General features: G+C 47.3%; 2 protein-coding genes and 1 long non-coding RNA gene across 4 annotated transcripts; 2 read left to right on the forward strand and 1 right to left on the reverse strand.

The window, feature by feature from the left end:
* The first annotated feature begins 26,733 nt into the window (after positions 1-26,733).
* Positions 26,734-29,393, forward strand: LOC140219308 (uncharacterized). The gene has a single exon (XM_072289089.1). It carries the CDS (start codon positions 26,779-26,781, stop codon positions 27,715-27,717), a length of 939 nt encoding a protein of 312 aa, XP_072145190.1. The 5' UTR covers positions 26,734-26,778; the 3' UTR covers positions 27,718-29,393.
* Positions 29,394-29,657: 264 nt separating this feature from the next.
* Positions 29,658-35,973, reverse strand: LOC129385425 (uncharacterized). Of its 2 annotated transcripts, XR_008612959.2 has the most exons (3): positions 35,703-35,957; positions 32,254-32,393; positions 29,658-30,011 (listed from the first exon to the last, which is right to left on the reverse strand). It is a non-coding gene; the product is annotated as an uncharacterized lncRNA (long non-coding RNA). The 2 variants fall into 2 exon arrangements; XR_008612958.1 differs by lacking the exon at positions 29,658-30,011 and having other exon boundaries at positions 31,002-32,393; positions 35,703-35,973.
* Positions 35,974-37,929: 1,956 nt separating this feature from the next.
* LOC126534002 (uncharacterized) lies at positions 37,930-43,936 on the forward strand. Its single transcript, XM_050181216.2, has 4 exons — positions 37,930-38,364; positions 38,459-38,635; positions 38,819-38,921; positions 39,066-43,936. Exons 1-4 carry the CDS (start codon positions 38,162-38,164, stop codon positions 40,185-40,187), a joined length of 1,605 nt encoding a protein of 534 aa, XP_050037173.1. The 5' UTR covers positions 37,930-38,161; the 3' UTR covers positions 40,188-43,936.
* The last annotated feature ends 27,951 nt before the right edge of the window (positions 43,937-71,887 follow it).

Raw genomic sequence — 71,887 nt, forward strand, 5'->3', positions numbered from 1 at the left:
CTTCAACAGGGAGATGGAGAACCTGTCTTCAAGTGCAGAGTACCAAGAACAAATTTCATCAAGTATGCCTACGCAGCCCTCCACATCAGCCACGTCACCTGTTGGTGTACAGCTCATGGGACCGGCTCAGAAAACTGACGGAGCCACTGGTGAGAACACTGATAGTTTTTCTGATGTGCGTTCCTCCCAACACAATGCGGCACAAGTTGCTGCTAAGGAAAAACACCATAAAACACCAGCAACTCCGTTGCAAGTCATCCTGAGCAACATGGAGGCATGGCAGGATGAAGAACGCCAACGTTACAAGCAGCAACTGAAAATGCAAAGAATGAAGTTGAAAATGCTAAAGCGCATTGCGCAGAGCACCATTTAAGATGTTTATTAATTAAATCAGTTATTTTTTGGACTTAATTAAAAACAGAAACAATTTATTTTTTATTTTTTTTGCAGCTTGTGTTACTGCCAGCAGCCTAGGTGTCTGACTGTGGAATGCACACTCAGAATGTATATTCGACGATTTTGTTTTGCTACGGTTAATGAAAAGCTGAAAAGTTAGTGAAAAGCACACAAAGTGTGCAGAGCGTATGCTGTAAACCTTATAAATTATTTCAAAATTCTAGATTTTTAAAACAAGAAATGTGGCTTTAGGAATGACTGACTTTGAATCTAAAATAGTAACAAGTTCATTCCAGTAAACTGCTGATTAATAAGTAGGCATTACCTGCATTTCCAAGTGTGTTGTCACTTGTCTCATCGGTATTCAGGTGGGATTACACGGGTGCCAAAAATTTCAATTTGTTTAAATGGACAACAGGCTTTGCTTCTTTTTGTGCCTTGCTATGGTATCTACATTGACTTTTCATGCTAGAGAATACTTTTGTTTGCATACTTGGCAGCTTGCCATTTGTGCAATTTTGAACAGTGCTTTTTTTTTTTTTCGTGGCTCTTTGTGTCAAAATAGATTTGTGCTGAAGTTTCTACCTGTGACACTACCCACTCTACCTTTCTGTTGCAGTAGGCTTTTCTTGGTGGTTGCTGTCTTTGACATTTATAACGCTTTCACACCTGGTTTATTGACCGCGGCGAGCGTCCGGACTCGAGAAGCGAACCGGGCGGAGGAGGTGGCCATCGCCTTGGCCGTCTCCGACCCCGGATGCACTACAGTGTTGTGTGACTCTAGAAAGGCAGTGAAGAACTACGCCAAGGGTAGGGTATGTAGTGAGGCCGTGAGCATACTGTGCAAGACCGAAGACATCGGACGCAAAAGTGCTGTGGTGATCAAGTGGTTTCCGGCCCACATGGGCAGTAACGTGTCGGAACACAGGAACGTGGACCACAACTAGATGGCGAGGACTAACCAACCACGCAGCTGCAAGCACGGCCGACTCGGAGTATTGGTCGAGGTGCAGTGCCAAGGACAAGATGACCACCTTCAACGAAATAGTGAAGTGGTACAGACTGAACAGACAGACTATGCCGCCACCTCACCCGGGGCTCACCCGGATGGAGGCAGTGTTATACAGGCAGTTACAGACACCCCGTCTGTAACCCTGCTCATCCCGGTGCTAGCTAAGTACGTGTCCGAGTGTGTACGCGAGTGACGTGTGTAGATTGTGCGCGAAGGAGAGAGCCACCACGGCTCACATCCTTTGGAACTGCAGCGTAAATCCACGAGAAGACGACGATCCTGCCGCAGCTAGAGGCTGCAACAAGGAGCTATCATCAAGAGACACAACTCAAGGCCATCCAGCAGGTCTCGGCAGCTCTAGAGAAGCAGCGACCGAACGAAACCGAGGAGAAGGGGCGCAGCACCCCCAGGAAAGGGGCGGTGGCCCTCTCAGACCCGCGGAAGTAGCGAGGGACCAAGACCTAGAGGAGCACAACGCACGAGACTGACGTAGTGGCTGCGTCGCGGTAAATGCTTGTCCTCCCTGAGTGGAGGGAGCCTAACCGATTCTGCAGGCATTTTTCAATAAAGTTGTTTTCTCTCTCTGTCTCTGCAGTCTCAAAACAATCAGCTTGCTGTTTGCTGTGGTTCAAATAGTTCTGCGTTGAAATTGCTTGCTTGTGGCATTGCATTGCTTTGTGTTGATGTTGTGTGTGTATATATATATACAGTCGAATCTACTTATATCAATATTCAAGTGCCACGAAAATTCCATTGTTATAACCGATAATTGTTATAACCGGGTGGCATGAAAAATTTTAAACAAGGGGATGGCAGAGCTGATATGAGAAAACTATATAGGCAGGGAGGCCAGTGACCCTCCCCACCACCTTCCTCCGCCTGGCTGCTCATTGTGTTCACTCGTTTAACTGCTTCCTGGGCGCTCCGATCGCGTGTAACAAGCCGCAGCTGTCGGCGTTAAAGAATGGCACTGCTATAACAACTGCAAAGAGGTGTCACGGGTGGCAAGCAATATGCGAGCATTGTCGAGGCATCGCATTGATGGCCCCAAAAGGGGCCCTTTAAAAGTTGCGAGAAGGCTGCCGTGGCAGCCTGTCAGATTGAGAAATCCAGAAGGAACGCTGAGGTGAGATAGCCACAAGCATCTCACTGACTTGCACGAGAATAGAGTTTTAGTATAGCATAAAATCCTTGCGTTAGCGTTAGCGTGCGACGCAACGCTAACGCAAAGAAAGACTGCACTGCGCGGCACAAGGTAGTGTTTTAGAATAGCGGAACGGAGAAAAGCGTTAACGTTAACGCAAACAAATACAGCGCCATCTAGATGTAAAAATACAAAGTACTGGAAAGCCAAATCCACACGATATGTCGAGCTTATCCAATGCTGAATCCGCAAGTGTGTCCCTAAGTCACGCTTATCGAAAGCCACAGTCGCTGCGTTAATTACGCATGTAGGTGTTTGGTTTGAGCGTTGTTTTGTCGAGAGTCGCGAAACACGCCGATTTATCTTGGCATGCCGCGATCGAGTGTTCTGTGGGACCCATATTACGCGTCCTCTTTAAGTTGGGATGACATAGACGCCCTCATGCTTCGGGAATGAGAGCGACCGCGCAGGTTATACGTGTCCTCAAGATCCACTCAACGTCGAAGCAATACCGGAGGGGACGTTTCGCCGGCAATTTCGCTTCCAGAAAGCTGCTTTCCCACTTCTTTCCAATTTTTCGCAACGGACGCCCACCTTGACATCCATCCGAATGGGTTCAAGGCGAAAACCTCCTTCACGAGGTTCATATCGCCGTCGTTGGTAAAACGCACACGCATTGTGACCACAGCATCGACCACACTACTGTGTTTTGCCGCGGAAAACATGACATGCATCGGCTTCACATGCGGCTTTACACCAAGCGAACGAGCGAAGTACACTTGGGCGCCATCTCGAGGCGGATACAGCAAACATGAGCAAACATTAGCAAACCCTCTAGTTAAGCCTACTGCCCGGCTAATCGAGGACGTATATCGCAAACAACGCCCATTTGTCACCTGTGCGCCGCTGCCGAAGCATCATCACACAAATCTAAGGCGAACACGAGCATTAGTGGGTAAGGATAGAGCCTAGCAGTGCAGGCAGACGACTCGATAGATCTGAAGTGGGCTGCTCTCACTTCGACTGGCGCCGCCATCTTGCCGTACGTAAGGCTCCCCTTGCGTGCGTTAGCGTTCAACGCTAAATCCTGAAAATAGCGTACGTACGTAAGAGCTCCAGCAGCGTTTACGTATAGCGCATGCGCAGTGTGGTGCACGCAACGCTAACTCTTTGCGTTTGCTGCTTTACGCTATACTAAAACTGTCTAATACCCTATCTCCGTCAGCCTTGCATGCATTGCGCAAAGCTTGCCAACATCCTTCTCCAAGGCATCCAGGTGCTCCACGTAGTACAGTGGAAGGTTTCTCGTGAAAACAAAGCTCCGGAGGGACTGAATCACCTGCCGGGCCTCCTGTGAGGACAACATTGAGGCAGCCTGCCATACCGCATCGTCTCTGCCGTCGTCGCCGTCGCTATCTGATGCAAGCAGGTTCGCGAAGATTGCCTCATCGGTTAGAAGCACTTAGTTTCCAAATCTATAGCTGATGCGCTTTCTTTTCACCGGCAACGTTGCATTGCCGATGATCAGCAGGCGGATCAGCCATCTTCCGTTTCGGCAGCGAGTCAAGCGACGTTGGGAAACCGCGTGGCCAGGAACGACTTCGACACAACTAACAAAAATGAACGCGAGCGATTAAGCAACATGTGAGCAATCTGCTTGCGGTGTTTGTGTTTTGTAGGGTGGGGCGGCTGAGAGCAATGGGCACAGCCCCTTTGTGTTCAGAGGGGTGGAAGGGTGACGGGAGAGAGCCGCGTGGAGATGGCTGGAAAATGAGCGCAAGCTGCCTGTTGTAGCAGCGGCCCATTGTGGTGCGGCTCGAATTTCTCGTTTTCCTTTTTTCTTTTCAAGGATTTCGCATTTCACTACCTTTCGGCTCGGACACCCAGCAGCCAGACTTCATCGTTATAACCAATAATGTGGCATCGGGGCATTGTAGTAAGCGGGTTATTTCACCATGGAAAACATACAAAAGTCAACGGTGCAACAGCTTCTCATTGTTATAGCCGATATATTGTTAAAACCGGTATCGTTATAAGTGGGTTCGACTGTATGTATTATGTATATATATACAGACAAACCCACTTATAACAATACCGCTTTTAACAATATATCGGATATAGCAATGGACAGCCGCGGCACCGTCACCTTTGCAGTGTGTTCTATGGTAAAATAAACCGCTTATAACAATGCTATCATACTAGATTGTCGGTTATAACAATTAAATGTAGTCATTTGGAGCCAACTCTCACAGAAAAAAACTCGCAAACGCAGCGACCACAGCGGCCAAACTACCCCGCCAAAAGCGCGCGCGTGTATGCAGAGCCGCCCGCACAGGGGCGGCGAAAAGCTCATGTGACGACGCATGCGAGGAGAATCGGGTGAGCAGGAGAAAAGACGGACGCTTTCCTCTGGGCAGAGTAGGAGAGGGAAGGAAGGCATTTCTTTTGTTGCTTTTGTATCGGCGCGCGGGGAGCAGTCCATTCTGAGGGTGTGCCGCTCGTTGAAAGTGCCGCTCGCGAAGCTACTGCCGATGGAGCCATTACAGAACTTTGGTCTACGGTGCGTGGTGATGACGGCGACGCGGAGGGGCTTCAAGAATTCTTGCACGCCTACGATGCAGTCGCGACTAACGAAGAATTGACTGACGAGGCGATCGTTGCAGCAGTCACCGGCGCGGAAGACGATGACAGCAGCGACTATGAAGATGAACCGGAACCTGTACAAGTTGTGTCGCAACAGGAGGCCTCAAGAATGATCGATTCCCTGCGGGACTTCATTTTTGCAAAATACCTTTCGCTCGGACATGTTCAACATTTGGATGCCCTCCAGAAAGACAGCGGCAAGATTGCCGCGAAGCAGTCGAAACTCGCCGATTAAGGGTTTGTTTCAGCAAAGAAGTGAGAAGTGCAAGCTATTTTGCTCTCATTAAATGCTCTTAGGTATTCATGTTTACTTTGTTTTTTTTGGGGGGGGGGCGCTAAGGGATTTTCAAGCTGAGAGGCAGCCGCGGCAACCTTCTCGTATTTTTTACAAGGCCCCTTTCGGGACCACCAAAACGATACCTCGGCGGAGCTGGCATGTCACTTGCCGTCTGTGACCCCTCTTTGCAGTTGTTATGCTTTTTTTCGTGCAACCTATTTATAACAATTAAAGGTTATAACAATGAAATTTTCATGGCACTTGAACATTGTTATAAGTGTAAAGTGACCAGGAGTCCCAATTTAGGCGGGACAGTCCCGCTTTTGCAGCCATGGTCCCGGTGTCCCCCTGAGGTACTTGTGGGACGGCGTTTTGTCCTGCTTTGGCTTTCCCGAACGAAGCGTTGGTTGATAAATAGCTCTCAGGATTATCTCCTTTGAAACATGGGCGGTGTGAGCAACGCGAGCAAGTTTTCCTTTTCCTTTTTCTGCTTTCCAAATCGTATGTTTTCGGAACGGCCTAGAAAGATACCTCGTCTCCATCACTAGAGGCTTTATCCGCTCTATCCATCACAGTACGGCAGCACTGCCTGACCGTGGCCTCCCCAAACTCTCGTCTGCTTGCATGGCTGGCTGGATATTGGATAGGCCGGACAAGGCTTGCTTCCGTGCTAGTTCGGAGGCTTGCGTTGTCCAGCGAGCTGCAGCCGTAATCAAAGTCAACTGTCCCGATTTGTTGATGGCATGGTTGACGGTGCCTCGAAGTGGCTTTGTCAGCTTTGTTTTTGGGTTTTCAACTTGTTTAGTCGTGTTGGCGGCGACAATGCTCAAACGCAAGTGCAAATTCACGGAAAAGCAGGGAAAAGAGTACCCCTTCATCAAGAAAACTAAGTCAGAGGCGGATGTGCGCTGTGATGCATTTGGGGCAGACTTTTCAGTCGCTCACGGTGGACGTTCGGATGTAGTAAAACACATCAGCTCTGTCAAGCACAAGCAGTGTGTGTCGGCGGCTGCTAGTTCCAGTGCAGTAACCTGGTTCTTCAGACAGGAACGTGCCGGGGAAAAGGAGCTCCAACTTGCTGCATCAGAGGGTGTATTCGCCTTCCACACAATCGCTCACAACCATAGTTTCTGATCAATGGACTGCACTTCAAAGCTTGTGCAAAAATTGTTCAATGAAAAATTTTCCTGCGCTCGCACAAAGGCAGAAGCGATTGCTTTGAACGTGCTTGCCCCGTCTGCAGAGGAAGAATTGAAGACAGACCTGCAGGAGGCTAAATTTATCTCAGTGTTCTGTGATGCTTCCAACCACAAGGATTTGAAGGTGCTCCTGATAATGGTGCGCTATTTCACCGCTGCTGCAGGAGTGCAGACGAAGCTCCTTGAGATTAACACCTTGCCAGGCGAGACTTCGGCAATGGTGAGCCAGTACATAATGGACGCACTCGAAGCCAACCAAGTCCCATCAAAGCTGGTTGCTTTCAGTGCCGACAACACAAATTGCAACTTTGGTGGTGCTGCGCGAAACGGGAAGAACAATGTGTTCTCGAGATTGCAAGATTCTATGGATCACAAGATCCTCAGAATTGGCTGCGCTGCGCACATAGTGCACAACACCGTTCAGACTGCTGCCGATTGCCTACCATTGGATATTGAGGCCGTGATTGTGAAAATCTACTCGTATTTTTACATTTGCACGGTCAGGGTGGAGTCTTTCAAAGATTTTTGTAATTTTGCATCAGTGGAGTACCAGCAGCTTCTGGGCTATAGCAAGACCAGGTGGTTCGCATCGATGCCAGCTGTTGAGAGGGTCCTAAAGCTCTATCCAGCTTTAAAGGCATATTTTTTGTCCATAGACAAGAGTCCGTCTCTCATCAAGTCGTTTTCCGAAGACCCATGTGGAGAGCTCTGGCTCTATTTTCTGCATAGTCAAGCTGCTATGTTTGAAGCTACTGTACTCCAAATTGAAGGAGACACGAAGACAGCTGTGGAAGTATACAGTGCCTTAAGCCAGCTGCAGACCAAAGTGCAAGAAAGATTTGAGCAATCATTTCTGCCATCAAGTGATGGCAGAAATTAGCGCTCAAGGGCAACAGAGCTCGAAGAACAGGGACAAGTTCGAAAAGAACAGGTTGTGAATACTGCGGTGAAGTTTTATGCAACTTGTGCGTCATACCTCGACCGATGGTGCCAGCAGTTTGATGAAGTCAGAAGCCTTCTATGGGTCTCGCTTGGGTCACCCCCATGCTGGGATGACGTGCAGGTAACTGTAGAACTCATAACTTCAGAGTTCAATCATGTCACTGTTGATGAGAATGCCATGTTTGATGAAATCAATAATGTTTCACAATAATGTTTCAATAATGTTGTGACCGCTGAAAAAATTAAGGAATGGAAGGCGCAGAAAATATCTGTTGGGGAACGCTGGGTGGAGATTCTCAGGCACTTCGAGAAGAATGATGTGCCTTGTGAGAACTTGATGACCGTGCTGGAATATTGCATGTGCCTGCCAGGTACAAATGCACCAGATGAGAGGGTGTTTTCTCTCATGAACAAGATATGGACCGCAGAGAAGACACAGCTTAAAGTGGCGACACTAAAAGCCATGCTTGTGCTAAAGGTAAATGTATGCATGACGTGCGAGCAATACTTTGCGCATCTTTGCAAAAAGGAACATTTGCTAAAGAAAATACATTCCAGCCACAAGTATTTAAGAAGGAGAAACTTTTCGCACAGGTTGATTTCATCATCATCATCATCATCATCATCATCAGCCTGATTACGCCCACTGCAGGGCAAAGGCCTCTCCCATACTTCTCCAACTACCCCGGTCATGTACTAATTGTGGCGATGTTGACCCTCCAAACTTCCTAATCTCATCTGCCCACCTAACTTTCTGTCGCCCCCTGCTACGCTTCCCTTCCCTCGGAATCCAGTCCGTAACCCTTAATGACCATCGGTTATCTTCCCTCCTCATTACATGTCCTGCCCATGCCCATTTCTTTTTCTTGATTTCAACTAAGATGTCATTAACGCGCGTTTGTTCCCTCACCCAATCTGCTCTTTTCTTATCCCTTAACGTTACACCTATCATTTTTCTTTCCATAGCTCGTTGCGTCGTCCTCAATTTAAGTAGAACCCTTTTCGTAAGCCTCCAGGTTTCTGCCCCGTACGTGAGTACTGGTAAGACACAGCTGTTATACACTTTTCTCTTGAGGGATAATGGCAACCTGCTGTTCATGATCTGCGAATGCCTGCCAAACGCACCCCAGCCCATTCTTATTCTTCTGATTATTTCACTCTCATGATCTGGATCAGCAGTCACTACCTGTCCTAAGTAGATGTATTCTCTTACCACTTCCAGTGCCTCGCTACCTATCGTAAACTGCTGTTCCCTTCCGAGACTGTTAAACATTACTTTAGTTTTCTGCAGATTCATTTTTAGTCCCACCCTTCTGCTCTGCCTCTCCAGATCAGTGAGCATGCATTGCAGTTCGTCCCCTGAGTTACTAAGCAAGGCAATATCATCAGCGAAGCGCAAGTTACTAAGGTATTCTCCATTTACTCTTATCCCCAATTCTTCCCAATCCAGGTCTCTGAATACCTCCTGTAAACACGCTGTGAATAGCATTGGAGAGATCGTATCTCCCTGCCTGACGCCTTTCTTTATTGGGATTTTGTTGCTTTCTTTATGGAGGAGTACAGTGGCTGTGGAGCCGCTATAGATATCTTTCAGTATTTTTACATACGGCTCGTCTACACCCTGATTCCGCAATGCCTCCACGACTGCCGAGGTTTCGACTGAATCAAACGCTTTCTCGTAATCAATGAAAGCTATATATAATGGTTGGTTATATTCCGCACATTTCTCTATCACCTGATTGATAGTGTGAATATGATCTATTGTTGAGTAGCCTTTACGGAATCCTGCCTGGTCCTTTGGTTGACGGAAGTCTAAGGTGTTCCGGATTCTATTTGCAATTACCTTAGTAAACACTTTGTAGGCAACGGACAGTAAGCTGATCGGTCTATAATTTTTCAAGTCTTTGGCGTCGCCTTTCTTATGGATTAGGATTATGTTAGCGTTCTTCCAAGATTCCGGTACGCTCGAGGTCTTGAGGCATTGCGTATAGAGGCTGGCCAGTTTTTCTAGAACAATCTGCCCACCATCCTTCAGCAAATCTGCTGTTACCTGATCCTCCCCAGCTGCCTTCCCCCTTTGCATAGCTCCCAAGGCTTTCTTTACTTCTTCCGGCGTTACTTCTGGGATATCGAATTCCTCTAGATTATTCTCTCTTCCATTATCATCGTGGGTGCCACTCGTACTGTATAAATCTCTATAGAACTCCTCAGCCACTTGAACTATCTCATCCATATTAGAAATGATATTGCCGGCTTTGTCTCTTAGCGCATACATCTGATTCTTGCCAATTCCTAGTTTCTTCTTCACTGCTTTTAGGCTTCCTCCGTTCCTGAGAGCTTGTTCAATTCTATCCATGTTATACTTCCTTATGTCAGCTGTCTTACGCTTGTTGATTAACTTCGAAAGTTCTGCCAGTTCTATTCTAGCTGTAGGGTTAGAGGCTTTCATACATTGGCGTTTCTTGATCAGATCTTTCGTCTCCTGCGATAGCTTACTGGTATCCTGTCTAACGGAGTTACCACCGACTTCTATTGCACACTCCTTAATGATGCCCACAAGATTGTCGTTCATTGCTTCAACACTAAGATCCTCTTCGTGGCTTAAAGCCGAATACCTGTTCTGTAAAGCCGAATACCTGTTCTGCAGGTTGATTTAGAAAAACGAAAATGACTTTTGCGTGTTTGAAATAAAAATGTATGATTGAATGGTCTCTTCGTGCCTACCTACCTGCGTGCCTACCTACCTACCAGAGGGAGCGTTCACTTCAGACATGCTGCGCATTGGCTCCACCAATTCTTGGCTGGAGCCACGGATAACTTCACGGTACCCGACCAAATCTGGACACCAATTGTTGTGGACACCAATTTCACCCAGGTGGGCCGATTTTTGGCAATTTTAGAGCAGTTTTTCACCCCGCCACGTGGGCAACGCCAATGCCCAGCGCCGTGGATCCAGACTGCTCCCGAGGCAACATGGACGCCTCTACGCTAACCCAGCGTGGCTACAACCTGGACGCAATGTCCTGGACGACGGTTCCAATGACCAAGGTGCCCAATTCTGTGATTCCTTCGAACATTCGAAGCCAAGTTCTCCTCAACGTGGCCGCTCACCGCTTGCAAGAGAAAGCCAAGATGCTGGCGCCTGCCGCCGCCTCAGCCTCTGGCATCCCCGCCGGCAAGACGCAGCCTTCCGCCTCACGTGCTGCGGGAAGCAAGGGCAAGGTCTTCACAAAGTGGAAGCGGCGCCCGCTAGTAAAACCCAACCCGGACGATTACGTGATCGTTGTAAAGCCACAAGAGCATATTTCCTTGCACGAAGCCTTCTCCGAGAATCGCTACGGGACGGCTTTCACGGCTTACCTCGGGTCCGAGCGGGCAGAGACCGCATCGATTCTCCCTTCGAGAGAACAAAATCTGATTGTGATCCACACCCCGGACCTCACGACGGCAGACGACGTTCAGGGATTTTTCTGTCAACACTGAACGCGGAGCTGTCCCACTCCACGGATACCTATGGCAAGATGGCGGAAGCGTTTGCCATGGTGTCTTTGTGGTGTGCAACTCGGACACGACAGAGACACTTCAGCAAAAGGTGCGTTGGAGAGCAGGCACCACTGTTGAGGTGAGAAAATTTTGCACATCGAACAAAGCACGTGTTACCTTCGCCGGAAAGGACAAACCGCATTTTGTTCACTATGCCAACATGGTGGTGCCCGTCCAACCCTACTACCGTACGATCCCGGCTTGCGGCGAAAGCAGGGCCGTCGGCCATAGGATGGACGCATGCCCAAACCTGAGACAGGACACTTGCGGCCTGTGCAGGCACCAGATTCCACTTGTAGAGTGGGTGCGGGCCCCTCACGAATGCACGCCCAAGTGTTCAGTGTGCGGTGGTGGACATGCCACAAACTCCTGCGAGTGTACTGCAAAGTTCCACAACTCCAAGATGGCCGCCCAAAATGGTGGCAAGGCCAAAATGGCAGCCAAGAAAAAACACCGTCATCTTGAGATTCCCGGTGAGTCACCGCGCAGGGATATCACCAAGAGTAAAGTCGCTGGAAAAAATTTCAGAGTACTGCATTCTTTTTCCCCGCGCCGCTGACGCGTTCATTGGCCCAACCGTACCAGGTGACTTTGGAGTGCCATATACCTTCCAAGCGCGGGGCAGGCCGGCTGAGTTAGAGCACAGACAGCGCAGGTTCCCTACGTTTTTTTTGTGTTCCGATTGTCGCGCTCGCGTTTGACTGCAAGGAAATCATGCCTGGCTGCTGCACCTTCGGATGCAGCAACCGAGCTGATTCTGGAAATACTTTTTTCTAGATTTCGACCGGGAAAAATGACCGAGAGCGTCGTTCTGCGTGGTTACACAGAATCGGCCGGGAGAACTTCAAGCCTACAAAAAACACCCGCGTGTGCGAGGTATAATAACACCTTGCTTGTGCTTTTCGGCACTGTTTTAGAAGATATTTAAGCAAAATGCACGTGGTGTTAGCGATGCTACGACAATAGGAGTTCATTGCAGGGATCTTTCGCGTCTTGCACGCTTGATGCGGGTACACGTGTACGCGTTTGTTGCTCAACACACGCGGTTATTCCGTGCTCGTGGCACGCGAAGGCACACTTGTCGCATGAGAATTCCACATCCTCATGTGCACCAGGTACTCGCATGATTTCTCTGCGCACATGAGCGCGCTCTCGCCTCGAGTCACTCGACCCATGTGGCACTTGTTTCTCGCAGATCATGACGATCGCAGTCAATAAAAACATGGTCAATACGAGGCCCATGATACTTCCTTTTTTCCACTTATCCTTTGCTCATTTATACATACGCATTTCGAGCTTGAAACCAATGGCCAGGTGATATTCACAACACATGCTTCAAATTTTGAGCTTGTAAGCCGAGCACATGCAATGAACTGAAGTCAGCATACATATTATGTTTTATGTTGAAATGCTACGGTGCATACCCAAATAATGCTGTGCTTGATGCATAACAAGAAATACAAAACAACTGAACACCCAGTAGCTTTAGTTTCACTCTGCCACAATGCATGTTACATAAACTGATCTAAAAGCACAAGAATTTTATACATCGCCTATGTAGCTTAGAAAAAAAAAAGTGCTGCGTCACCAGCAGGCGTTCCTGCCTTCTTTTTATTACATGCAGCAAAACTTGGCAGTCCAAGAAAACAGTCATAAATAAGTTGAGAGGAGTAGCCACTCATGAACGCACTAGACAGCCGTGTTCATAAATCGCAATGTAGCAAATTCTCGCTCATTATCAGTGTACAGAAGTACATATACGTTGCTGTAATCACACAAATGTCTCATATTGGCCTTCCACAAGATTCAGTGCGCAAAATGGTCATCGAAGTTGGTTTTTATGCCTGCTGTGCACAGATCGCCTTATGATCACTGCCAAACACCGGTGCGCACATGACAGTCGCAGTGTGTGGTGCGTATACGGCGGACGAAGTCGCCCGGCAGAATCGAGAATGCGGGGTATCCGTTTCAGTGGGATAGCTAGGTTGTCTGGCATCCGGGGCCGATAGCTCTTCTGCCACCTCCCCCCCCCCCAGGTGTAGTCGAGGAAGGCGAGGATCACGACAATTTTCGGGTGTCTTCAGACGTATATGACACCCCCCCAACTGGTGCACTGGCCCCGTGCACATGGGGCCCAAATAAAGACGTGTCTTTTTGCTTTTCTGCCGTTTCAGCTTGCCCAAACATTCCTAACTTTTCTCCTCGAGTAGATTTTTTTAACGAAACTTTCAATGCTTATTCTTGGTATATCCGGCTATTCAACCAACTAGAGACGATAAAACTGAGCAATAAGATTTGTTATTGTTGCATTACTTTGAAAAACATTCCTTGCTGAAAACCTTCATTTTTGGTAATGTAAATAAAAAACTACGATTGATGATATCGTAATTATTTTAGTTCATTGCATAGATTATGGCTTTATGTACACAACTACAAGAGGAATTTTTCTTGTGGTGAGGTATATGAGTTATGACTGCTGGTGTGGCATGCATTATTAGTAAATTTTTTGACAATAAAAATATATAAAAAAATTTTTTTTGTATTTCAACACTCTGATTAGAATACAAGAACGCAATCTTTAATATTGATCACTAATTTGCACTTTGTACTCGATACCAAAACATTTTTTTCTGAAAAGTGGCCTCATACCTTAATTAAGAAAATGCGCCTCTCTGCCGGTATGAGGCACAGGGTGCTGTGGACCCTAGTGGTACATTTAGTTCAACAGATTTTGCTCTTACTCTGATGAACGAGCCTCAGAAGGATCAGCTAGAAGAACTGGGCCCTGGAACTGTATGTCTTGACTCCACACATGGAACTACAATGTAACAGTTTGAGCTGGCCACTCATTTACTTCTAGATGAAGTAGGGTTAGGAATACCCATAGCTTATTTCATTTGCAACAGGACAAATAAGGAAACTTTAACAGCTTTGTTCAAGTTTCTGGAGTCGGCCATCACTAAAAAAAAGTGGCCGCTACGACATTTCTGCTTAGAACCCATTCGGCCCTGGTGTCCTCAAACAAGAACAAGACGTTAAAGCCGTGGCTTGCGCCATAAACAAGTAAAACGAAACAAAAACAGAAACTGATGACGAAGATGACGACTTCATTCCTGAGGAAACAGGAAGTGATGACTGCGTCCTTGATTCGTCGGAAACGTCTGAAGAATCAGATGAAGCAGAACCATGTAATCAAATGTCATGGTCCAGAAGAGCTTTTGACAAACCATCTGCTGATTTTAGAGGAGTTTGTGACGAGAATGAGTTTTGTCTTGATGAGCTGCCAACTCCATACGAATATATCTCGCGCTACGTGCCGAAGAGCGTGTTTGTTGAGCTGGCTAACAAAACAAACATGTATTCTGTGTTCAAAGACGGAAGATTGGTCCAAACGAATGAAGAAGCAATAAGGAAGCTTATTTCTCTACACTTGTTAATGGGGGTCGTTAAATACCCCCATCTGCGCTTATACTGGAAGCCCGTTCTCAAAACAGAAATGTTCGCAAATGTGGAAATGTCCCGGAACCATTTTGAGAAACTTCGCAACTGCTTACACATTGTTGATGTCAATCAAGAGAATGATGCAAGTGACCGCCTCTGGAAAGTGAGACCGCTGCTCAGTTCCTTCCAAAAAAGATGCCATGATATTATGTTGGAGGGACGGTCATGCATTGATGAGCAGATCATCCCTTTCAAAGGTAAATTGGACATAAAACAATATGTAAAAGGCAAGCCTAAACCGTGGGGCGTCAAGGTATATATGATGTGTGGAGCTTCTGGCATCATATACGATTTCCTTATTTATCAAGGGTCCACTAGCTGCCTGAATCCAGAGGAAAAGAAGGAATTCGGCATCGCAGGTGCTCTGGTTCTGCACTTTACATCAAGAATACCGAATGGACTTGGGTACAAGATGTTCTTCGACAATTTTTTCACATCGTTGCCTGTTATTCGAGAGCTTGACAAGAGGAAGATTTATGCTGCCAGCACTATACGCATAAACAGAACCCAAAAGTGTCCTTTGAAATCAGAAAAGGAATTGAAGAAAGAAGGAAGAGGCTCCCATGACAGCTTAGTAAGCAAGGACGGAAAAATTGTCATGACACGGTGGTTGGACAATCCGGCCATAAACATGGCATCTAACTTTCTAGCCATTGAAGAGGAAGATTGTGTGTATCGATAGAGTAAGGCAGACGGTACATTTATCGAAGTCAAACGGCCAGCAGTTGTTCGAGAATATAATAAAAGCATGGGAGGAGTTGACAAGACAGACTTCCTTGTGTCACTCTACAGGACCAACATTCTTTCAAGGAAATGGACCATACGCGTCATTGCAAGCTTTATGAAACTGGCTGTTACCAATTCCTGGCTTGAATGTCGGCGGGGTGCTGGGCTCCGAGGAATACGCATGAGCAATCAGATGGACCTCCCGAATTTCACGTTACGTGTTGTGAAGGCGTTAGCAAGAGCTGGTGTGGCTGACATGCCACGAAAGTGTGGAAGGCCATCTTCTTCCCCAATGCAGCCATTGAAAAAGTTGCAGTATGGCAACCGAAGGCCAGTTGAAGATGTCAGGTACAACCAAGTTGGTCACTGGCCTACTGCAAAAGAAGAGCAGCAGTGCTGCATGCTTGAAGGCTGCAAGGGCAAGCCAAGAATCAAATGTGAGAAGTGCAATGTTCACCTCTGTCTCACAAATGCAAGAAATTGCTTCAAGGAATTCCACATCCATCACTGAAAATGACACATTGCCAGTAGCTGAAGTATTGGGAAATGAAGATACAAAACGAAACAGCGGAAAATGGACGTCAGCAGCGCATCTGTCTCCACGCGCACACATCGCGTGAACTCAGCGGCTGTTTGTCTTTTTCTTCATCGACGGGTCGGCTTCTTTGTCTTCTTCAAAAACATTTGAGAATATGCACGCCACACTGCAGCCTCAAGATTAGCAACTTTTACTGCATTGAAGTATGTCTGTAACTTGGAAAATAAACTATTACAAAAGATACACTCTTGTCTCTTCTACATCCACTGGGCCCTCATTTGAGGACACGATCCCAGACATTACATGAAACTAAACAGAAACAGTTTTTCCATAAATTTTGATTTCTTATGCGGCAAAGAAGCGAAATAACATGGTAGAAGAAATGTAAGTGTGATAAAAAAATTTCAGGGCCGAAGAGGTTGGTGATGCCTTACAATTCTGCAAGACATGGTCAGGGCATGGTGAAGGCAGTTTCATCTGCAAGGCATGATTATGAGTCAAGGGTGCCCCGGAACAGAACGTCTGTGTGCCTGGCATGTGATTAACAACTGGCAGAAGAAAATACTTGAGTGTGTAGAAAAGCAGCTGAGGCCACATGTCTACCACAGTGAGAGACTGCTCTTGAAGTTTGTAGACGAAAAGGTATACGCAAAGTATCTTCAAGCATCTCTTCCCACTGATAACGAAAAAAACAACAAAGATTTCCTTAAACATTTCAGACAACCACGCAGTTAGAGTGCAAGAGTGGTCCTATTTGCTTTAACACAAGAGCATGAATCAACATCAACATGCACCGAGACCACATGCAGGATACTGAAGAATAGTAGTATGCTGGAGGGAAAAAGAATAAGTGTGCTGACAGACTACTTTCTGCCCCCGTGGACTTGGCATATCTTTTAATGAAGAGGACAATTCACATGATAAGAGTGGCAAGGGGTAACAAGCTATGCACAGTTGAAAAGAACTATCGAACATAGCGTTGTGTTAGTCTTCCTTGACTTCATAATGAATCTTCTCTTGCTGATCACCCAGCAAACCATCCTTCTGTAAAGAACCACGGGCCCAGCCAAGAAATAGCAGATTGTGCCAAACTAAATGAAGATACCACACGGACCGTGTCATTTCATGACTAGAGATCTCTTGTATAAGCATTAAAAAATGAGAGATGGTGCTTGCTGTCCTCCGAGGTGCAAAGAATGCGCAGTGTGCATGCAAACTTACACATGCAGTTGCTATAAGCATCTTATACACTTTCCAGTGTGCAAGTACATTTATTTTGGGGACATCATCAATCCAACATCAAGCAGTGATGACAAGGACCATGACAGCGCCCTCTGAAGAAGCACCAAACCCGACACTGCACATTACGGAGGGTATCACAAAGCTAGAGCCAGCCGAAATATTGTCAACCTCAGCACTCTTCACAGCAGCAATGGAGTCAGTCGGACAAGCAATAACAGATGGTGAAGTCTCTGAGGAAGTGGCTGAGGAGGCAAACAAGCTTGAGCCAGTTTTCCTGCTCATTGAAATCAACAGACAAAGGAAGATGCCAGACCAAACAAATGAACCAGCAAACAAGAAAGTTGAGTGCCAAATAAGATTCCACTCCACAAAAAACTTTAGCCTGTCGCAGCCATCATGAATTCCTTCAAGGCCCACTGAAGCTCGAAAGGAAGTTGTTAAACAGCCATCTCATGGACAGCAATACAGAAGTCGAAGAGATAACCACATCAGCTGAGCATAATTACAGTAAAACCCCATTAACTCGAAGTTATAAAGATGGAAAATTTCATAAGTGGAGCTAAGATAAGCAAATTCACGAAAATATAGACCTTGGCCATGCATAGTCCAGAGAGAGCTTTTCAAAGTAGGCGGCAGTAGCCACTAAATTTCTCACAAAAGCTCAATATACCAGGAGTGGTACTTTCAATAGATCAGTGTTGCGACATGTGTGATTTGGTACCTGACACACTGGGCATCTATGAGCTACAGTGATCCTTGCGCAGAGCCAAAGAAATGTTGCACATAGACTCCGATGAGTGCAAAAGCCTAGTCATGTGAAATATTGCAAAAGTGTTCGTATTACAAAAAAATCATGAACCATTCTACTCTGTGAAGGTGGATGGCCAGCAAAGCTATTTAGCCTACACAGCCTACTGATGGGTAGGCTGTAAACACAGCCTACCCATCACAACAACAGAAGTGATATTCTACGCTGAAATGAAGAGCGGCAACGAAGCCAGCTATGGAAGACGACAATGACAAAGATGTGAGCAGTGGCACAAGTGCATTCGTGTAGCTACACTGAGGGCCGCCAACAAGCCAGCTGTGCGAGATGACAACACTGGAGCCACTGCTGATGATAGTTTTTTGCACAATGGAGCCAGCTGTGGAAGATGATTACGATGACGACGACGACGAACGCGCGAGCAGTGGCACAAGCGCATTCGCATCGTTGGCGCCGTGAATTTTTTCAACAGTTCTTTTCCAAAAACCTTTAGGAAACTTTTTTTTCAACAACATCTGTTATTACAATTGTGCCTGGAACCTCTGTGGGTCCCAAGTGTGACAACGGTAGTTCAAGGGCGCATTACAGGTCCCCAAGCCCATAGGGGTATGTGCCATTGAGCTTGGACCCTTTCTTCACTATCACCAGGGTCATTGTGTCAAATGATGACAACGCCAACGCATCAACGTTGCCGGTGAGCAACGTGATCATTGCGAGCAGGCATCTTGAGCGGTCCTTTTCAGGGATACAATCACTTACGTGCAATTTCGCGTCTTGGCATCGGATGCATCGGAGGCCGTCCATTGCGCTGTGTAAAGTAAGGTTGCCCCAGTGTGTGTCCTGTGTCGAGCCACGCGAAATCTTGCAAAAGCGATCGTATCCATGAATGCAACTATATTTTTGCAAGCTGGTAACTCATAAACGGGCTGACTATGCCAAGCACACACCGGCCTCACCAGGCGCTGCCATGCTGGTAGCATAGTTACATTTATCCCACGGCCAGCTGCACCAGCGTTCGATTACGCAAACTTTGGGCAGCTTCAGGCTGTCTTGGGATTCCAGCTTACGTGAGTGCCTATGAGGACCAGAACTAGCTGGCTGTGATCTGGCTACCAGCAGGCGGCCAGAACTCCGAAAATCGAAGAGACCCAGTGGCAGGATGACCGCAACAAGAGCATGTGTGTCCAAAGAAACTGTTTTACTTATCCTGTGCTTCCACACACCTGCTGACATGGCCGACAACGAAATTAATGACCTCCATATTGTTTACAGAACTCATAGAATCTGAGAGCGAAGACGAGGAACTCAATGAAGTGTTGTGCCAAGTCGGTGCTGAACTGGTCAGCAGCGATCACAATCGCATTACAATATACTACGAAGAAGTTGTCGCCAGGCATTTTGATCATGTGTTCGAGCGCCTTTCTCGGCTTGGCAGAGACCCATTTCAAACCCTTGCAGAGCATTTCAAGTCTGCTTCTTCAACGCCTCGGGAGGTCACCCGCAAATACTCATGGAGAAAACATGCCTAATTGATCTGAGTTATTTAGGTACTCAGAACAATATGTATAGAATTACCAGTACCTTCGATGTGTCTGAGTCATCAGTGTCTCTGTGCCTCAAAAGGGTCCTGGACTTCTCATCAATATTGGCAAAGTGACTGTTTGGCCTAGCGATCAAGAGCGAATGAATATCAAAGCATGCTTTCTTGCTAGAAGCAATGGTAAAGGACAAAGAAACATTATAGGGTGGATTGACGGCTGCCACACTGAAATCCCTCACCAGAAAAAGTCCCCATTATCCTAATTTAACAGGAAAAAATTATCTTTGTTCATTCTGCAAGAAATCTGATTCAAGCAGCCATTTCATCAACATTTTCATTGGCTAGCCTGGCTGGGCAAACGACGCGCACGTGCTGAAAGAAAGCCCTATCTATGATGCAGCAAAGACCAAGGGCGTCAATGACTACTTGCTGGGGGACGTGCTATATCTGCTCCTCCCATGGCTGAGGCCTTCATATAATAAAAGGGTAACAATTAGAGCATTATAAGTGAACTTTAACAAGATACACAGCGGATAACGCGGGGAAATTGCGCATGCATTTGTCATTCTGAAACAGCATTTCAGGAGACTATCTTGTAGACGCACGCTCAATTGACCAGTGTTGCATCATTGGTGCATGAATGCTACTTAACCTATGTAGCAGTATTGACATGTTAAAGGGACACTAAAGCGAAACAACAAATCAGTTTAGGCTAATAAAGCATTCTTTGAGAACACTGCAGGCAGTCATCTCAAAATAATAGTTCGATTATTAGATGAGGAAATGGAGGTCGAAGCATCAGTATTTGAATTTCCCGCCGAAACCCCGACGCCGGTACGTCAGTGTGACGTCAGGAATTCCAAAGTATGTTTTCGCATTTGGGCTGCGTTGGCTGTGTAAAGGTTCCCGAAACTTGCCATGTTTAATATTTGGTTCCTTTAGAACACAATGTAGTCAATCTGTACCGCTATATAATTAAGTAGGCCGTAGAAGATGCCATCAGAATCCATGACGTCACAGAGACCAGGTGGGGGAACTTCAAGGAGGCGTCGCCACCCGTCTTTCGTTCTGGCGCTTTTTCTGGCTTACCAAGTGTCTTATCGTAGTAAAAGTGGTGTTGTTCGCGTCCTAGAGAGGTAATTTACTGATGCATAAGAAATCATTTTTCTCTTCAGTGTCCCTTTAAGTGACTGCGAGGAACCCCCCCTTGCCTCCCCCCCCCCTTAGGGAGGACAACATCGAAAATGAAAACGGTGGAGCCATCAGAAACACTGCAGCTATTAATCTTTATCACTCCATGGATAAGTCGAAGCACAAAATCAAAGGCAGTGAAAGAGGCTTAGTGGAGGAATCGCAGGAGCAAGAGCATACTTTTGTGAAAGGTAACAATGTAGATCCCGCAACACTTACCGGCTATGATAACACAGTGCAGCATACAATCACTGAGAAACCAAACAAAATTATGAAACCAAACAAAGGTGTTCAGGATGACACATGCTGCAAGGCCAACATGGTGCTGCGGGATGTGGGAGATGACGATGCAAACAGTCAGGTCCCCAAAAAAGAAGAGGTTGAACCAGCTTCAGAGGACAGGAGGGGGCGAGCAAGTGTAGCCAACATTGGCAGCACCGGAGATCTGGTGCACATGAGTAGCACAGGAGACTGTGCACGGCTTAGATTGGCTACAGAAAGCTCAATTGCGCAAGCGCAAATGGACAAAAAGTTGCTGGTAGATGCATGGCACCATGAAAACGACAGGAAACATGAAATGATTATGGAGGGCCAATTGTTCCCTCATTGAGAGCAGTTGGGCAAAGAACAATAGTCGCGTTTACATGAATGCGACAGCGTCGCATCGCATCGCATTTCTAGCGTATCACATTCATGTAAACAGCAGTAATGCGCTAGGAAGGTGCATCGCATTAATGCGCCAGGCGAGGGTAGATTTACGGGCGAGAGTCAACTCTCACGGAGCATGTAAACGCAGGATCGTCGCATTAGGAATTGTGGGAAGGAGTTGGCCACCAACATGGCGGCGGTCCCGGCTGCCCGCTTCGAATTGAATTTGCCGTTGCTTTTGTAAAATGCATTTCGTTCGCAGCAAATGATTGTGTAAACGGCTTTTGCTTAGTCTCAGGCCGCTTCAACGACAGAGTATTATGGATAACCTTGTGGTTTTTCCGTGATCACTTCTCGTTTCGAACGAGTTGATGCCTAACGAAAGAAACATTCGAGATGTCAGCGCTACCTATCGATAGAGTCGGGAAATAGCCGCAACGACGGCGTATGGCCTCTGAGATCCGAAGATCTCGCTGGCCAACTAAAACTGTAAAAAACGTGCGCTGCTTAGCGTACACTACACTATAGCGTACGCTATAAGTTGCGTACGCTTAACTAAATCTGTCTATTTCTCGGCACTCAGCCGCCAACATGCACTCGGCCCACTACCGGCAACCAGTTAGACTGGAAGTCGGCTGCACTTCCCTTATACGACACCATGTGACGCTACATTCTCGCGAGTTAATGCGCTACATGTAAACGGCGTCACATCGCCTTTCCCAAATGCACTTGGAAATGCGATGCGCCACTGTCGCATTCATGTAAACGGGGCTAATGTTTGCAACTGGTTGTGCCAAAGCCTCGTCATGTGGAAGTGCTAGAGTTAGTATATTATAGCCCGTATGGTGGTCGCTGTTTGGTGAAAAAGACAAAGAAGCACATCAGGAGCCTGTTTGTTTGGTCATCGCCAACTTCGAATGCAAAGCATCACTGTCGCACATGCCGTGATTTTCCGTGCACTCAGGTAAGCTAAACAGTGAAAGGGTGCTCATAATGGCCTTCAACAGAGCACAGTGACCATACAGTTAATCTCAACTGCATCAGGCCTTGTGGTGTGGGGCAATCGCGTCTGTGCAGCTTTTATGTGTTTGTGCATGACATGTTCTGGTGGTTCCAAGAGACTACCGAATGTGTTATCATAATTGCAAAGTAATGCCATTTTTTAATTGCTTATGACAATATATCATCTCGTCTTTCTGCTGCGGCTACGGAGGTGATGTCCAAATCAATGATTGATGCTGCTGCAGAAGTTCGTAGTATTGTGGGGAGTGCCGTGTGCTGCATTTCAGGTGATGAAACATGGCAAAAGCGTGGACATTCATCTTTGAACAGCTGTGTATCAGTGATTTCTGTGGACACAGGAAAGGTTATTGATGTTGAGGCCCTTTCTAGCTCATGCAAGTCTTGCAAAACAAAAAGCAAGTTGAACCTAGAAAGTGCCAAGTACCAGAAGTAGAAGGCAAATCACACTTCCTGCAGAGCAAATCATGAAGGAAGTGCCACCACTATGAAGACGGTTGGTCTATACTAAATATTTGAAGGGTCGGAAACAACCAGAAGCTTGAGGTACCTGCAATACTACGGTGATGGGGATACTAAGAGTTACGCGACTGTGAAAGTCATGTATGGAAAGAACAGTGTCAAGAAACTTGAATGCATTGGGCATGTCCAAAAGTGCGTTGGCTGCTGCCTGAGAAAACTCAAGACAGTGCGAGGACTTGGAGGTAAAGGGAAGCTCACAGATGCCCTCATCGACTGCCTGCAAAACTATTATGGCATCGCCATAAGAGCTAATGCGGGGAACTGTTCTGCAATGAAACAAGCTACCCTCACCATGCTCACAGATCACTGTGGAAACTCATAGGGGTCCTAAGGTGAAATGACAAAAGTCATCACATGCACGTGCGTGGCTGGCATCGCATCGCAGCTGCCGTTGACAAATACCAGCTGTTGACAAATACCAACCGGGCTGTCTACCAAGTTGACATTTCCAAATTCCCTGAGTTTTCCAGGTTTTCCCTCAGTGCCCTTGCAAAATTCCATGAGTGATGCAGAACTACCGTATGAACGCGTGTAAGGGCCGCACCCGTGTATGGGCCGCACCCCCAACTTCCCGAAGCAAATATTTAAAAAAAAAAATATCCGTGTAAGGGCCGCACCCCGAACTTTCCACGACCCACGTGTGATTAGCCTTCAAAATGCGCGCGCACGGAAGCTTCCAGATGCCGCCCACGGATGGCGCCGATGTCGCGGGTCATCATCATCATCATATTTTCTTTCTGCCGCGAGCTTCCGCAATCCATATCGTCATCGGTATCATCAGCCCTGGCCACCATGCTGGCCACCCCGGCTTTGTTTTGCGACTGTCGAAGGCACGCGAGTTGTAGCAGCGTTGTTGGCGTGGGCGCACGCTGTTGTTGCGGCTCTTGTGTGTGCTCTGCTTTATTTTTCACGAATTGCCATCGAGCGTTGCCATTCTAGCACGATGGGCAAACATATCAATAGCTACACGGCAGGCTTTAAATTGAAGGTAGTGGAGTTTGCCCTCGACCATGGCAAGCGTGCGGCGGGTAGAAAATTTGACGTGGACGAGAAGTGCGTCCGAAGGTGGTGCAACCAGAAGGATGCGTTGAAGACCACCAGCTCCAAAAGGCGTGCTTTTCGAGGCAAGCCATGCAAATATCCTGAGCTCGAAGAAGAGCTGTTCCGCTACGCAATGAAAGTGCGGAACAATGGATATGCCCTGACGACGGACATGCTGCGCGTGAAGACGCAAGCTTTGGCGCGTGCGAGAAGCATACCCCGCGAGGAGTTCAAAGGTAGCGTCGGCTGGTTGCGGAGATTTTTAAAGAGGAAGGGCCTATCCTTTCGGCGAAGGACCACGCTGTGCCAGAGGCTGCCCCCCGACTACACCGACAAGGTGCTGAACTTTCAAAGGTACGTGATCGGGATGCGCCATGAGCACAACTACATGTTGTCGGAAATAGCAAACGCCGACCAGACCCCCGTGTGGTTCGACTGTCCTGAGAACTGCACAGTTGAGCTTAAAGGAAAGAAGAGCGTTTCTGTGCGGACAACTGGCGCGGAGCGCCAACGGTGCACAGTTATGCTGTGCGTCACTGCAGACGGGCGGAAGCTGCCCCCGTATGTGATTTTGAAAAGGAAGAGGATTCCGAATGAGGCTTTCCCCAAGGGAATTGTAGTTCGAGCCCAAGAAAAGGGCTGGATGGATGATGAGCTCGTCCTCGATTGGATCAAGAGCGTTTGGCAGAATCGCCCAGGCGCGATGTTGGCCAAACGATCGCTGCTCGTCTTGGATAGCTTCCGCGGTCATTTGACGGATAGAGTCAAAAAACAACTGGGCAGTATCCGCACAGACATGGCCGTTATTCCGGGCGGCCTCACCGGCGTGCTGCAACCACTGGACGTGAGCATTAACCGGCCTTTTAAGGTTGAGTTCCGGAGGCAATACTCGGAATGGATTGCAAACGGCGATCACGATGAGACTCCGACCGGGCGGCTCAAGAGGGCACCGCTCGCGACTGTGCTGGGCTGGATTTTGACCGCGTGGAATTCGGTGTCTACGGACATTGTATCCCGCAGCTTCAAAGTGACCGGGATTTCCAACGATTTGGACGGAACTGAAGACGACGACTTGTGGGGTGATGAGCCAGAAGAATGCAGCACCAGCTCGGAGTCTGAGGACTCCGCGAGTGATGATGACTGATTGTAAATAGTGATGATTGATGAGGATTATTGTAAATAAACGCGCATTCACTTATTGGTCTGTTTTTACTTGAAAAAAAAAATTTTTTTTTCGTATGTCGCGTGTATGGGCCGCACCCCGAAAATAGGCCCTCGAATTTGTAAAAAAAAGTGCGGCCCTTACACGCGTTTATACGGTATGTTTTATTTCAAGACAGGCTGAAACCATATCGCCTGATGCTGTCACTCTCTAAAAAGAGAATAGAAGGGAGGAGCAAATAATATGTCTTCGAAAAAGATTGCAAATGGAGTCGGACATTCTCAATGCGAATAAAAAGGACACGCACACAGAAGCAAATATTTTCGAATGTGCGCTATTTCTATCAACTGATAGCAAGCTCAGTGGTATGAGGCCCAAACTTGGTCACAATTCAGATTCTCTCTCAACAGCTTATAAGTCAACCTGAACTGTCCTGACACTCCCAGCCCGTGCACGATGCCTGTGTTGTGTTTCACTGCTTTAAAGAGTTTATTTTAATTTGGATGAGGGACACCTGCATCTCTGCATCAGCCAACACTTCATTTTTTGAGCTCAGGCTCCTCCAAAATGGCGGCAGTATGCTTCATTTCCCATTCATTCCTAAATGCGTAGGTCCTTTCTGTTTTTGTCATCCTTTCACCACTCGTTCGCCCCACTGACCATTTGAAGCATCTTCTTGGTCAATTGCACAGTCCACGTCCGACCTTTCGAACTCCCTAGGGGCCGCGAAAACATCTGAAAAATTGTCCAATTGGAAAAAATAAATCCATGTCATTTACTGCCCTTAAGGGCTTAAACCGCCACAGGCACATTCGAAAATGCTCTGAAGGCCTGTCGGCACATGTATTAGGCATATCGGTGCTCGTACAGTGACAGGAAATACCCGGTGCATGTGTGTACAATTAAGGAATACATAGGGGAGAGTTGTGAGGTTTGGGACGGTTGGAGGAATCTGGTGTATCTCTCTAGCGACTAGTTCAAAAACGTTCTCCAATTACTCACGAGATGGCATTAGCATATCGATAGCTTGGCTGTAATGGCGGACGCCTTTGGCGGGTGCAAGTTGCTGTGGAAAAAAATCGTCTGATTCACGTGTAAAAAGTATCTGCTATCTCAATTACAGCTTTCTCATGTATAAAGTACTCAGAGGTCGCTAATACAAATTTTTCTCCGGGAAGGCGCATCAGCATCTTATCTCATGCAGTAAAATGTTTGGGTCTAAGGAGACAACTTTCACCATTGAAGGTTTCTTTGTTTGGGCGATGTAGCTTGGGAGGAATGGGACAGTTAGGATGAGGGTGGAACAGGACACTGTCCCATTCCTCCTGGCAATACTACTGCTGTGACTAGGGACTCTGCTGCAAGGCTGAGCCCCATTAGTCCCAAAAGCAGTTATGTTCTTCATTTAACATTTTGAGCTTATAAATATTCGGCGCAATGAAAATTGCATGAGATAAAAGACAGGCTGGCAAGACAAAAATTCACGTTAGTTAATTCTAAATGGGGAACTAAAGAGGCATAATAAGATGGTCATATTGCTTCATTCACGAGCTCTGATTACTGCAGAACCCCTGTGAACATTCCGGGAGAAGGGCATAAATAGTAGGCTACAGCTACAGTGCTGTTTAATGCATGCAACGAATTAAGCGAAGCCAACTTATTAGGGCTTTGTGAGGGTGCTTGTTTACATTTGCAGGATATTGCTCCATTTCAATTTTCAGTAAGATGCCAAGGGTATACAAGAAAAAGCATCCTGAGAGGGCTCGGATATCGAACAGTTTGATGCTGGATACTGTTAGATTGGTGTGCGAAGAAAAGAAAAGTATAAGGGCCGTGGCAGAAGCTCTTAAAGTATCAAAATCATCCCTTGGTCGAGCAGTAAAGAAGTACAAGGGTTGCGGTGAGAGAGACAGTATCTTGTTCAGCTCTAACTTGGTCTGCGGTATGGTCTTAACAGCAGAAAATGAAGTACTGTTGAAGGAATATTTGCTTAAGGCAAGCAAGATGCATTATGGGCTTACAAGAATGCAGGTTCGTTTGTTGGCATACCAGTTTGCAACAGCATTAAGTCGCAAGTGCCCATCATCATGGGAAGTAAACAAGTTAGCTGGAAGAGACTGGTTTCTGGCCTTTATGGACCGTCATCCTGAGCTATCGCTTCGATCGCCGGAAGCGACCAGTCTCGGCCGGGCAACGAGCTTCAACAAGCACAACGTCGATGCCTTCCTTTCAAATCTGAAAAGCGTCTACGACCGACACAAGTTAACTCCAGACCGCATCTACAACTGTGACAAAACAGGCTTCACAACTGCCCACAATCTGCCAAAGATTCTCGCAGAACGTGGAGAGAAGCAAATTGGTCAGGTCACATCGGTAGAACGTGGCGAATTGGTGACCATCTTGTGCACTGTCAATGCCATAGGGAACGCTGTGCCACCGGTATTCATTTTTCCACGGGTGAGATTTAAAGATTTTTTTCCTGAAGGGCGCCTCAGCCGGAAGTCTTGGATTTGCAAGCCGGTCGGGATGGATGTCCGGCGAACTGTTTTGGCATTACAGCATATTGTGACACATACAAAGTGCTCGAAGGAACAACCAATTCCTTTAATTCTCGACAATCATGAAAGCCACGTCAACATCAGCAGCATCAACAAGGCCAAATAAAGTGGCGTCACTCTGCTGACCTTTCTTCCACACTGTGGCCACCGTTTGCAGCCACTTGATGTATCTTTATATGGACCATTGAAATCTCGTTACAACGCTGCTTGCAATGACTGGCTTATAAATAACCCAAGGAAGACCATCTCCATCTACAACATTGGAGAACTAGTGGGATCTGCCTAGGTATCAATGGTAACACAAAAGAACATAATCTCGGGGTTCCACAAAATGGGTATTTGGCCTTTTAATAGCGAGCCCTTCACTGTGGACGACTACATGATGTTGTCAGTCACTGACAAACCCGAAGCTTCCCCTACTGGAGACGTCTCACAACAGGCAGCCACTGCAATGCGTGAAATGGATGGTTCAAGCCTTCTGGGAAGCGTTTTGAACTCAGAGACAGACACTAACACAGCTCGAAACATCCTCAGAGATGTCGTCATGCCCACGGTCAGTGAACCTGCATCGACGTCAACTGTTTCTCCCAGCAGTCGCATTGTTCCAAGCGACCTTAGGCCCTATCCTAAGGCTGCGCCGCGTAACGCAGGGCAAAAACGAAGGAAGAGAGGTAGCACTAAAGTGTTTACAGATACCCCAGAGAAACGTGCGGTCGAGCAAGCAACTGCAGAAAGGTCTGCATAGCCAAGTCTGAAAAAAAAAAGAGCACCTAAGACAGCTATGACTGCCGCCACTACCCGTCTGAAAAGGAAACAGCGTCTTCAAAAGGACCACAGCTCCTCGAGTGAAGAACCTGTCGCTTGTTGCCTTTGACCATTCCGTCAGTGACATTTCAAGTGTCGATGATGAGAGTCGCAACATTTCTGAGGTCGAATGGCCGAATGAAGCTTTTAAAGCGGCAAAAGGTGATTTTGTCCTTGTCAAGTTTTGTAAAAAAAATCTGTCGTCTATTACACGGGTAGAGTAGAGAGCAGTGAGAACTTGGAAATCCAGTTCCTTTGAAAGAAAGACAAGAGCTCCCAGTTTTACTTTCCTTCTCAGAGCAACTGTACCAACGACTGACATTGTTATGAAGCTGCCAGCACCGAACACTATCGGGGGAACAAAGCGCCTGGAGACCTACTTCAAGTTTGACGTGGAACTATCAGCTTATAATGTTCGCTAAGCAAGTTGTCACCATAACATTACGCACGTCCCATCCCTCCCAAGTGATGTCCCACTCCACCCTGAGCGAGGGGTGGAATGGGACAGATTTTGGCTGCTGTAAACTTTTTTTTACACCTGCCCCAGAAATGGTAGCAAAGATTGCTTCTCAGAATTTGTGCAGTGTGTTTTGATTTATATTATAAGCCATCAAACATCTGTTTGTGTTCAAAATAAAAAAAAAATATTTATGAAAAGTGTCCCATTCCTCTTGACTCTCCCCTACTGTGTTCCGCGGCAATGGGGAACCAGCGCTGGATAGGCAGCGCATCTAGAAGAGTGCATTGCACGCTACCCTGGCAACAAAAAGCGGCATATTCCAGCTGCTCGGCCAGACGACACGTCCGCAGCCATTTTATAGTTCGTATGTTTCCGTTTTTGCGCCGCTTCAAGTGGACAGTTTTCGTAAGGAAGCTAGCGCCATCAAGTGAAGAAATGACGAAAGCTTTTTAAGCTTTATAAATTTTTCACAGTCTGTCACAGCGAGCACGTGTGTTTCTTTAACGGTTGCGCCATGTGCCGTTGCCATGCTTGTGTGGCAGCCTGCCTCGCAAATCTAGCAGCTACGGCGCCAGTCTTGTTGCGCTATGGTTTCGGAAGTATTAGTTGGCCTGAAGACATTCCATACTTCCCTGGCTAGACAAAAAATTCTGATGCTACTTTGCCACAGCAGTCAATGGAGAAGAAAGCTTTATCGCATCAGCTGACTCGCGCTAGCAAAGGTTCGAGTGCTCCGCTGCTTGATCCGTAACAACCCTGGCTACATTTAGCACTACATTTAGCACTAATTACATAAATTTACCGGATGCATCTCAGCGCCGAGTCCTCATCCGCATGTGCATTTTTAAAAACACATTGACGGCTTAGTCGCGTCTGCGCCGGCAGTATGCGCACACAACTCTTATTACAAGGCAGCTTCCCTCCCACATAATTCTTGGCAATGAATGGATAATATTTACCTTTCGTAACGTTCGCTTGGTGCAGTGGCATTGGAAGGGGCTTGGTGGTGGTGTTGCGAAGGAAAAATGGTTGGTACATATGCCGGATGGTGCATGCTATTGCTCATTTTGTTTCCGACGAAATGTTGACTGCAGATTCTGCTGTTTGGTACTGGCTGTCACGGCTGACCGTATTCACTGTCGAATAAACCAAGCACACACGTGAAATTCGATTTAGAAACCAGCCCGACACCGCTTGACAGGACGACAAGATGGGAACTTACTCCGCTCGCCTGACTGCTTGGATAAACGCCGCCTCCGTTCTTGTTCGTAGGGTTTAGATGTAAAGATGCAGAAGGATATATCCTCCCTCATTCTGACATAGTTGTGCCGCTTGTATACGCAACAGTATCGTCGGCGTCCTTTTGTTATCCTTAGACTTTCAGCGCATGCAACGCCACTACCAGTAGCAATTTTTGTCCACGGGAGCAGCTGCATTGTGCACGTTCTGACCGCCAGGGCGGCGCTGCAGGCCTCATGAAAACTCCAGCGCTGGTTCCCCATAGCCCCTTCCCATGCTTGTTATGCTTCACTGCAATAGTTTTGCGTATGCTTCCCCAAGTAAGATTTCTGTACAGAGGCGAAGCTGACTTTTGGGAACCGGCATAATGCAGCGCACCGTGCTTTCCAAGCTTCTAAGCCAATCGCGAGGACCACAAGGGCGGAGTCCATGCCATTGTTGACAGCAGCGAATTCTTTCAATAAAAAACATGGCACCCAATGGCAAGAAGCTTCATAGCGAATGTCAAAGCAGCTAGGCCTAGCGTTGCCGCAGTGGTGGCTACAGCTGCCAGCGGATCTGCGTGCGAGCGCCAGTTCGAGGCGGCGAGGTAATCAAAATGGCAGCGTGGTGGCTTTGATTAACGCCGTCGTGGACATGCGGTCACGGCAAAACGTCCAGAAACTCGGACAGCGAAGAGTTCTTGCGTCCAAAATGTCAGACGTTCTGATACATTGACTCTATAGGGTACGTGGTGGTGCCACAAAGCCGTCCAAATTACGGCGAATCCGGAAAGTCGGTCATTGCTTGTACACTGGCAATACCTCCAGCCGACGACAGGGCGTCAAAGACTATTCATTACGATTCCTGTACGATACTAGAGCCACCATTACCACGACTTTCGACCCTTTCAATAAGATGACAGCTAATTTTCCCTGATAGAGGCACAAATTCCCCGAGTTTTCCCAGACTACTCAAAATGCCTGAGAATTCCCGGTTTTCCCGGTTGGTAGACACCCTGAATATTGCATCACTGTTCTACGGTCAACACTTCAGCAGCAGCTTGATCTGGAATCTGATGTGCTTGCGCACAGGCACTCGATGTTCGCTTCTTTGGTGGCTTGCAAAGCTGTGGCATTTTACCAAAGCTGAACACACTGGGGCAAGCTGTTGCCACAGGATACACTGGGAATAAAGTCTGATGGCAGGAAATGCCCTGAACACACTCTTGTGCATTTTCTCACCTTGAAGCATTTCCCTTCATCGTGCTTGATGGCGATGATCCACTTTTTGTATAACGTGCCATCTCTTGGTAACCGATGAGATGAAACTCGCAAGTTTCAAGAGGTATACATGCAGTTAAAACCTGCATCAACAAAACATTAATAACCCGTATACGCAATACATGAATATTGTGACCTGCGGGTGATATTTAAATATACTTCGCCTGATAATAAACAGTTGTACCAGAACCGTGCAAGCGTTTGTAACCGGGCTGTTGTGGTCGATATGCATATCCATCACGTGGACACATTCGATCGCGATTCTTCTCGATATGGAATAAACAAATTGCAATCAGCCGCGACCATAGGCCGTCGTGTGGTGTGCTAGAACTCGGCAGACTAAATGAGGTTAGTTGGACCATGTAAGAGTGATCACTGATCACGATCGTTAAGTGCCCGTGTGCCAGTGGCACGAGAATGTGTGCCCATCGCTTTATCTGCACTGTCCCGCATCTCTCTCGCGGCGCGAGGCTTGGCCTGTACCTGAGAAAAGCTCGGCATTAATGTCCTTGGGACCACAGGCCAACAAGAGCAAGCGCAATGTACCCTAATATTTACAGCCTTTGCACATTCACCGAATTTGCTCTAACGACAAGGCTGCTGTCATGGCCATTGGATATATAAAGAAAGAAGGGTCATGCAGCTGTATACGCAATAACACCATGGGGTTGACGCAAAAAGAAAAGCAAGCCTTTGGAAACTTTTACTAACATCAGGAAAATACAGCATGTTACTTCTCTAACAGGTCTTGTCGTTTATAAGTAACTAAAGGTTATTTCTTGTTTTTCCAAGGGACGACTATTTATAACGGTACGTCCAGTGTGTCCTATACCTCCTAGGCATGGATTACATGGGTGTGAAAGTAATAACCACGCACCTTGTTCCTGCCTGGATCCTTGGGTCCTCGCTGCTTACATTAGGGGACACAGCAGTGCGTCGGCATTTTCACTATAGGGTGTGGGTCGATCTGGAACTTGTGAATCCGTGCAGCTTTTGCGCAGTCAGCTCGCTTCCTTGCTGCAACCAAGATGGCATACTTAACTTTCAACTTGTGCACGAGCTGGCACCCCGCATTTCGCATATTGTCTATTGTACGGGCAATCGAAGACAAAATCATACCAGTTGCAGCATCGCTTATAATCAGTTCCAGGCTTGAGGTGACTACTTGTGGAAAGGTGAGACAGGCACATGCAATGCTGCTGTAACGCTATGTACACGGGGGCTATCCATCGCACTGTCATGATGAACTTCAGACACACTCGATAGTCTGTCATGCATTGTATTTTACTGTTCGATGTTTGTGCTGCTTTGTAATGAATCCTGTTCTCTCATATAACTTTATGAAGAATAATGTGAGTAGCAGTCGTGCTCAAAGTGTTATAACATTTTTACAAGACGATACCCCGTGATGTTAAATCAGCACGCTTGGCTAGCACTTGCGCAAGACTTGAAGCCATTGTTTCCTGTGGCAGGGCAAACTTCAATTTACACCTTGCAATGAATGGAGACATAACCACCTAAACATTGCCAAGAAAGCTTTTTCTTTAGTCAAGTTATGCTAGGGAGGCAAAAATAATAAGCAGGGAGAATAACTAGCGCTTAAATAATTTAGCCTCCTCCCACAGCTGATTATGCTGGGAGAGTCATGCTGGCAAAGTCATGGCCAGTGTTTTTTGGGATTGTAAGGGGATACGGCTGATCGATTTCATGGAACGTGGGACAACAATGAACTCGGACAGTTATTGCGCAACACTAAGAAAACTCAGGTGAGCTATCCAGAACCGCCGGCGTGGACGACTGGCAGCCGGTGTAACGCTGCTTCATGACAACGCCAGACCTCACTTCTCCCGTCAAACCCAGGAACTATTCAGAAACTTTGGGTGGACTGTCATGCCCCACCCACCCACCAGACCTCATGCCTAGTGATTATCACTTGTTCCCCAAGTTAAAGGAACATTTGAGTGGCCAATGCTTCCGGAGTGATGATGAAGTCGAAGAGGTGAAACGCTTCCTCAACGGGTTGGCGGCAGAGTTCTACGACACTGGGATACAGAAAGTGGAGCACTGTCTACAAAAATGTGTAGAAATAGGTGGTAATTATATAGAAAAATAGAGCAAAGTTTCATCTTTCCAAAAATGTAAATTTCTGAGAATAAACAATGTTGTTTATTCCTAAAATTGATGGGAACCTTATATTGGGGTCAACCCTCGTACCTTGAGCGTCCAAATAAAGTGCCCTTGATAGGCTTTGGTGTTCTGCTCGTGGCAGCTATTGCATGCTGCATATTGCATCTATATGACGAGGTAGCAGCATGCATAAAACTATTTGAGACCCCTGTAACACGGGCACTAAAAAGTCTTTTGAGCAAAATGACCTCGCAAAAAAGAGTTTCGCCTGCAGACACATGACAGGGAGCGATCTCCTTTTCAGGAGTGGTCTTTCCTGGAAGCTGAGTTCGTCGAACTCTTTTACTGCAAAAAGGAGTAGTGTCGAAACCAGTGGGTGCCAGCAATTATATTAAAGAAAACATGCAAATGCATATTTTTCGATCGCCTAGGCTCGTCATAAAAAAATTTATGTCTCGCAGAAGGTGTGGTAACCCCAGTAATGCTCATTTTCTTCTGTTGAAGAAGCCGAATGTTGCCAAAAAACATGTGCACTTCGCTAGTTCTGCAAACGCTCCTTAAACAACTAGAATAATACCCCTGTCAAGCGGGCAAGTCAAGTGCACTTACGGCGAGTGCACTCGGTTTTTAAGTGCACTTTCCCAAATCTTAACGTCGCAGCGGAGTGTACTCTCAGATGAGTGCACTCAAGTCGGAGTACGTTCACGGAACGCACTTTGCTGGCCGAGTGCGTAGCCTCGCCGCCAACGGTTTGAAGGAGTGCCTAGCCTCGCCACCAACGCTTTCAACGACGCAAAATGTAATGCATAGAAAAAGGACACAAAAGTTCATTTCAGTTATTGGACAGCTTTTAACAATATAATTTGTGTTTAGCGAGAAGCGAAACAGCACAATAAAGAAACGAATTTATCATGTACGCAACTAACGGCGCCAGAATGATGCGGCACTGCGGCGCCGCCATGTTCATTCAGTTCGTGTTTATTTTGGTGTGGAAGCGTGCTGACCACGTTAGTCGTGCTTTGAGCCGTGTGCGTGGCATTTTGCAGTGTAGCTAAATATCGAACTCGCCGTCTTTGCTCATATATACTCGCTCATATTCTGTTCTAGCAGGATCATGAGCAGGATCAACTGCCGCACACCGCCGTGTTGTTTTGGATTGGCTAGGCATTCGTCTTGGCCAGCATTGACTTGCAACACACTTATGATAAAAACATCTTCGTTTTTTGTTGAGACAAATAGATGAAGTTCGTTTTTATATATAATTCTACTTAAAACAATCGCTTTTTAGCAGCTTTCTCTTGTTAATTTACATCTTTAAGAACGCGCTCTTAGTCTGTCGCCATTTTTTTTTTTACTGCGAGTGCACTCTGTTTTCCCGTTAAGAAGCGCGTTGCCTAAAGTTTGACTCAAGGTCCTGAAGTGCACTCAACGTAAGTGCACTTAACTTGCCCGCTTGACAGGGGTATAAATCTTTGTTAATCTGGTGTGGTTAAATATATTTGAAAAACGTCTAATACAATTAGTTTTCACTTTATATTTCGAGATACATCAGTTTATCTTGGCCAATTTTGTTTCGAATGCTAGCGCCACGCATGCGGTAGCGTGTCCAGAAGGAAACACTAAAACGAGATCGTCGGTGCGGTGTGTCGGCTGCGCAACATCTCTTCATTAAGGAGTAACTTGAAAGAAGACCGCTTACGTAAAAAGTTCTTGCGTGCTAGTGCGACACAAGTATGAAACATTGTAGTGAATGTCGAAGTCGACCAAACTATTTCCAGAAAGCACATACTGACCAGCGTCACAGGAACATTTTTTTGCGAGAAACGACCTTTTCTAAGTGTTTCTATTAGGCCCCGCAGACGGGCCTAATATATATCACGGGGGTAAGCGGGTGCCCTAGGGACAGCGAAATATCCTTGGAATCTCTGCCGAACTAAATATGCCCACTGGGGAGGGCTTGTGCTGCAAATGCAAGTTTGGATTTTACATTACGACCACTTATTGTGAAGGCGTCTCACGAAGCAGAACATACAAAGGGTTGACATAACACCGCGTGCATCGACACAACACTATTGTCGACTCAGTAAAGCAAAACTGTACCTACCAGCCCCATCACGAGCGCCTTTCACAAAGGGCCGAGGAGATGAAGCCGAAGTCATCGTTACCACCACGGTGTCGGAAAGGTTTGTTACAACTTACCCACTGTGGTCTTGCAGCTTAAATGACAGGTCACGAAACGCGCAAGGATGTTACAGTCTCTTGCAGGGGACATTCACACAGGCATAGCGGCACAGACACACTCAATATGTTGCAATTGAGTCCAGCATTTACGCTATAATATTTACACCTCCCGCGCCTTTCCACGTGCAACAGCAGCGCGAATCACTCGAAGATAGCAGCCATACAGCAGCGGATGTTGACGGAAGAAAGGCACGACGAAGCGGAAGTTAGCACTAGAGTGTGTTTAGCACAATCATAGAGTTTCATATTAGTATACCTAGAGGGAAATCTGGCGCTGCGATCGTTCAACCATCATGGGAATGATGGGAAGTACAGGCTTCGGATTGGCGTTCTATTGACTGGCGAACTAGTCTATAAGTATTTTTTTGGCAGTTTTGGTTTAGCTTCAAGCGCACTTGCTGTAACCTGCAGTGGGACAGTGCAACGCAAAGCTCTCTGCGTTTGTTGCTCGAAGTGGCGAGAGCGCGCTGGGCCAGCGACTGGGACGATGTTTGTGTCGCGGTGTGGCGTCGAAGCGAAGCCCTGACGACAAAGCGACGGCATCGTAAACGTTGAAAGAACATGTTTTGAGCGTTTGGACCTTGGTTTGTTAAGTGTGTTAGGTTGGCACTGTACCATTACGTGCTTTATGAAACTTCAGAATAGGAAAAAGAAGGCACTACTGAACAAGACATATACAGTTGTACTTCTAGTGGCTTGACAATCAAATTTTATTGAGGGCTTCATTATGCATTGCTCGTTTATGTGCTCATTGAAATGCGTGTTTTAGGTCTTTGAGAACACAAACTTACTTGTGGTAGGAAATGTTGCTGCTTCCTGGCTGTAGTCTAGTGTCGCAAAATGGGTAAGTGCAAAGCCACGCCATAACGCTTCGGAAGCGGTACGTCAATATACAATATGATGAAGCATATTGGCCACTAGCGTCCTAGGTAGCACTGCAGCAGGTGTGCTTAAAAGTATGTGAAGACGTTCAGCAATCGTGACAGCCGACGCAGCCTTTCGAAAGAGCGAGAGAGAGTTAGCAAGTGCCTGCCGTCTGCGAGAAAAGTCTAGCGTTTGCAGCGAGCAGGCCTCGTAGCAGACGACACTTGTAGCATTCCACTCAAGGGCGCAACACTTTCTCACAATACAACATTTTTATTTCCATAAATACTTGATGAGCATTTTTATATAAGTACATGCACGATTGTTATTGCTGTTGCAAAAATAAATAAATAATTATTCTTTGTGGTTAAATCGGGAACAGAATCGCACAAGTATACATACCCTGGTGTGTCCTGGTGACAAACCAAGTAAACCATGCTTCCATCTCAAAGTCATACAAAGTTTATGTAGCGTCTTTTACATTATATAACATACTAAAGAAATAAAATTAGATTTCACGATATAATATTTGAGTATAGCTTAGTTTACTGCGCTACAAGCAAGCGTCACTAGTCTAAAGATCGAAGTCAATCCGAAGCCTGTACTTCCCATCATTCCCATGTAGGTTGAGGCAGCGCTCATGAGAACCCCCGTAGACACTAGCGCCACATTTCCCTCTAGGTATTTGTTTAGAAACTCTATGAGCACAATCAACTAGAGGCGACTAGAAGGTTGGTGGAGGAAGAAAAGTAGGGAAACGAAAAAAAAATGGAGACGTACAAAAACAAAGTTCACAACATAGGGGATCAGAAAATTTGGTTATGGGAACTCATCATTGGGTTTTTTTTTTCTCTTTTTCTTCTTTTCTTTCTTTTTTAGCCTATAAGTAGGACATCACTCTAAAAAAAGTCTACACCCTCGGGGCTCGTCTCCAAACGATGATCATCATCTACCTTGCTTTTGTTTTTAACTCCCTTGAAAACTTGGCGCTAGGTACTTTCATTTAGAGAATGCTGTGTCAAGCTGATAACGCGCCAGCCGTTCGTGACTAGGAAAGCTAGAAAGTACCGGGCTCGCAGAGTTAAAGAAAGCAAATGAGTGCATCACCGATGACAATTATCGTTTGGGGAGAAAACAATGAAAAGGTTGTAAACTTGCTATTTAGAGTGTATAATAGCAAGCGCTTGGTGGATCAACCCACCGTCCCGTTCCAAATAACACGCTCATAACGTCCATCCACGTGTACATCAACCGCCAGAGTTTTATGACTCGTTTCTGGCTCTTAAATCGTTTTTGGCATAGAGTAGGGCGTCTTGCGCTGGAGTTTGAGGTATAGTAGCGGCGCCTGGTGGCGGCGCGGGAAACGACAACTGGGTCGTACCTGCTTGGGTCGTGTTGAAACCCGGCTGTGGCGAAGCACGCTTCTAGGCCGAGTTTTGCGTCGATTCGCACTTTTTTCTGCCCTGTTGCGAGTGCGAAAAGGCTCGTCACTTTTCACAGACCACGCTGACCACACATAGCCAAAGCGGACTCTCCGTGTGCCGTGGGACGTAATGCTGGACGCAGAAGGAATCGGCGACGCCGATCCGGAGGGACCTAGCTCAGCATCGAAAAAGTGTCACCGTCGATACTGCTGCGTCGTGGACTGCCATGAACAAGAAGGCCGGAATCCCAACATCCGATTCTATCGTTTCCCTTCAAGGCCTCACGAAGCGAAGCGTCGGGCGCGCTGGATAACTGCAGTTCGTCGCGTTGGGTAAGCGAAACTTCGCGCCATGCTGACTGCTTCACCTGTCTTGAAGCTTGCTTGTTTATCTGCGTTGCTAAAATTCGGTCTTTTGCACCCACAGTCCTGACGGCAAACCGTGGGAACCAGCGTCGAACTCCAGGATATGCAGTCGCCACTTTGTGGGCAACGAGAAAAGCAATTCGCCCAGTCATCCCGCGTATGTGCCTACAATCTTCCCCGCGGCCTACAACAGGCCTCTTCCGCCTGACTCTTCAAGCCAAATGGAACGGTTTCAAAGGTAAGTGGGCCATTTTTTTTATTACCGTGTGGATGGGATCGTCGGCTGCTGCTGCCGTACGTTGTGCTCTGTACAACTTTCGGTGCGACGCTTCTTGGTGACTCCTGTTTCTCGTCTGCCGCGGTTAGGCGTCACATTTTAAAACTTCAATGGAATTTTTTTCTGGTCTTTCCAAACGTTTAGGTGGCAGAAAAGGTGCCTGAAGCCGAGTTCCTGCGCTGCTGGGAGCAACGTTCCAGACAAGCAAGCTGCATCTGAGGGAACCTTCGACGCGAGAAGCGAAAATGTAATTAAGCTTAAAATTTTTCTCCGCACAGCCGCTCGCCTTGGTGTATAATTATTGCGTTTATGAACATTATCACTTCCTTCACATTACAAACCTGTAGCTATTTATGTCTCTACATTTTCGCACCTTTTACTTACCATGCAGCCATCAACCCACACTGAGCAACAGAAGCCTGCAGAGTGTTCAGACTACACTGGAGCTCTTGCTGACCAGACAAGAGCAGACATACATGGAGGCTTTCTCCCAGCATCAACTCGCGATGATGAAGGCTGCCCCAGGCCTCTGAAAGAGGATTTGACTTCTGCAGGTACCTTGCGACTTGAAACATCAGCCCAAAGTGATGACCAGCAAATGGTTACACGCGCCGTTGGACCACACACAAGGTCTTGCTACTTTGCTGGATATGAAAGCATTGTAAGTGCCCCTGATGCACTTCGAAGTTTGTGCGGGGTAGACAGCAATGCGTTTTCCTTATTGCTTAGTCTTTTGCCAGCTGTCAGGGAAAGAACTGATGTAACGATTGAAAACAAACTTCTCATGTTTCTCATGAAAATGAAACTGGGAGTATGTTTTGCGGCCATTGGTGTCATGTTTGGGGTGCATGAGAGCACTGCCTGCCGTATCTTTTATACAATTCTGAACACATTGGCAGAAGCAACAAAAGATTGGATTTATAAGCCCCCTATTGAAGATATAAAACTTTCGCAGCCTGAATGCTTCAAGGAAAATTATCCAGAGTGCACTTTGATCATTGACTGCACTGAAGTTAAAACCGAAACACCATCCGAAGTCAGGCAGCAGCACATGCTGTTTTCTTCATACAAGAGTTGCTACACACTAAAATTTTTAGTTGGAATTATCCCAAATGGAACGATTGTTTTTGCATCTGAGCCTTTCGGCGGACAGTGCTCTGATACACAAATCACTCTTGATTCTGGTTTTCTTCACATCGTTGAACCAGGTGACATGATCTTGGCTGACAAAGGTTTCCCTGGTATCCGTACAGAGCTTGCTCACAAAGGTGTAGTCATGATCATGCCACCCTTTTCAGCTGGAAGTGGCGTCCCATTTTCTCCTGAAGAAATGGAGCGAACCTACAGCATTGCATCTGTACGCGTTCATGTTGAAAGGGTGATTCAAAGAATTAAGCAGTACGGCATCCTGAAAAATAACATCCCAATTTCACTTATTTCGTCTATGAAGGAGGTTTTCCATATGTGCTGTGTTTTGGCAAATCTTCAACCTCACATAATTGCAGTGACATAAGCACAATGACAAGAATGTGCCCTTTTAATTTGGAGTTCACTAGGTGTGGTTTGTTTCCCTGGATGTGTCAATGTATGAGGCTTACAAGCTCCTCATATGCTGTGAAAGACGCTGTCGTGGAGGGCTGTGGACAAATTTTAAGCATCTGTGGTTCTTTAATCTGCACTGTTATTAAACCATAGATGGGTTTTCTTGCATTTTGCCTGCATTAAAATGTACCCACTGCAGCAGGGATTGTGTCCGAAGGTCTTCCAAATGGAAAAAGATGCCTGAAGAGATAGTGTCCACATTATTTCTAATGATGCATATTCTTTCCTTGCATTGATATTTATGTGTACATGTATGCTGTTGTTACTGCCGTAACATAATGTTTTTTTTTTTTTCACTTTCGGTAGTATATTTAATTTTTTTCGTTTTTTACATAGCCACTACAATGCCAGACAATGGCACTGCGGGTATTATGGTAGATAAATAAATAAGCTTTGTGTAAGCAGGAAGGTATGACACTTGGTACACAGCACCACATCAACTTTGTTTTCACACTTGTCCTTGCCCAAGTTCATCACATCAAAAAAGAAAGAAATGCTAGCAAGATTGTTCTAACTCTGTAACATCAATGTTTCCTCATGAGCTGATGCAATGGGGCATGTTTAGTTACGGGGAATTAAGTGGTAGGGGTGTGAAGGGGGGAGTTAGGAGACAGCCTGGGCTACCACAGCGTTCTTGACCGATTGCATCTCATACCTTCATGTCTTTCGAGGGTTTTAAACAAATCATTGTGCATCTAGTTGTAGAGCTGCTCTCAAATAATGGTCACCTCTGTGTAGATATAGTTGCAGGTGACAGTGCAGATTGTAATATAGTTAACTCATCAGTATGTGTATTCACTAAAGGGCGCATGTGATGTCACTGTGTTGAGAACTCTTTGCATGGTGCGTTGCAGTGACATGTGTGACATCAGAGCATACAGGCCGTGGGCTGTTTTGTGTGTTACCATGACATGAGGTTGCATGTTGTTCAATCATTGTGTCAGGTGGTCTGTGCTGTGACACCATTGTCATTGTGAAAGTGAGGAAAGATTTAACAGAAGCCTACACTTCAAAACTCCAGGCATTGCATCTGTCTTGTGAGCTAGCTCCTGCATATGCACTGGCTCTCTGTGAAGCGTGACCCAACAGACTGTGGCAGCAGTGAATGTGGTGAAGTTGAACATGTAATAAAAAGTTTATTTGAAAACTTTGGCACATCTCTGCAACTCTTAGTGATGCAAAACGATATCATAGCACAAACATTTCTCATTTACCTATACACTCGTATAAATACTTGGCCCTTTCACTGCACAGCACATGTTGTTTCAACGCTAGAGAAGCCTAGCGAGATCTGTACAAACTTACTTCATCTTACAAGTGGTTAGCAGCGTCTTAGAAGCTACATGTGTGAGGTGACTGCTTGCCACGAGTGTACTCTAATTGGACACCCCTGAGCCAATGTGACAAGTGTGGAAGCTGTTGCCATGTGCTTACAGTTCCCACTCCACTGCAAGCAACGTGTGATATATGAGGGGAAATGAAAAAGTAAAGGCACTGCTAGCATCCAGCGCTGAATTAGTGTCAACTACAACGCTTCTGTGGAACGTCTCACTCTTGTTCTTGCATTAGTCGTTAGAGTGTAACAGACTGCTAAACATGGCAGCTCCATTTTCGGAAAGTATGTGCAAGGTGGGTCCCAAAAGAATTGTCAGCGCAGCATAAGGCACGAAGGTTGGACATCTCTCGTAAACATTTGGCTTGTTATCGTTGCGATGGAGATGAATTTTTACAGCGAATTGTTACTGTAGACGAAACTTGGGTGCATCATCACGAACCGGAAAGCAAGGCTGCGAGCATAGTTTGGAAACGCTCATCACCAGAAGTTAAGAAATTTAAACGTCAACCATCAGCTGCTAAGATCATGCTAACACTACTCTGGGACATGGAAGGTGTGGTAGCCGTTCATGTCAGCCCAAGAGGCAAAAGTGTGAACAGTGAGAACTATTGTGATGTTGTGAACTAAACAAATATGCAGTCAGATTAAAATGTCGTGGAAAACTGCAAAAAGGTGTCATCCTGCAGCAAGATAACGCTCGGCCACATTCTGCCAAATGGACAGCCGAAACAGTAAAGGAGTTTGGATTTAAATTGCTGGAACACCTACCATACAGTCCACACCTGGCTCCAAGCGATTTTCATATATTTGGACCATTGAAGGAAGCGCTCAGGGGAAGAAGATTTGCAACCAATGTAGAACTCACTGATGTGGTGCAAAATTGGTTACAGGTGCAACCAAAAAAACTTTTTTTTTTCTGGCGGAATAAAAAAGCTTGTGAAACATTGGGCAAACTGCGTTGAAGTGCAGGGAGGTTATGTAGAAAAATGTGTGTTTCAGTGTTTTATCATTAGAATAAATGTGCCTTTTCTCAAAATTCCCTTTACTTTTTGACTTCCCCTCTTAATTATATGCAGCAAAGAACCTTAAACAAGGTGCTTAATATAGAAATTAAAATAAAGATGTTCGAGCCTGGGAATCACCTCTGACAAAAAGTGCTCATCACGTTCAACAATTGTGACAGTTTGCTTGGAGCTGTAAACAAAAAAAAAAAAAACACTGTCATGTTTGTTACATACATTGTAATTTGCATTTGTGTGTAATACTGATGGCGCTTGGTCACTGCCAAGTGTCTATCTCTGTACACAATGTACTTGATGAAGCTTGATTCCTTGGTGTGGTCGATAAGTACATAGTCTTTCCTGGAGTACGGGCACTTAATTTCCAGCAGAGTTGTTTGGTCTCCACACTTGAAAAGACCGTCAGGGCTGGCACACAGCCATGGTTGCTTCAGATGCACAATGAGACCAACCTGCAGTCATATTGGTTGAGAGTTTTGCAGTTGCACAGATTACGCCACATTCCAAGTGGCTTATATATGACTGATATGAAGGTGTTTCAGTCTGCACTTCTCTTACAAAATTTTGACAATTTATTATACGTTGAACTAGGGCAGTATGCTGTTTCATCTTTAAATGTAGGAAGGTCGGAAAACCTTGCAACTTCAGACTGCAGGCCTGCTTTTCACATTATATAGATATGTAGCATCACTGCATTTGATAGTTCTGCAAGAAAGTGACGCATATACTCATATTTTTAGTGTATAAGTGCTGGAAGGCAACACATAATTAAGTTTATTGCCAGATATGATGGTAGCAGGCACATTAGTTTGGCAGTGGTTACTTGCTTTTAAAGTTAGCGTCTTTTATTTGATTACTTTTTTGCTGCTATACAGGGTGTTCAAAATTATGTAAGCTTTATGAAATTTTTAGAAATCGCCTGTGGCAGGTAGCATAATTCTTATCAATGAGCTGGGTTATTCGATGAGGCAGACATTCGTAGCACGAGATATCCAAACACCCTTTAGAATCGCGAGTTTAGCTTTCATGCAGTTGCCGACTTTCGAGCAGAAGAAAAGCTCTTTTGTGATATAGCACTTCTGAGTGTTACAGCATAAATATGCTGTAACACTCAACTGAAAATGTACCCAACTGAAAATCTGCTGTGGTCATTGCAACTGCCATGCAAATTTTTCCAGCATTTCGGACATTCATGCAGCTCACCACATACCTGCAGAACAGGCCGTCCTATTTTCTGCTCAAACTGTTCCCTGGCTACAGCTTCCGTGTTTTGCCCTAAGAAAATAAAGGAATTAATATTTTTTGCACTGGTGTAAAATCAGCTCATTAGAATTTGCATGCTGCCTTCAGTTTACCGTGCATAACGGCCTTCCCAAAGAAGGGCTTCCTGCGTTTAATCTGTTCGCCAAGAGAGTCCAATGGTAGCCTTCTGGCGACAACTGCATGGGCGATTGAACTTGACAGCCGGATCGCGCGTTCATTGTGCCACCTGCGGAAACAGTAGCCACGAAATACCGTATTTGCTCGCGTAACGGACACATTGCAAATTGTACGCGAGAGAGAGAGAGAAAAACATTTATTCAATCATAAAATGGAATTCTCGCGGATCGAGGTCTTCTCTTCTTCACGCTTTCTCATCGAAGGGACGCCTCTTCAGCACGGGTGGTCCCTCAGTCCAGGGCTCCACTGAGTTTGGCCGCGTCCCTAGCGTGCTCCACCATCCTTCTTTGGACGGCGAGCTCGCAGCTGACGAGCCGGCTCTCCCAATGCTCCGCACTCGGGGGTTTATGATCGCGGAATGCGTTGTTTCGTTCGCACTTCCAAGTTATGTGATAGAGTGTGGGTGTAGCCCCGCACCAGGGGCAGGTGTCCCTATACTGCGTTGGGAACATCTTGTTGAATATGAAAAGGTTGGGGAAGGTGTTTGTCTGGAGCCTACGCCAGCCCGTTGCTTCCTCCTTCGTCAGCGCTTTATGGGGTGGTGGGTACTTGAATCTAGTCCCCCTGTAGTGTTGCAGTAATTCCGAATAACTGTCACTGAGGATCCCGGCGTAACTAGCGCGGTACTCCTGCTGCTGCCCAGCCCGGAATCTATTAGCTTGAGCTAGACCGTCCGCCGCCTCGTTACCCCTTATGCCCTCGTATTCAGGTATCCAGATCAGATTGTGTTTGATTTTCGCCTCCTCCGAGGGGTTACCCCCTTTGAGGATCCTAAGGGCAGTTTTGCATATTCTGCCCCTCATGTAGTTGCGACAGGTCTCTTTCGAGTCTGTGAGAATATTTAGCGATTTATTCTCCCTATATCCTTGCATCGCCGCCAGCGGCACGGCGATTTCCTCGGCTTCAGCTACGCTCCATATCTCGGCCGAGACGCACGAGACAAGCTTTTCCTCCTTGTTCATTACTACCGCGATGGCCTTTGCCTCGCTTCCTATTACACTTATGCTCGCGTCCGTGAAGAGAGTGTTCTCTTCTCTAGCCACTGTCTTTTCTATGTATTCGGCCCTAGCTTTCCTTCTGCCTTCGTGGAGCCTGGGATCCATGTTCTTCGGTATAGGCTTTACGTTAAAGGTTTTCCTAATTCCCGCCGGTACGTCCTCGTACCGGTCGACGTCTCCTATTTCGAAGCCTAGCCTACCGATCAGGTTTCGCCCCGTGTAGGTCCCCGTTAGTCTTTTCATTTGCGCTTTCCGCTGTGCTTCCGCCATTTCGACGAAGGTGTTGCTCACCCCTAGTTGCATCAGCTTTTCGTTGGAGGTGTTTCTCGGCAGGTGCAGCGCCGTCTTGTAGGCTTTCCTCAGGACGACTTCAATCTCTTCGTTGGTCGTTTTACTCCTCACTTGGTAGGGTAGCGAGTACATGACTCTGCTGACGATCAGGCTGTTGACGAGCTTGAGAGTGTCTTCTTCTCTCATGCCGTGCCTCTTCTGGGAGACCCTGCTTATCATTCTGCTCACGTTCTCGGTCGACTTCTTGAGGAGGCCGATGGTGTGGTTGCACTTTCTGCTGCCTTGCAGCCACATGCCGAGGACGCGTGTCATGTTGCGTTCGGGGATGAGTTGTCCTTCGAGGCTGACCTCCAGTTTCGCCTTGGTGGGATGTCTGCCGACTCTTAGCAGCTCGGACTTTTCGGTGGAGCACCTGAGGCCCCTCTCCTTCACGTAGTCTTCGACGCACTTGGCCGCATTTTGCAGCGCCGCTCGCTTTTCTTCCAAGGTTCCGCAGGTGGTCCAGACCGTGATGTCGTCCGCATACATCGCGTGCCGGATTCCCTGGATCTTTTCGAGTCTCTTCGCTAGGCCCAGCATCGCCACGTTAAACAGTACGGGCGAGATTACCGAGCCTTGGGGCGTACCTCTGCTAGGCGTTGCAAAGATACCGCTCCTCAGCTCGCCCAGGCCGACCGTCGCCGTTCTGCCCGAGAGGGAGTCCCTGACGTAGTCGTGGGTCTTCCTGCCGCAGTTTGTATTGTGGAGGCCATCCATGATGGCCTCGTGGCTGACGTTGTCAAAGGCCCCTTTGACGTCGAGGGCCATGACGACGTTTTCGCCCTTTCTCGGCATTGTAGTCAGGACTTCCTTCTCGAGCTGCAGCAGAACGTCTTGCGTCGAGAGGTTGGCCCTGAACCCAAACATCGAGTTTGGATAGTATCTTCCGTTTTCTAGATGCCGCTGTATGCGCTTGGTGACGATTTTCTCGTAAAGTTTTCCTAGGCACGACGTCAGCGAGATGGGCCTCAGGTTCTCAATCTGGATTTTCTTTCCGGGCTTGGGGATCATTACGACGACGGCGTGCTTCCACTCCGCCGGAACTTTCCCTTCTTGCCACAGCGTGTTTAGGTACTTGACGAGCTGGTCTATCGTTCCGTCACTCAGGTTGCGTATCAGGGAGTTCCGGACTCTGTCCGCTCCCGCCGCCGTGTTCTTGGTGGCCGATCTGATGACCTCGACGACCTCTTCCCTCGAGATGGGTCGGTCCATGTCCGGGTTGTCTTCGCCTCGGTACTCGCCGCGGTATCCCTCCGGCTCTCCCGTTCCGTAGCATTTCTTGCGGACCTCCTCGAGCAGCTGCTCGTCGGTGCCTTGGTATTGGTGGGTCAGCCTCTGGATCGAGTTGCTGCTCTCTCGCTTGCTCTTGCTGGGGTCCAGTAGGTCTCGGAGTATCTGCCACGTCCTGGCCGTGCTGAGGGTGCCGTTTAGCGAGTCGGTGAATTACTGCCACCCCTGTCTGGCCAGTTGCGTCGCGTACTCCTCGGCCTTCTTGGTGATCTCCGCAATCTTCTTCTTTAGCTTCTTGTTCATTCTCTGCTTCTTCCAGCGCTTGGTGAGGCCGCGGCGTGCTTCCCATAGCCGCAGCAGCCGCTTGGCCACCTCCGGTGCTTGTTCTGTTCTGTCCACCTCGCGGGTGTAGAGCTCCTGGATTTGCTTCAACTGTTGGCTCCATTCTTCCGGGGAAGTGATGTCGCCGCCCAGTTCTCTGCAGTGTCTTCTGAAGGCGTCCCAGTCCGGCAGTCTGGTGGAGCCGATCTTTCTCTTCGTGTTTTCCGCCTCGAGTACTAGGCGGAGGACGTGGTGGTCGCTGCCCAGGTTTTCCAGCAGGTTCTCCCATTCCGCGTTCTTGGCGTTCTTGACAAACGTGAGGTCGGGGCGCGTGTCTACACTGACGCTGTTACCCATTCTGGTAGGCTGGGCCTCGTCGTTTAGGAGCTCGCATCCCGCATTTTCCGCGGCCGTGCTAATCTCCCTCCCTTTCTTGTCCTCTTTGGCGTAACCCCACAGGGGGCTCTTAGCGTTGAAATCTCCCGCTATCACTAGGCTGTTTTGTCCCGCTAGCCTCTTGGCTTCGGCAAAAAGTTTTTGAAAGTCCCCGTCCCTTTGTTTGGGCGAGCTGTATACGTTAATTACGAAGTCTCTCACATAGTGTTGGTAATATCCAGCTAAACCTAAAAAGGCCCGTATATCCGTCTTCGTGGTTGGCTGGGGATAGTTCAAAATAGCAGCTACCTTGATGTCGGACGGTCTACGCCGGCCGCGCCTCACCACATGGCCCAAATAAGTCACTTCACCGCAACCTAGGTGACATTTAGCTGGTTTCACAGTAACACCTGTCTCTTTCAACCGGCTCAACACGACTCGCAAGTGCTCCAGATGTGATTCCCAAGTGTCCGAAAATATGGCAACATCATCGAGGTACGGCAATGCGAACTCGCCTAAACCATGAAGCACTCTGTCTATCAGGCTAGAGAAACAATACGGCGCGTTTTTGAGGCCGAAGCTCAACATGAGTGGCCGGAATGTTCCAAGCGGGGAAACGAAGGCGGCATAGCGGCTAGCCCGTTCCGTAAGGGGTACTTGCCAATAGCCTCGCACGAGATCCAGGGTAGATATATAATTTGCGTTCGACACTGTCTCTACCCTTTCTTCCAGGTTCGGTATCGGATATGTCTGATCTCGGGTTATCGCTTTCAGACGCCGATAATCGACACATGGCCTCGGATCTTTTCCTGGAGCCTGGACTAGTATCAAGGGCGACGTCTAGTCGCTCTCACTTGGTACTATAACCCCCAAGTCACGCATGCGCTGAATCTCCTCAGCCATGATTTTTTTCTGGACGGGTGAACAACGGTACGGTTTACTGCGGATCGGTTGATCAGAGGTTAACTCGATGTCATGCTCTAGGACCGTTGTTCGTCCAGGACGGTTCGAAAAAACCTCCCTAAACTCTGAAACGATTCCCTTTAAATCCTCCCTTTGGGCGGCACTTAGACGCGCTTCCAACGTCAGCTGTTCCACCATTAGCTCTAAACCACATACCTTCATATCAGCCGTCGTCAGGATTTCGGCCCCTTCCTCATAGTCAGCATTTATCGTCATGCTTATAATCGCGCGACGCTGAATGCAGGGTTTCATCAAGTTGCTGTGGTAAATTTTGTGCTGTCTCCCTAATGTAACTTCGTAGTTGGTATCGGAAAGCTTAGTTACAACCTTTGCGGGCCCCTCCCAATGAACCTCGAGCTTGTTTTTTTTCGACGGTCGCAGCAACATCACTTGGCTACCTTCTTCGAAGGTGCGTTTTTTTGCTGACTTGTCGTAGTATTCCTTTGACAAGGTCTTCGCCGCCTTCATGTGGCTCTCTACAATATCTTTGGTTTTCCCGAGCCTCTAATGGAGGTCGAGGACGTACGAGACTACATTTGGGTCGTCGTCACTGCCTTCCCAAGACTCTCGCAGCATGCGCAACGGAGTTCTTAGGCTCCGGCCATATACAAGCTCCGCGGGGCTAAAGCCGGTGCTCTCATGGGGAGCCGATCTCAAGGCAAACATAGCGGCGGGAATGCAGGCCTCCCAGTCACAGTGACGCTCGAAGCACAGGGCTCTCAATATTCGCTTCAGCACCGAGTGCATCCGCTCTACTGGGTTAGATTGCGGGTAATGGAAGGAACTGTGCACTACTTTAATGCCGCATCTTTCCAAAAAAGTAGAAGTTAGGCAGCTGGTGAAGACGCTGCCATTGTCGCACTGAATCTCGGAAGGGAACCCGACGCGTGCGAACATTGAGAGCAGAGCGTCCACGACCTGGGAGGAATTTAGCTCCTTAAGAGGTACTGCCTCGGGGAACTTGGTCGCGACACACAGGGCGGTCAGAACATACCTACAACCGTTCGTTGATTCTGGAAGAGGGCCTACAATATCGATTACTAGTCGCCGAAAAGGTTCGAATATGACTGGCACCAACTTCATCGGTGCCTTCCACTTGTCAGTGGATTTGCCGATTCTCTGGCAGGTGTCGCAAGAGCGCACGAAGTGTTCGACATCCTTCCAACAATACGGCCAATAAAACTCCTGAGCCATTCTAGCCTTGGTCTTTTTCAAGCCAAGATGCCCTGCCCACGCATTTTCGTGCGTGAGTTCCAGTAACTGTCGGCGATATTTGCGAGGAATCAGAAGCTGTTCATATTTGCGACCCTGCTTATCTGTGTAGCGGCGGTACAATAAGCCAGATTCCTCGTAAAATGAAACCCTCTTTTTTTTCACTCCCAGTTTGACGCTCTTCATCGGATCGGCTATTGAACAGTCTTCCTTTTGCTCGCGAATCAGAGTTTCTCTTTCAACTGCAGCCAGCTCCTGCCAGCTGGCGGAAACCGGAGCGAGTGTGGAGCCTGCGTCGACTAACTGCGGCGTCGTGTCCATATCGCGGCTAGCACTGGACGCGTCAATCCCAGTCACATTCAGGACACGCTCGACCAGGCCAGCCTCCGAGCTCTGCCTCTCCCGTGCCTGCTCGCCACTCAAGTTACCTTGATTAGTGCGTGTGCCGCACCGCTGTTCGCTCGCCGACTCAAAGTCAAGTTCCCTCGACAGCTGGCGCGCTTTGGATCGCGTGAGGGCCATGTACGCCACGTCGGCAAAGAACGATTTGCCCTGATCCTTCAGCAGCTGCTCCGAGCTATTTGAGAAGAGGTAGAGAAAGTGCTCGGGGAGGGCGGCAGACACAGCGGCTTCTGTGTTAAGTTTTCCAAACTCTCCTTCAATGATAACCGTTGCGATCGGTAAACAGACACTCTCCTCCTCGGCCACTTGCCGTATCCAAGCGCACTCTCCCGTAAAATCATTCGAGGAGACGAAAGACGGGTGGACAACGTCCATAGTTGCTGCAGAGTCCCGAAGTGCTCGGCACTTCTTGCCGTTTACCTTAATTTCCCGCATGTATGGCTCCAATAGTCGTATGTTTTTGTTAGTTTCCCGTATTGTTGCAAAAGCAATTTTCTCTGGGCAGCTCGCAGCGATGTGCCCTTGCTTTTTGCAATTGTAGCAAGTTAACGGCTTCCGTTTTTCAAAAGAACGCGTCGTATCGTTTCGCTGCTTGGGACCATCGTTAGCATTCTGAGATGCATTCTGTCCTTCCCTTACAGTTTCTTCGGTAAGGGACTCGTCTTTCCGAAACTCGCGACGCGTGATTTGCTTCCGTTCGTCGGGCTTACCGGCCCATCTCTCCTATCTGCTTTTTCTACGCGCACTGCCTTGCTGTGCAAGCTGCGGCGGATGTAATACTCTTCCGCTAACTCTGCTGCCTTGTTTAGCTTAACCTCCTTTAGCCTATCTTGCAGCCAGAGCCTGACATCCTCATCAATGCAACGGTAGAACTGCTCCAACGCGATGCATTCGACGATTTTGTCGCGGTCGTCGTAAACCTCTTCGCCCTTCAGCCATTCCACCAGGTCGGCTTTTAGACGAAACGCGAAGTCAACATCCGACTCCTTGCCCTTTTTTGCATACCGAAACCTCTGCCGTAAAGCTTCGGGCGACAATTTGTACTTTCGCAGTAGCGCTTCCTTCACATCACTGTGGCTCTCAAACGCCTCTTTCGATAAGCAAGTTATTGCGTCCGATGCCTCCCCAGGAAGCAAGGCTAACAGATTCTGTGCCCAGAGGGATCGCTCAATGCTATTCCGTTCGCACACGTGCTCAAATTTCACGAGGTATTTGGCCATATCCTCTCCGACGACAAAGGGTGGTAGTTGATCGCGTATTCTTGGACCGTTAGAAGTGAGACTAGGCGCCGGCGAGCTATTTCGGGTTTCCAACTCTTTCATTTTAAGCTCGTGCTCGCGACGTTCCCTCTCTCTCTTTTCCTCCTTTTCCTCCTCGCGACGTTCCTTTTCTGCCTGCCGCTCCCGACGTTCATTGATATCCGCCCAGGCCTCTTCGGCTTCCTCAGCCGTTACGTCCCCAGTCCTCATGACCTCAAGGATCGCATTCTTTCGTTTGGTTGAGCCCAACTCAATGCCCAACTCCTCACAAATTTGGAGAAGTTCCTTGACCTTGTACTTCTCCATCGTTCACACTGTCCTCCTGCTGTTTACCCTTTTTGAATATACCTGCCGTACGCTACTATAACGCTACTAGTAAGACATCCGCAAGTATTTCATACACTGCCCTGTTTACCCCCTCAGCATCCCCTGGTTTTCAAAACACTCTCACTAGGCTTGAAACACACAAGGTTAAGACAATGCAACACCAAATCCTTCCCTAAGCTGTGTCAGAGAAAGTCTGGTGTTTGAGGTAAACTTCAGGCACTCACCGCGCCGAGGTAGACGATGCCGGTCAATCCCGTAGCTGCCACCACTGTTACGACGTTGCACCGCTGCCACCGCTGTTACGACATCCCACCGCTGCCACCACTGTTACGACATCCCACCGCTGCCACCACTGTTACGACGTTGCACCGGTGCCACCACTGTTACGACTTTGAGGTGGTCCCGTAGCGCTCGTCACCCGTTTCGTGACAGAGCGTTGGTAGCGAAGACTCCGAGTCAGGCGTCGGTGAGAATAACAAAAGGGACTTTATACACTATATACAGGTCATTATACAGGACATGATCGGATCGGCACTGGGGCCGAGAGCTCACAGCAAACGCGACTGTTCCCGCACGGCGACGTCCGGCGAAAACGCGTGACACATCTCACTCCAGTCGAGAGCGGCACTCGCTCCCGGTGGGTCGGCGGATCCGGTTTTTCAGGCGGCCGCGTCGCGGCTTTATAATCCCCGAGAAACCATTGTCACTCAAACGGCCCAATACAAAGCCAGCACTCGACGGTCGTCCGAGAGGTCCAACCAGCGACCGCGCTGGCCACCCGGTTCAAAGTTCGCGCGCGCGGTGACCTCCAGGCAAAAGGAGGTGCGGCGCCGGGCATGTTGCTCGCCGATACTTCTCCGCAGGACACCGCTGCCTGACGGCTCAGCATCTTGACTTGTCAAGGGAGAATTAGGGCGCTGTGCCTTTCGGCGCAGCCCCGGGTTTGTCCAAAGGGCGCTCGCAGGATAAATTCTGCATCTTGTAGATTCGGAATCCGGGCTGGTGGTAATGGCACAACAGGGGTCATCGAACCATCAGCCAGCCCTTGGTGCTTCGCCTGTCGTACTTGTGAAAAAAAAAAATGGTACCTGGCGTTTTTGCATCGATTATCGCCATTTGAACAATATAATCCGTAGAGATGTCAACCCACTACCGCGCATCGATGACGCCTTGGACTGCTTACACGGAGCTAAATACTTCTCGTCCATCGATCTTTGATCCGGCTACTGGCAGATTTCAGTTGATGAAATGGACCACGAGAAGACAGCCTTCATCACGCCGGATGGCTTATATCAGTTTAAACTCATGCCATTTGACCTGGCTGCTGCGTGTTGTTACTAGTCAGCCATTTTAACCCAATTGACTCTCCTTGTATATACATTGTAAATACAGTCTTATACTCGCAACATCCACGTAACAATATTGTCGGAGATTTAATCAACGATTGGTGGGCCCGTCGGCTTTGTGAGCCACCGGCAACACCACAAATGAGGCAGTGCTAGGGGTCATGGGTTGGGCCATGTTGGAAGTTAGCGAAGCGCAGAGCAAAATTAGTTTTGAAGAAAGACTCAGGAACATAGATGGGCGGCTAAAGTGCACAAGTATCTGTACCTAAAAGGCGTGGACAGAGAATGGAGGAACACGTAAAAAAAGCGGGCAACCAGGTACAGGGTAACTGAAAGTGTCGATAGACAACCAAAAGTAATCGGAAAGAAATAAATGGAAATAATGGAAAAGCAAAATGCCATGGACGTTTACAAGAATAAGAAGAAAAGAACTTAGAGGGGAAATGTGTACGATAACGTGAAGGGAAGCGCCTTGCTATTTGAGGCTCGAGATGGTTGCCTAAGGACATAAGCATACCGGAGCAAACATTCGCAATAAGGTGAGGCATGCGCATGCTGTAGCAAAAATCCGGAGACCAACCAGCACATCCTAATGTAATCCAAAGGGATTCACCCAGCGAGACCAGTACGTAACGTGTAACTTCCAGAAGTGTTTGCATTTAAACTAGACGGAAGTATCCACCGGTCAGCAGTCGAGATAAGCAACAGACGTTTACAGTACTGGAGGAAAAAAAAGAAGGGAGGAGACTGATACGACCGGATTCATTACATGCATAGGCAGCGGCACAAGGTAGATAGAGAAGATCAATGAGATGTATAAAAATTCTAGAAGGAAAAGTATTGATGCATACCTGAGTAGCTCAAGCAGGCTAGGGGACGATTTGTACCCGCCCCATATCAAGGGCGATGTCAATAAATCACCATAAGTCATCAGCATCATTTTCATTTTCTGTCGTCTGCTGCGCTTACGTATTTCGCTGCAAAGCGGTTTTAACGGGCGATGTTACTTTTTCGGTGGCACTAGTAGCTCTCGGCGATTTAGCATTACTGTTTCCCGTGCTGTGTGCCAAGAAAATTTGCATATGCAGCTAGAAACGACCTACCAATCGAACTCACTCTTAGATCTTATCGATTTGCAGTGCGGCCATCCACCGTCGAAGCTGGTGTTTTTGAGCCAGTTTCCCGCCTTTGCTTGTTTAGACTTGCTTTGTTGAGTTTCAGGCGAAAATTGCTGCACGGTAGATTCGATTGTACTTTAACGTGCAAGTTGTGATAGAGATGCACTGAGCGGTCGACGCCGTGTGCACATTTTTGTATGTGTGTAGGAGTCACAGCATTCGAATTTTCTATTTTGAGAGTGCAGCTCTTTTCTAGCCATTGTTTTGGTCACAAACAATTGTTCTAGCATTTTTCCATATATCGCGTGCGTCATGCAGACATTAATGCATTTACTTTTGAGAAATGTCTGTGCAGTCCTGTACATGTGTTTTTTTTTTCGGTCGTTGTCGCACCGGCGTGTGACGTTAGCCTTCACTAGACTATGCGGACGCTATTCGGCACGGATAAAGGCCTACAATAAAGTAACTTGTAAGACACTCTAAATTTGAATAACCAATATTAAAAATAAGTTGTCCAGTTGGCAGCAATGTGCGTGGTTAGCATGCACGCTAACCGCGCACGTAATGCCATTGTCGTCACTGCGTCGTCGTGATATAGTCCTCAAAATGTATTATTTCTCATACCGTTTCCGTTATCGTTGCCTCTATTCCCACGTGGTCGATATATCGTCATTACAACTACGACACCCATTTCGTCATGCCAGTGTCGTTGCACAATCATCGCCACACATTCGTCGTCACGCGATGGCGTACATTCATTCGTTGTCAGGCCACTGTTACGACGACGCCCACTCCGGGCGCCTGTGGCTCGAGCTTCCTTGGCCCGCGGTCGACATCGTGATCCGAGTAGGACGCAACATGCCAGAGCCTCCGAGCCATCTGCGCAACCCAAGTAGGTGCCCGTGGGACAGCGAAATGTCACCGTCACCGTCTGCGCTAGGCAGCACACCTCGTAAGAGGTCAGAGTTTCCCCTCACGCAGGCCGGTATTACAACAATACAAATATAGGGGGGGGGGCTTCGCTGAGGTGGTGTATGATTACGACAAGTGACATGCCCTAAAGTTGGTGTGCGTGGCGTTGTCGGAGGCTACCAGCCTCGAGGGCCTATATCTGACAAATGCAAAAAAATTCAGGTTCCGGCACGCGGTCGGCTCCGCCGACAGGCAACTCGCCGACGAGATGAACAGACTCGCCAAGCGCCGTCTGCGTACCATCGCGGATCGAGCTGAGGCCTTCGTACGGTAGCATAACGAAAAACAACGTGTTACGCTCGCCGCGCTAAACGTGCAGTCCCCGAACGTCCACGCAGAGGAGGTGGAAAAGGACGCGGTGCCCAACAACATCGGCCTGGTGGCTCTCCGAAAACTGTAATGACGATGTCACTGCAATCCAAGGTTTCGACTCCGTCATCCACAGCAAGCGGCCCGAGTACAGGGGCACCGGCGTGGCCATTTACAAGAACATGGCCGTGAGCAACTACACTGTTGGGCCAATCCACCTGCGCCTGCTGTCACTGGACGCCAAAGAGACGCTGATAAACTGCCATGTTGGCCACGTGAGCGTTGCCCGTGTAAACCACCACAGGCGCTTTCCAAAACATGCGGAGAACGGCCACATTGGTTTTTCAGGGCTCTCGTCACCGGTATGCGTATGGCAGGCAGGGCCTACTCGATGCCAACGGGTACATTTCCCTGCCTCCACACATCGGCAGTAGTCTTTCAAGACTTGATCAAGGCATTGATTCAGGCTAGTCGCTATGTCATACTTGGAACCTCAATAGCATAACTGAAGTGCCAAATACTTTCAAAACTGCTTTCGTCTATTTGGACGTGAGAGGTTTTCTCACGGGGAAATGCGAGGCAGCGCGAAGCGTTCGCTTCTCGGTGCCGGCGTTTTTCATCAAGCCAGCGTTGTGACAGCAAGTGCTCGTGGTCATCGAGTGTTTATATTGAGATATCGAGATATCTTTATAAACATCGATGTATGTTTATATTTGCCTCTGTGGGCGTGACACTGCAATTGGAGCATTAAAGATGATGCAATGTCGCATCAGTGCATGATATCTTTTGCATACATTGGAATAGTTTGGTCGTCTCATTGCCAGACTTTACGTTTTTTAAGTACAGACTCCTATTTTTTTTTAAATTCAATCTCAGTTTTATCGTTCCCTTCATTTTCACTCCCATGTATGTCGAATTCGTCTTCTTTTTACCAGTAGGCCACGCGGGCTGATCCCGGAGATAGTGAGGCCTATGGTGCATTTTTAACCATATTGGTCCTAATTACGCTCGTACCGTTTATTTTACCTACTCTTCGATTCATTGTAGCTTTATGTCTCGTTGAGGCATACATTTTGATACCATTTGCGGGCCGCTCAAGCACTCTGGAAGTGCGAAATGACAGTTTTTTTTTTTTTGTGTGGAAATGCCAGATAGATATCCCCCATCTTACGTACGCCAAATCCGCGTGCTATGGCCAAATATTTAGCTTAACTCCAATAGCGCATGCTTCAGACTGCGAGAGAAAGCGGTGGTGCTTTCGCACACATTTCAATAAAGCAGTGCTAACAAGGTTTGTTATCTATAATTTGCTGGTACGCAGTTGAATCAGGTCTTGGCACTTGTTGCACGTTGCGTCACATTCATAACTTCACTCTACACACGAAAACATGGCGAAAACAGAGGCAGCGCACTTTCCCTATATGCTACGCGCAAATTCTTGAGCCAGAGATTACGTTCTCACCAAGAAATAAATGCAACTTAATCCTGCTATTGCAGTAAACCCCTGGCACACAATAACTGCAGGACGATTTGAAGAGGTCAGCATTTTTTGTTTACACATCTGTTTTCGTGTGTTTATTGGCAAGATTTCATGTCTTTCACCACAATCGCTTGTGACCTGCAAAAGGCGTCGAATATGAAGTTACATTTCCAGTTGAGATTTCCAACAACACTTCTGCGAACCCAGTACGTGCATAGCGTTTTGTCTGCAACGTAGAAGGAAACTGATTAATGAATGGCGACAGCAGTTATGCGCGTTAAAGATTCTAGAGCAACACATGTTGCAGCTTTGCACAATTGCGGCCCACTTCGCTCAGCCACATAGCGAGAATGCAAATAAGTGTGAGCTAGGGTGCTTGCGGAATGGAAGTTACATTCATATGAGCTAGTAGTTATGAGCTAGTATGAGCTATATGAGCTAGTAGTACGACGATTTTAAAGAGAGACCAAAGTATAAGATAAATTAGTTGAAATTTATTAAAGGGACTGACAACTGGACAGAACGTTGTGAGACGTTGACAGAAATAAAATGAGTACGATTTGTAGTCATGGAATCCAGCGCACTGTTGGCTACTTAAGTAGGAATTGTAATTACAAATTGGCGAAGAAAGTCTCAAAAGCCAGTAAGTGGCGCGGCCTAGCGGTGATATCTTGGTACTTCGGATGTAGTACGGGAAATTACTGTACGTAAGTTGGCTGTTATTAAGTACAGCTTACCTATTGCTTAAAATTGAAGTTGGTGTATTAATAAACGCTTGCGCGTTATTTATTTATTTACAGAATGCCGACATCGCCATAAAGGCATTACGTAGGGGGGAAACAAAACGTAACCGGTAAACAGAAAAAAAAAAGATTTTTGCACAAATCTACTCACACAAAAAATCACTGCAATAGCATTTAGAGAAGCACATGCAAGTAAGGTGCTACTTGTAGGTTACTTGTATGCACATGTGTTACCGCTTATTACGGAGTAAATAAAAACTCCGCGAACGAGCCGTACACGCGTTGCACAATGCATGTCAGCGCACGTGCTATTGTATACGCGCGCGAGTTTGCGAGTAAGGGCCCAGAGTTGCGGAGTATCCCCGTGATACACAAAAATGCCATCGACTGTAGTTGTGCCGTTAATGGGCGCCAGCACCAGAATATTAGCACACTCGTGCCTAAACGGCAACACGCTGAACTGGTCGACATTTGTGAAAGCGTCGTCTCCCTTTCGAGAACTTAACTTGGCTTGGCTAAAAACGGTCTTACGTAGCTATTATTGTAGAAATAATTTGACACTTCGCAAAACGTGAATCGCTGGAACGCCGTCTTGATAAGCAAAACAATAATTTCTCGCAGTTACGGCCGCGCTTGTCGTCTGACTCCCGCCAATACCGGCCAATACCGGCGTATAATCGCCATCGCGCTGGCCTGTCACTGTTTTCAGCATGCTTCCGGTGAACGACTGTATTCTCACTGATGATCGAATATATATATATATATATATTGAAAGGGGGTTTATTGCAGCTCGTACGAGGGATCGCAAGTAGCTCTTGATCGCGAGTCCTAGCCGTTCGCATCAGCAGCCCGAGCTCGGGTCTCGCGCCGCAGCGGTGGCAGTCCGCACAGCGCCACATGCATGTTACCCACTACAATTGCCCCCGCCGCGAAGAGGAGCCATCCTGGCGACCTAAGGTGATGACACGATAAGGGGGTCGTGGTACGGCTTCAGACGACTGACGTGAACCGTCTCGCGGCCACGGCGGCGTTTGTCCGAAGATGGCGTCACCGGTTCCACCACATAATTCACCGGCGATGTACACGCGACGATCCGGTACGGACCCTGATATTTTGGGGCAAGCTTTGGGCTAAGGCCTGGAGATTGGAAGGGCAGCTGAAGCCAGACGTGAGAGTCCACGGCGAAGGACTGTGTGGGCTGCCCGTTGTCGCGGCGATCTTTGTGGATACCTTGGGTATCCGACGTGAACGAGCGAGCCAGTTGGCGGCACTCTTCAGCATGGCGAGCAACTTCGGAAAGAGGGGTGAATTCAGAGGCATCCGGATGATATGGTAGCATGGTGTCGAGGGTAGTGGATGGTTCACGTCCATAAAGAAGGAAAAATGGGGAGAAGCCTGTGGTAGCCTGAACGGCGGTGTTATACGCGTACGTCACAAAAGGGAGGACATTGTCCCAATTGGAATGATCAGACGCGACATACATGGTGAGCATGTCACCCAGAGTGCGGTTGAACCGTTCCGTGAGACCGTTAGTCTGTGGGTGATACGCCGTAGTGGTGCGGTGAATAGTGCGGCAAGCGGCGAGTAGCTCATTAATAACTTCGGACAAGAAGACACGGCCTCGGTCGCTGAGCAGTTCTCGCGGTGCGCCATGCCGTAAGATGAAATGCCGTAACATGAATGCGGCGACGTCGCGAGCAGCAGCCGAAGCAAGTGCAGCTGTTTCGGCATATCTTGTGAGGTGGTCTACTGCAACAATTATCCAACGATTTCCTTTAGCAGTGGATGGAAGAGGCCCATAGAGGTCAATGCCAATCCGATCAAAAGGACGTGCAGGACACGGCAAAGGTTGCAGAGGGCCAGTCGTATGAGGAGATGTCTTGCGTCGCTGACAGGCTACACATGACCGAATGTATTTGCGGACATAAGAATACATGCCGCGCCAGTAGTAGCGCTGACGGAGCCGCTCGTAGGTTTTCAGGACGCCAGCATGAGCTTGTTGGGGGTCGGCGTGGAAATACGTGCATATGTCGGAGCGCAAATGGCGAGGGATGACTAGCAGCCATTTGCGACCGTCCGGCTGATAGTTTCGGCGGTACAAGATGGCGTCCCGTAGCACGAAATGGGTGGCTTGGCGACGAAGGGCTCGAGGGCATGTAGCCTTTGAAGAACTGTGAAGAATGTCAATGAGAGACACAATCCACGGGTCTTTCCTTTGTTCAGACGGCATGTCAGTAACAGCAAGTGTAGCAACCGGGCACTCTACGGGTGAGGGTGGCGTTTCGTCGGATCTCATGGGTGATCGGGAGAGTGCATCGGCATCAGAATGTTGGCGCCCGGATCGATAGATGACGCGAATGTCAAATTCTTGGAGCCGAAGAGCCCAACGTCCAAGACGGCCTGACGGGTCTTTCAGTGACGCAAGCCAGCAGAGCGCGTGGTGGTCTGTCACAACATCGAACGGATGGCCATACAAGTAAGGGCGAAATTTGTTTAACGCCCAAACTATAGCCAAACATTCTTTTTCTGTGACAGAATAATTGGTTTCTGCCTTCGTGAGGGCACGACTCGCATATGCAACCACATATTCCGGAAAGCCAGGCTTGCGTTGCGCAAGGACGGCTCCAAGACCAACGCCACTGGCGTCTGTATGAACTTCGGTCGGTGCAGTCGGGTCATAGTGGCGTAGAACAGGTGGTGAGGTAAGCAGACGACGCAAAGTGGTGAAGGCTTGGTCACATGCCGGAGTGCAATCGCGAAGGTCACCTGGGCCAGCCAGGAGCTTCGTCAGAGGAGCGATGATGCAGGCAAAATTGCGTACAAAGCGTCGAAAATACGAGCAAAGGCCGATAAAACTTCGGAGCTCTTTCAGTGTAGTCGGCCGCGGAAATTCTGCGACAGCACGAAGTTTGTCAGGGTCGGGAAGGACGCCGTCTTTGGAAACGACATGGCCAAGTATGGTCAGCTGTCGGGCGCCGAAGCGGCACATTTTCAAGTTAAGTTGAAGGCCGGCGGTGGCAAGACAAGTAAGGACTTCGCGTAGACGAGAGAGGTGAGTGGTGAAATCAGGGGAGAAAACTACCACGTCGTCTAAATAACACAGGCACGTCTTCCATTTGAGGCCTCGCAGAATATTGTCCATCATTCTTTCGAATGTCGCGGGCGCATTGCAGAGGCCGAATGGCATTACTGTAAACTCATACAGGCCATCAGGCGTAATGAAAGCTGTTTTCGGGCGGTCGGATTCATCCACTGGCACTTGCCAATAGCCCGATCGCAAGTCCAAAGAAGAAAAGAATTCAGCACCATGTAGACAATCCAGGGCGTCATCTATGCGCGGTAGAGGATAGACATCTTTTCGTGTAATCTTGTTGAGGCGACGATAGTCCACACAGAAACGAATCGAGCCATTTTTTTTCTTAACGAGTACTACGGGCGATGACCAAGGGCTGCACGATGGCTTGATAACACCACGGTCAAGCATGTCTTCAACTTGCTCGGTGATGACACGACGCTCGGTGGATGACACGCGGTACGGACGCTGGCGTAATGGTGCGTGATGTCCCGTATCAATGTGGTGAGAGACGGTACTTGTGCGGCCTAACGATGCTTGGTTCCAGTCAAAAGACGCGTGAAACTCATTTAAAAGAGTAATTAGCCGCTCACGTTGTGTCGGCTCGAGGTCATCGGCAATGGAGCGACAAAAAACATCCGGTGGGACTCGGTTAGATGGCACATGGGGCGTCAGTGCTGTTACGTTGGCAGTATCGACGTCGTCGGCCATGGGGAAATGCACAATAGCGTCAGCGTCCACAGACTCGATGGTACCAATAGTCTCGCCACAGTGCAAAGCCAAAGTGTACGAATTTGGGTTAGAAATCAGTATTTCTGCAGCACCATGGTGAACCGTGAGGAGGGCGAAAGGCAACAATATAGGCTGGCGGCGAATGAAGACGGCAGCGGGTGTAAACATGACCGTCGCTTCGGCAAGCGATGCACATGAAAGAGGGACAAATACAGCACTGTGAGGAGGAAGGTCAGTATCTGAAGCTACACATATCCTGCTAAGATCGTGAACTAGAAAGTCGCGAGATGGCAAATCGCACAGAACGGAGAACTGAACCTCAGCACGTGCACAGTCGATGACGGCATGATGGCGCGACAGAAAATCCCAACCGAGAATGACATCGTGGGAGCAACAAGTTAACACAAAGAAATCAATGGAATACAAAATGTCTCGAATCAGCACTCTGGCAGTGCACATAGCGACTGGCTGTACTTGTTGCGCACTGGCTGTTCTAAGCAATGGAATCGAAGGCTTCATGGTCACTTTCCGCAATGCACGACAAAGCTTCTCGCTAATCACGGATACAGCAGCACCTGTATCGACGAGCGCAAGGGATTTGATGCCATCAACGCACACTTCAATAACGTTAGCGGGGGAAAAACGAGGACTTTGATGTTCCGACGATGACGCAGTTCGTGCCTCAGGAACTGCGGAAATCAGTTTTCCGCCTCAGCAGTACTGGCACTGGGTCTACGACGCATGGGTGAGAGTGAGCGCCGACGAGGGGAAGGCGAGCGACGAGTGCCGTAGAGCTGTGACTGCGGTGCCGGTATGTCATCAGCAGCGTAGACTTCCGGTGGTGGTCGTGAAGGCATACGGAAAGGTCGGAAGTCGGAGCTGGGTCGTCGCGGGGTGCCCACGAAGGCCGGCAAGCGCCGGCGGCAGAAGCGCACTACATTACCCGGGGTACCGCAGGCATAGCATATTGGGCGGTTGTCAGCAGTGCGCCAAGGATTTGGACCCTGCTGCTGTGCACTGAAAAAGGGATCCGCCGGCTGGCGAGGCGAAGGCGGAGGAGAGAACACCGGCGGGCGAGGCGCTGAAGGCGGAGGAGAGAACCCCTGTAGACGAGGCGCCCGCGCAACGGCTTCAGCATACGTCAGAGGCGCGGCCACGGGAGCCGGCTGACACGGAGGTGGAAGAGCTTCGGTCACTTGCTCTTGAATTATCTGTCGGAGCGCTGGAGCCAAACATTGAGAAGGCTTCTCCGTGGTGGGCAAAATCGAGAGCTGTCGTGCGACCTCCTCGCGCACAAATTCTTTTATTTGCGTCAGCAAAGTTGTGTGGTTGTCGCCAATAATTAATGCTGCTAGCGAATCTTCCGTAGGCGGTGGGCGCCGAGCTAAGATGCGTTGTTTCCGTAGCTCGTCAAAACTTTGGCACAAATTGATAACTTCGGCCACGGTACGCGGATCCTTCGCTAACAACATCTGAAAGGCGTCCTCATCAATGCCTTTCATAATGTGTTTTATCTTGTCCTGTTCTGACATTGACGGATTCACGCGCTTACACAGGTCAATGACATCTTCGATGTAACTTGTGAAAGTTTCACCGTGATGTTGCGCACGCCCCCGTAAGCGTTGTTCTGCGCGAAGCTTGCGCACAGCGGGGCGCCCGAACACTTCAGCGAAACTTGTTTTGAATGTGCTCCATGTTGCGAAATCGTGTTCGTGGTTTCGGAACCAGAGGTTCGCGACGCCGGTTAAGTAAAACAACACGTTGTGCAACTTGGTGACGTCGTCCCACTTGTTATGTTGGCTCACCCGTTCGTAAGATGACAACCAATCCTCCACGTCATGATCATCGGTGCCGCTAAAGATGGCAGGATCACGCTGGCGCAACACACCGGAAACGATGACCGCCGGAGGCTGTGGTGCATGTTCCTGGGTGGTTTCGTCAGGCATGGTCGCAGCAGTCGGTAGCGTCCGGCTTCGGAGTTCCAGTTTCCGAGGTCGACCCCGCAGCTCCACCAAATGAAAGGGGGTTTATTGCAGCTCGTACGAGGGATCGCAAGTAGCTCTTGATCGCGAGTCCTAGCCGTTCGCATCAGCAGCCCGAGCTCGGGTCTCGCGCCGCAGCGGTGGCAGTCCGCACAGCGCCACATGCATGTTACCCACTACAATATATATATATATAAAACGTACGACGGGTTTTCCGCGTTACAACTTTGTGACTAGACACTCTGACCGGTAAGCTTTTCATTGCGCTGAAAAAGTGGGTACCATAAATATTGGTTGTCGTTCCCTTTCAGTATGCTTTCTCATTTGTATTTATTTACACAGATTTCACGAAAGTTGAGAATTAAACGAAAAAAAAACTGAGGACAAAGTTTAATTTGCCGAATGATGAATAGGGCCGAAACTCAAGTAGTTGTACGTCATTGCGATGCCACAAGTGTGGCAGTGTGTTTTTCGGTATTTCGGCCTTGGTGGCCATTACAACTTCTATAAAATTGCTGAGGTTAGTCTTTGACTCCTTTAGAATACAACGTACTCCATCGTGAGCGGTAAAAAATTAACTAGCCCCACGTAGACGACGTCGCTGCTCTACGGTAACCCCGCTGGCTACGTCGCCTACCTTACCATAAATCAACCAATCACAAAGCTACTAAGCGCTGCTGCGCAGCTTTCCAACGTTCCCGGCAAAAATTAGTTGATTGTTCTTCACCTGAATGCAAAATTTTGCATTCGAGCAGTGATCTGCCTTAATTTTACAAATGTAATGTTACGTTAGTAAAGTATTAGCAAATTAATATCGAACTTTGCTTATTTATAGAGCCCATGACGATTATACCGCGATTTTTTATGTCCGCAGCTATACTATAAATATTTACCTCCAGAGAATCACCAACAACTTGTGTTTTTTAGAACGCTTGTACTTGCTAGAATGTACTGTCCCTCGAGAAGTGACGCTTGATAAAAGTTTTCCTTACTTTTTTTTCAGAGAACTGTTGTTCATATGAGCCAGCCGATACAGCGAGGTTGACCCGGCCCCTCCCCTGCAGTGTTTGTACGACCACAATCGCCAATTTTTCACCGACGACCCTCGTATGCCGCTAAGTACAGTCTAGAGCAAATGAGCAGCATTTGGCTCAGTAAGGCACGCACTTGGCCTATTTGGTTGATGTTGACTACTACAGCAGCGTAATTAAATGAAACAACACAGAGAAAGGCAACGGCCCAGCTGAAGGAGTCGCACGCACACCACGTATGAGAAGAATCATGAGGAACAACCGCACATGAGAATTGACTTATCGTCCGATGCATGCGTGGTTATTTCTCTGAACTTGGCGCTCCCTTTGGCGCTCACGCCATAATGCTGCTTACTTCCATATGGTGGCATCCTCGACAGAATGATGCAGTCTTTGTCGGCGTGAAGAACTGGAAAACCATAAATTCCGTATGGCAGTGCGTCGTTTTCTGAAAGAAGAACGTGCAATCGTGTGCGTTTACATCTCGTAATACAGCCGCACGGTAATTCATGCGTTATCCATCCACCGAGCAAGAGGTTGGGGGTTTGATTCCAAGCCGCTGCAGATTCAAGGAAGTATCGACATGAAAAGTAGCGAACATTGCACTTAATGATCACCAGATGGTTGAAATTAAGCTGGCGCACTGCACGGCGGTGTCTGTCATAGCGTTTGCGCTCCCTTTTGCATCGTTAAAGAAAATCGATCAGGCACTTTAAGCGTTTGTAGCACTTACACCATGCAATTTTGCTGCAAACATTACGCGACGTTAGTTGAATCTCTTACGCGCTTAACTATATTCTTCAATGTAGTTAGAAACAAGGTGTGACTACTGCTTTTTCTATTCAGTAACTTTCCTTCCCATTAGTAATCTTACTTTGCTTATCCCAGTAGGCCTACAGGAAGTACATAAGCAAATTATAGCTAGCCGATCTTGTTTGCGAAGACCCCCGCCAGCCTCCTTGCCTGGGACGGATTAACCTATGGGATAAGGGGGTTGCAGCACCTGGCCCCCAGCTGCCAGGGAGCCCCATAAAAAACGCTTGCTTGACGGACCCCTTAACAATTTTAATGGGCCCTCACCAATGCCCCCTCGGAAATTTTGGTTCTGCAATAGAAGTTGTAAAGCCTCTTGCAGGGAGCGTTCGCCACACTAATTATTGAAAACGCCTTTAGTAGTGGCCGAAATAGCAGCAAAGAATGTGTGGTGCCAGGAGGCTACCTGACCTTCGTGGACCTACGTTCTCTAGTTTTGTCGGAGCTCTTTATTCGCTTTGAAACATTTTTATTCATAATTTTAAAATAGAAGTTAGCTTGCGTATATACCTCGTTCAGTTTTAAAATAACGTATGCGTGCGCGGTTTTTTTAACAAGTAATCGCTAACTTTTGTACCTTACGTCGCGCTAAGACACCTCCACATTGGAAGTCAGGAGTTCGTGCGGCTACGGCGATGAAGGCGAGAAAATCGACCCCCGTACTGCTAAGAAAAAGAGCATATTAGCTCCACTACAGCATACTCCCCCTTGGGCAGACCATCTCCCGCTAGAGGCATCGTAATACGCACAATTTTAACAAAGAAACTTCCTACCACACTTATCATGGCAGTTTCCTTACATGGCAAAGAGCAGGACATTTTTATTTCTAACTATAGATAGTACTATTATGTACCCAGTCTGTTGTTTAGCGATAGTAAACGCAAAATATTTTTCAGCAATATAGACGTCGCACGTGACCTATGCACTCGCAGTTGAAGATTGTAATGGTTTGTCGCACCCGCCGCGGTGGCTTAGCGGCTACGGTGTTGCGCTGCTAAGCACGAGGTCGCGGGATGAAATACCGGCCGCAGGGGCCACATTTCGATAGGGGCGAAGTGTGAAAACGCCCGTGTCCCATGCATTGGGGGCACGTTAAAGGTCCCCTTACGGTCAAAATTAATCCGGAGTTCCCCGCTAGGGCGTGCCTCATAATCAAATCGTGGTTTTGGCACGTAAAAACCCAGAATGCAAGGGCTTGTCGCGCGGCTTCCTGGTTCACTGCTTCTTGGTTCACGAGCTAAAACCAGTCCTTACTTCGCGCTTTAATTTCTCACGTTATTTCGCTTGTTTGAAGTGACGCGTTCAGGAGTGGAGAAAAATATATTTTCAGCCGTTCGGGACGTGGCCTGCTTCGCACACGGGTCCAGATTGCGACTGCTTCAACACCGTGGAAGGGCATACAGGTGAGCCTGTGCTTGAACGTTGATGCTTGTGTAGCGGTTAGGCGGAATTTAGCGTACGAAATAAGCTTAGAAAATGGACGCTGGGCTACTGACACTCCTGTAACAGCGAGGGTCGGGAACGTATCGCACCTACTGAGGCAGTCGCTGCACACTAATTTGCAGCTAAAAAACAAGAAAACACCGGTAGCTGCGTCTCTTCAATCAGATAATTTTGAAAGGTGACACCTTTAAACGCGTAATCGCCTGAAGGACAACTCACCGACAATTCAGCAGCATGAAGAAAAAATGAAGTACTGGTTCACCGCGAAAGGCTTTTGGGAGTAGAGTTGCCGTCCACTTACCACCGGCCCTTTGATGCTTCAGTTCCCTACGTCTATTGCAGTACAGCTCAGCGAAGTAAACCAATACCTACCTGCAAACCTACATTTTCTTGTGTGAATGCTCGCGTAACTACATTTTCTTTAAGTGAGTGCCAGATAACCTAGCTTGCTTCTCACTTTCAAATATTTTTCCTCGGAAGCACAGGCACGGACACTTATTCTTGCAGTATAGAATAGAATATTTGCAGCATCAGACAAATATTCTCCTGGTGCCAGTAGTAATTACTATTCCTGTCTGAGTTCACTGCTATTTTCTTTCAGTAATCAACGAGTACCTTTGCGTTCTGGCCACTCCAAAACTGGTAACGAACATAACGCATTGCAAATCTTAAATTTTGCCAGCAGCAGCAAGAAAGCATCTTCAAGGAAAGGTGCTGTGGCAGGTGCACGAACTCAAGCAAGGTCCTTTCTCGTGCGGGTCGCACTAGGCTGTCAAAATTCAAATGACATTGCTTATTGTGTTTTATGTTGAATGTGTTCCTTTCAATATGTTCGCTGTATTTCTGATACATATCTTGCGTCTATTTCAGGCACAAGCTTAAGGAGGGTATGATCGATGTAAAGCTACAGACTGCAAACATGAAAAAGAAGCTCGGTTGTCACAAGAGGGTCACCGTCTGTACTCCGGCTGCGACCCCAAGGCTACAGCGTTTGCTTTTAATTTAAACATGCTTGACATACATCTCGAGGGTGCACTATCTCTCATGTCTGTCAGGTGTTGGTAGTTATAGGTATAAGTACTTGTTTCTATGTACTGTTCCGAACATTCAGTTCGAAGTGGGCAAGCTTGCCTAACATTTTTTTAGACTCATATTTAATGGAAAAAAGGTCAAATTTTGTGCGCAACATAGTGCACAGCAGCAAACCAAGGTCGCGAGTTGTGCAGTCTTAAGCTTATATCACGGGAGCAGTGTGCATTTATATTAGCATAGTGTTCGAAAATGACCGATGAAAATCACATTTGTGTTTGTTGTTGTCGCAAAGTATTCATGCTGGCGGAACAAAATGAAGTGAAATTACTGGTTGTTTAACTTTCAAGGCTAGGGTGGAGCCAATAATTTTACCAACAGGTAGCACATCTTTATTTGTCTAGTATAGCTTATCAAGCGTTAGTACCCATTACTGCGACTAAGTCGTTGCTCCTTCAGACTGCTAACCTCCGTTTGTTTAGTTACATAGACAGTTTAATGGCTGGTGTATAGTATGCTTTTGTATGGGATGTGATAGCAATGACCTACCATGTTTCTTGCGCATTTTAAGTAATGAAATAAGTAATTGGTCAATACTTTTGACACCATAGACATCGAGAAGACGTGGTACTGATGATGTTCATTAGCAAGAAGTGCAGAAGCATACACTAGAAACTACGGATGTAGGCAGCGCTGTCTTCCAACTAATCTTTATTTGCATCACATACGCACACAAAAAGCTCTAACTCGCAGAAAGTAGATGAAATCCGAAAACCAAATTTTAAGTGGCCGTATTCCTAAATAAACATTTACATTTAACTAGACTTCTGTGATATGAAGACCTTACGGCACTCATACATTCATGGTGAGGTACCGGCTGGTTTCAAGATGAGACCTGAGAAATAATTTTGTGTTCTCACAACATGTTCACGTACCACAGTTCCCTTTTTTATTTTAACAGCAAAGGTGTCATGAATGGATGAAACACTATTGCAACACAGGGCTTTATAAGCAATATTGCAGAATCTAGGGTAGCAGGAAAATGCTTTCTCAGGTGCTTGAACAGATAAGTGTAGAACAAGCCAGTGGAATGGTTAGTGAGGCGATAAAAATGCCCACAGGGTAATTTATATATTTATGCTAAAAATGCGAAATACGAAAATACGACATAACAAATATACGGGTTGATGACAAAGTCCTAATAGTAAGAGGTGTTGGGACTTCAAATTCGTAATTTCACGAACAGAGCTCTGTTCTAAAGACTGTATCTCAGCATGGCGTATTGACGATTTGTATCTGGGAGCCTCTGGTCAAGAAGAATGCGCCTCTATGGAAATGTATTGTAGTACTACACTAGGAGGTTTAAAGAAAGAGAGCCAGGGAGGGTGAAACGTGGTGAGCTTAAACTACGTAAAAAGAGGAAGAACGAAGGGCACGGAAGAAGAAGAGGGAAAGGCTGGGGGGGGGGGGGGGGCTCGAAGAAAAAGAATAAACTGGCGGAATACACTTGCACATCTATTAAGCTATGCGTTACCTGTACTTGTGGTTCTTAGGAAGGCTACAATTTATTTATAGCAAACACCATCACGGCCAAATAAACATGATGAATAGTTGAAGCTTACATGTCTTTATGTACCCTCTTATGTGAAGCCCTTGGGTGCTTAAGGAGAAATAAATGAAATATATACAGAGAGAATTGGAGTAGAAACAATAAAACACAATATTCCCTTATGCAATGCTAGCTAAAGACCTCATATATAGATCATTATTTTGGATGGTAAAAACAGTGCAGGAAGATTGTTCCACTCATTCGCTGTGCCTCTAAAGAATGGCTGTAAGAAAGTATTAGTTGGGGAATGCCAATTTGGAATAATGATATAGCCGTTTTGAAAAGTTGCCGGGTGAAGAGAGTTCATCACACAGGCACTGGGGATAATTCATGAGAAATTCGTAAACGGAAGGTCTTACGGCTGGATGAGACGAGTTTTAATTTTAGACTGGATTTCATTGCGCTTTTGCTTGCAAAGGGTTATTTTGTACCGCTTCAAGTGGGTCAATTTGATTTGAATGTGATGGTCCCGTAACGGTACCACATATTCAAGTTTGGAGCGAAATATAGTTTTGCACATTAATAAATTAGTAGATCATGCTGATTTTAAAAGATTGCGTCAAATGTAGCCGTGTAATAGTTACGTGTGTTATGTGTGTCATCTAAGTTAGATCAGCTGTTATCTGTATACGAAGATACCTGTAAGATGCCACAATCTCTAATGGGACCTTATTCAGGCGATGAGATGACAAAGCAGATGCGGCTTTTGAGACAAATCGCTAATTTGAATCTTGTAATATCTTTAGGATTTGCCGTCCGATTTAATCCAAATGCCCTTGAAAATAATCCAGGTGTCACTCAATTTATTCTGAGCCCCAACATTTTAAGTCCAAGTGCCTATAACTGAATACAGCGGCCACCACATTTCATTCCATAGTCATCTCGGTTAATGTACGAGCCAACTGATTTATTCTTTGCGCCATCCATTTTAATCCAAGTGTCATACTTTTGAATTCCAGTGTCAATCAGTTTAATCCTCTTTTGATTTGTTGAGGAACGAATAAATATTGGAAGAAGAAGTCGTAACAGGCGTAATGAACTATTTCATGACGTATCACTATTTTGGTGTCCACGTTATATGAGCAGTCCCCACTCTACTAATGTCGTCATGGCCACTTCATAAACACTTTCGTCGGGTATATCACTCATTTGCTTCTTTTCGAGCCAGGTTTCCGAGTGACAAGAGTGACTCACATTAGTGAGTCAGAATCGTGATGCACACCGCGTGAGTTGGGTTGTATCATGACATGCGATTTCTTTTCCTATGGTTATGCGTATAAATCAAAATGGTTTTCATGGGTAAAAACTTGCTCACCATTACACAGCCACGTGACATAACTAGGTAACTCCCGATAGGTCACTAAGCTTGCACCTTAGCACGCGCTCCTATGCCCCGAAATTCATATAAAGCGAAATGGGTCTGAAAGCGTAACTGCGGGGTCAATATTATTGAGTCAAAGCATTAAGTCACTAGCGACTTACTCGACGTCCTAGACTAGTGATAGTCGTACACAAGATGTGCTTTCCTACCGACATGCATATAAAATGAAATCTCTCTCAAGGGGTGACAGCTTGCTCACTATCGGTTTATAAGATGACGAGATCACAAATGTCTCGCGCGCCTTTACCGCGGTCGTACCCAAGCATACACTCTCCTTACCTGCCGACATGCATATCAAACGAAATCGCTTTCAAAGCGTTACCTGCTCACTATCACACCCTCACATGACGTGATCACTAATCACTCAGCGACGTCACCACGGTTACACCGAAGCATGCACTCTCCTAACCTGCCGACATGCGTAGAAGACTAAATGGTTCATAAAGGCCAGTATCTGCTCACTATCACTGGGTCACATGACGTGATCATTAGTGACTTCCTGATTTCTGAACCGCAATGATTTGCAGCTTCCGCAGACAGAATAAGCAGAGTTCCATCCAGTAATGTTTGAAGGAAACTCTATGCTGTCAAGTACACCCGTAAAAAAAGATTGCGGACGGGGCAAGTGCTGGCAGATGACTATGCATTGCGAATGCAATTAACCATACCGACCTGATGTCTGGTGCGTAGAATGCACAAGCAGACCGATCCGGCAGCAGCTGCCAGGATCTAATTATCGATGATATCGGGCGGAGGATCATATGCGGCGAAGGTGTGCAGGACTGTGTACGTTGTGTTTTGCGAGATGGGCGATTGATCGGCGCCTTTGTTTTGCTGGAGCGGGCTGCTCGAGCACTCTATACACAGCAGTGAACTGGTCCTCACAAGTGACAAGCATGATAGTGAGAGCTGTTCGGCTGATCTTATAGTCTCCCAAAATTGTCAAGCATTCTATATATGATTCATTCATTACCCCTTGATAATTTTGACATTAGAAAACGCTCGATTTTGGGAGGACATGCACCAAATGACACCCCTTTTTGGAGTGAATGCTTTTTTTGTCATTTCAATTGTTGCGCTTTACTTTGTTTATAAGGTGTAGAAGCTCTTGTACGTATTCGTACCTGGCATTCCACAGTGCCGATAATTTTGGAACGTTCAGAAAACTATAGAGTGCGGTGAAAACGCTGAAATCTCACCTTCTTCGGCAAGGAGTCTTTCTCCAGGGCCTTCTACGAAGAACCTTATATCAAACTTCCTGCAAGAGCCATAGTAAGAATAAAGATAATTTAATTCACAAAAATCTGTATTCCCTACATTGCGCTATAAGTTTCTGAG

This window comes from Dermacentor andersoni, chromosome 7, assembly GCF_023375885.2.
Source record: "Dermacentor andersoni chromosome 7, qqDerAnde1_hic_scaffold, whole genome shotgun sequence".
Lineage (NCBI taxonomy): Eukaryota > Metazoa > Arthropoda > Arachnida > Ixodida > Ixodidae > Dermacentor > Dermacentor andersoni.

Coding starts and splice junctions, on each gene's coding strand:
- LOC140219308 (XM_072289089.1), top strand. CDS start 26,779: ATGCCAAGGGTATACAAGAAAAAGCATCCTGAGAGGGCTCGGATATCG.
- LOC126534002 (XM_050181216.2), top strand. CDS start 38,162: ATGCTGGACGCAGAAGGAATCGGCGACGCCGATCCGGAGGGACCTAGC. Junction 38,636..38,818: donor CAAATGGAACGGTTTCAAAG/GTAAGTGGGCCA, acceptor CCAAACGTTTAG/GTGGCAGAAAAGGTGCCTGA. Junction 38,922..39,065: donor TCGACGCGAGAAGCGAAAAT/GTAATTAAGCTT, acceptor CTTACCATGCAG/CCATCAACCCACACTGAGCA.